Source organism: Mauremys reevesii, linkage group 1 (assembly GCF_016161935.1).
Source record: "Mauremys reevesii isolate NIE-2019 linkage group 1, ASM1616193v1, whole genome shotgun sequence".
NCBI classification, from domain to species: domain Eukaryota; kingdom Metazoa; phylum Chordata; order Testudines; family Geoemydidae; genus Mauremys; species Mauremys reevesii.
The window spans coordinates 225,798,332-225,859,279 of record NC_052623.1 but is presented as its reverse complement, the minus strand read 5'-3'; the positions used below and the strand labels follow the sequence as shown (position 1 = coordinate 225,859,279).

Here is a 60,948-nt window from a genome sequence, read left to right as displayed (position 1 = left end):
TGTCCAATGAATCTGCAGTTTACAGCCACCAGGGCTGTCGCTTTTAACCAGCAAGAAAAGGGAAACCAACTTGTTTGCACCAAAACAAGCTCTTTAAACCTCTTTCTGCTGCCTTTTTTGAGTATGCACTTTTGCTGCTTGGTTTTAACATGACCCTGACTGCATCAGGAGACATTAGCAAGCCTGAACCAGCACAGTGAATAGAGAGACAAGATCTGAAGTAGCAGTGTCTTACTAGAGGAGTGAGAAATAAGCAAAACAGTCTGAGAAAAACCTCCTCTGTTTTAAGTGACATGCTTGTGGGGTGGGATTTCCCTCCCCGGACTCCTCCCCTCTGGCTCCATCACTGTCTCCTCTTCCGTTCTCCTCATTTCCTCTAAAAGAGGACTCTGATTGTGACGGATCTGAAGCCCAAAACATTAATCTGACTATTGGATTGCAGGAAGCAGAGACTTCTGTATGTGAGTGAGTGATTCCCCCTGCTGGGACCCGAGTAGGTGAGAAGGAACTGAGATTGTTTTTCTACATACATGTGAAGGGCCAGGGGAGAAAAGGGCTGTGGAAAGATGTATTAGTGGATTAGTCTCCTAAAGGGGAGAAGTTGTGTTAAAACTGGCCTGCACAAAGCACTGGATAATACTCTAGGATACAATCCTACGCTGGCTGAGAGGGGTAAAATGGGATGCACTTGGTGTGATTTAATAGTGAACCAGATCTTTCACATTGCTGTGATTGTGGTTTTCTCAGTCCCTGGGGTGACTCCTATTGTCAGGCTGACAGACAAATGTTTTTCACCTATCAGGGACTTTCTTCTTACCCAAGAGCAGAACTGACGTGGATGAGTTTGTGTGTCATTAAAAAAAATCCCCTATTCTTAGTTTAATCTAATCATAGAATATCAGGGACCTCAGCAGGTCATCTAGTCCAGCCCCCTGCTCAAAGCAGGGCCAATCCCCACACAGATTTTTGCCCCAAATCCCTAAACAGCCCCCTTAAGGATTAAACTCACAAGCCTGAGTTTAGGAGGCTAATGCTTAAACCACTGAGCTATCCCTTCCCCCCATTCTTAATGATGGTTGCCCCAGGAGGGTGATAATACTGCTGTCACCCTGGCCCTTCCTTACTCCATGCACTCCCCAACTCCTGTCACATGATTATTAATTATTATTTCTATTACCGGAGCACCTAGGAGCTGTAGTCAAGGACCACAGCCCCTTTGTGCTAGGTGCTGTACAGACCTCAGCTGTAACCTGGAAGCTCTTTGGGGTCGGGACAGAGCATTTCTTTGTCTTCTGCGAGACACTCAGCACACCTTTGGGAGCTATACAATAAGTAATAATTGTAATACTGCTGGTAAAAAGGTGCCAGATCAATTGAGAGCCCGTGGAGATTTTAAATGAAGGGGTGGGGGGAAGGCAAATGCGATATTAAAATTGTATTTTTACATATAATGAAAGTCAAGAAATCTAAGTTATGATTGGTGGGATAATGGAGCTATTCAAACAGTTCCCAGCTTGTTCACACTGCACTGACATGCGGTGTTTTGGATAAGTGTCTGGGTATGGAGATCCCTTGGCAGGAGCAGGGGCTTCATGTCAGTTTGTATACCTTAAAATAAGAGGAAGTACACGCTATGGATGTAGGGCAGATTTTGGTACTCTTACCCCAAGATGAGGAATACCTTACTCCATGAGTAGTCACATAGGGTACTTCTCAGTTTGAATAAGGATACATAATCTGACCATTTAGTCTTTAGAGTAAATGACAGGAGCCTGATTCTCCTCTCACTTACCCCAGTGTAAATCTGTCTGTGAAGTTACACCAGTGTAAAACTGGTGTGATGGAGTAGAGAATCAGGTCCAGAGAATAACGACTACTTAGTTGCCTTCCAGTCCCTAGCTCTGACACTGGCTCATTGTGTGACCTTGGGCAAATCACTTAACTAGAGTTGTGCAAAACTTACTGGTTTCAGTTCACAGTTTGTGTCAAACTTTTCTCATATTGTGTGGTTTTTAAACTCTGGAGTTTACCTTTCTGTTTTGGGCCCACTGAAGCCCAGAGTGGCAAGGGTGGAGCTCAGAATGAAACCAGCATGCAGGGTTAAACTCTCTGGATTGGGCATGGTTTCCCTAGGGTTAATCAGTACTGCTCACAATTACTAAAATCACTTTGAAAAGTTTTGAACAGCAACAAAATCTCCGGCACGTTTGGGCAAGATGGAGGGCGTTCCTTGCACGTCCAAGGACAAGCAATGGGTTAATAGTTCCATGACTGTTGGGTGGGACACGATTTCTGAGCCCCTGGGAGCAAGTAAAAAAAATGAATCCGGATGGAAGATCCTGTTCCTCCACCCAAAGCTGAGCGACTCGCTTTCAGGGCAGCCAAATATTACATGACCGTTTAGTGGCTGATTGTGAAAGTCAGCTAGGTGCGGCTTCAGTGTTTGCTTGGGACAGCACAGGGTGGGGAGGGCAGCCCTGCCCCAAAGCCTGCTGGTTTCTTCCTCTCACAGGCATTCCTTTGCCTTGCACTGAGTCAGCACTGGGGGCTCCTGAGTGGCAGAAGCTGATTGGCACCGACTCAAACACCCCACCCCCTAAGCGTTCTTGTTTGGACAGTCTGGTAAGCTTAGCGATGGAGGTTGTTTCAATTAAGATTTTGGCCAATCTTTTCAAAGCTGGGTGCCTAAATATAGGCACTTAAATAAGGGTCCGGATTTGCAGTGGTGTAGACCACAGACACGCCTCCTACTGGGGGCTGGGATAGCTCAGTGGTTTGAGCATTGGCCTGCTAAACCCAGGGTTGTGAGGTCAATCCTTGAGGGGGCCATTTAGGGAACTGGGGTGTATTAACAAAAAAAACCTCTCTGGGGATTTGTCCTGCTTTGAGCAGAGGGTTGGACTAGATGATTTCCCAAGGTTCCTGTGGTGGTTTTATTTAAGTGCCTAACTTTGGACCCTTGTGTTTGAACATTTTACCTGAATTCTCTACTGCCTGATAAAGGAGAAGAATTTGTTAAATTGCATGTAGGTAATACATAGTATGTCTCCCGGGGATTAATTCTTTAACTGCAGATGGAGCTATCTTTCTCTCTCTATTTCTTTATCTATCTTCAGAGTTTATGCTGCCACCTGGCACTGTAGTATCTCAGCATCTTTCTTGTAAAACCAAGAGCAATAGCAGTATCTAGTGCAGTCTCTGGCACATCTCCACGCCACAATGAAAGTCTGAATGGGAAATTTTTATTGCTGGTTGGGTTTATCATTTTTTGCTTTTCCTCTTTCATGCTGTGTAATGACATTAGTTGTGTCAGTATTTTTTTCCATGTCTAAATATTTTGCTCTGGTGAGAATTGATTCTATTCTTGTCATATCTTTGTGTTTAATGACACACAATGCTTAAAAAAAACCCAAACAGACAAAATCCCCTCACCCATCCACTGAGAAAGGTGATATGTCTTCCAAGTGCTGGAGAAGCAGAAAGGCAGAAGGCAAAGATGATGGAGAGCCTGAGGATATGTCTGTCTACACAGCATTTTGGAGCCTGCATGAGCAAATGTCCCAGCCTGGACTGAGAGATTCAGGCTAGCAGGGCTCATGCAAGTGCTCTAGAATTAGCTGTGTAGACAGTGCTTTGAAATTGTGACTCAGGGCTTGTCTACACTGGCAAGATTTTTCAGTGAAACTATGTCGCCAAGTAAAAATTGACAAAAGCAGTCGCCAAAGTGTATCTACATTTGCTCCCTCTATCGATAGATCGTGTCCACATTCAGGGCACCTTTTTGACAGGAGAGCAATGGACTGTGGGTATGTATCCCACAGTCCCTGGTGACACCATCCGTTGCTAGGTGTTGTGGGAATGCAGAAATGGAGTGTGGCACATCCTGGGATGTGCAAAATGTACTGTCATGCACCGCTTTGTGTCCCACCCGTCCAAAGGTCTCTGGCTTCTTCGCGCCGTTTTTCCAACTGTCATTCTTTTGTAGTGTGTGCCAGCATCTGCAGTGAGAGAGGATGGATCCCACACTTCTCTCGTGAGGACACCGCGCATGGCAGCACAGTTACTCGCAGAGTTACTCGCAAAGTTAGCTGAGGATGAATCGCAGGCACCTGAGTGTGATATGGACAATAGCAACTTATCAGTGCTTTGTGCATTCACAGAGCAGCTGCATATGTTAGACCGTCGTTTTGGGGCTAGGGAAACAAGCACTGATTGGTGGGATCGCATTGTCATGCGGGTGTGGGATGACAACCAGTGGGTACAGAACTTTAGGATGCGTAAAGCAACTTTCATGGAGCTATGTGCTGAGCTGTTCCCCGACCTGCAGCTCAAGGACAACAGATTGAGAGCTGCACTTCCGGTAGAGAAGCATGTTGCAGTTGCTGTGTGGAAGCTGGCGAATCCAGGCTGCTACCGGTCAGTTGCAAATCAGTTTGGAGTAGGAAAGTCCACTGCTGGGGCTGTATTACTCCAAATGTGCAGGGCAATAAATCGCATCCTGCTGCGTAGGACTGTGACTCTGGGAAATGTGCATGAAATAGTGGATGGCTTTGCAGAGATGGGTTTCCCTAACTGTGGCACAGCGATTGATGGCACACACATTCCAATTTTAGTGCCAGACCACGTTGCCTCTGAATAGATCAATAGGAAGGGATACTTCTCCATGGTGTTGTAGGCTCTTGTGGATCACTGGGGGCGTTTCACGGACATCAGTGCAGGCTGGTCTGGAAAGGTGCATGACGCACGGATCTTCAGGAACAGTGGCCTATACAGAAAGCTGCAGGCGGGTACTTTCTTTTCAGACCACAAGATCATAGTGGGGGATGTGGAAATGCCCATAGCAATCCTGGGAAACACGACTTACCCCTTCCAGCCCTGGCTCATGAAACCTTACACAGGGCACCTGGACAGCAGCAAGGAGTCTTTTAACAACAGGCTGAACAGGTGCCGCATGGTAGTCGAATGTGCCTTTGGCCGTTTGAAAGGTCACTGGAGGTGTCTCAATGGCAGACTAGTCCTCACTGAGGATAATATTCCCGTGGTCATAGCCGCGTGCTGCACTTTGCATAATCTATGTGAATCTAAGGGTGAAATGTTTACTCAGGTGTGGAGCACTGAGCGCTTGACTGCACAGTTTGAACAGCCAGATGCTAAGGCTGTCAGAGGAGCCCAGAGGGCTGCTATTAACATCAGAGAGGCTTTGAGGAACCACTTTGACAATGAGGGGCAGTAACACGTCTGCTTTGGAGTTGCTTCCCTGTTGCATCCATGTACAATTTTGGGGCCCAAGATCCATGCAACACAATGCTTTAGAAGCCTGTTCTCGAGAGTGAATTGATTGCTATACGCTTTTGTAGAACACAGAATAAAAACGCGTTACCATTAAATATCTTAGCCTTTATTTATTGTTAAAAAGGGTAAAACCTCACAACTGTGTGTAGCTCCAGCTATCACTGTGCAAACTGTGAGGGAGGGTGGGGTGATGGGGAAACTCAGGAGTGCTGTGGAGTGAAAAGGAATGTGTGGGCATGGGGGGGAGGGTTGGCAAAGAATTGTGCATCTGCTGCAGTGGTGCTTGAACTCGGATCTGCTCAGTCTGCAGCTGTATCAAGGACTTGAGCATTTCTATCTGATCCGCCATAACTTTTATCATCTGCTCTGTCACTTGCTTAGCAAAAGCAGCATTCTCTTTTCTGTCCTGCCTTTCGGGTTCCCAGCACTCTTTCTGTTCCCTGGTCTGTCTCTCATCACGCTGTAGAACCTCGTGGAACATGTCTTCTTTACTGTGCCCAGGGTTTTTTTCTTATCTGCCGCAGTCAGTCCACGGGAGTGTGTGATGTGTTCTTTAAGGTCTGTGCTGAACAGAAGAGGGATTGTTACATTCCAGCAAACGATTGAAACATTTTAGTAAAAAGGGTATTTTTCTAGAAGAAATCACTTTCTCTCTGAGACTCTAGGCAGGCACACAGCTCTGTGAGCACCCCAGTCATAGTGAGTTTCAGGAGTGGGGGGAAGGCGGTTGTGCCTACGGATAAAAAGGTCTCAGCTTGCAGGGCAGCTTTGCAGGAAACTCATTCTAAAATTATCCCACACTTTTTCACAGACAGCCAACCTGCTGGCTGCCATCTTGCTTCTGAGGGTGACCAGGGAAACCATGGCTCAGCTGCTGAATGCTTGCGACTTTCACCCCGGTCTATTTGCTGCTTTGGTCCCAGCTCCAGTGATTGCTAAATGGCATGGTACAGTTTCCTACAGTGTGGGAACTAACAAGGCTGCAATCCCTTGGAATCTGCAGCAGAGGATTAACAAGTACCTCTTGGAAACCATCGACACCCTGCTTGTCCATGCAGATTAGCTACACAGGGCGATGTCCAGCTCACGGAAAACACTACCTGCCTCCCACTTTTTGATTCCCTACACAAGCCACAGTAACGTACCCAGACTCTCATCTGCTTCCTGCTCCCCGTTGAGCACTTCTGGAGTGGAGAAAAGTTCCTGGCTGCCTGCCCCACCGGGCGACCCCGCTGGGAACTCCGCATCCTCTTCTAGCTCGACTTCTTCATCGACCATTTCAGCCTCTGGGTTACCCCCTCTTTCAGCTGCATGCGAAGTATCCACAGTGCTATCGGGTGATGGAGGTGGGGTTACCACCAAGGATAGCTTTCAGCTCCTTATAGAAGTGGCAGGTCTTTGGTGCACCACCAGAGCGATGGTTCACCTCCCACGCCTTATGGTACGCCTGCCTCAGCTCCTTTATCTTCGCTCTGCACTGCTGCGTGTCCCGATCATAGACCTTTTCCCACAAGCCTTGAGAAATTTGCTCATATGTGTCCCAATTCTTACGGCTCACTTGCAGCTGCAACTGAACAGACTCCTTTTCCCAGGGCCAGTCTAACCACTAGACGAACTAGGTGGCTGCCTAGGGTGCCAAGATTTGGGGGCACCAAAAAGCAGTGTCCGGTGTCACAGGAGTCAGCTAAGTGGGGCAGGGCAGGGAGCGAGGCCTCCATAACACGCCCCCGCAGCGAGGGGCACCGCACAGGACGGTCAGTGGGAGCCTGCAGCGGAGCAAGGAGGAGACAGGTGGCCAGGTGCAGCGACCAGTGCAGCTGAGGGGAATGTGGAACCGTTGGGGAATGCAGGACGCGGTCCTGAGCTCAGGTGAGCTTCGCCCTCCAATGCGCCGCGCCTGGGGCCTGGCCCAGCTGCCTCCTGGGGCGAGGGAAAGTGAAATTAAACCCCGCAGCGTGACGGAGGGGAGAGGGCTGGCGCAGGTGCCACTTCCAAACACCGACCCCCCCAGTGGCACTGTGCCAATGCGGAGAGTCGGCCCTGATCCACAGGGAGATCCTCACCTGCTCCCTGGGAGAGCCCGGCTCTGCCCTCCTTGCCCCTGGGTCCCCCCCGGAGGGCGAAGTACTCAGAGCCTGGGAACGTTTAGAGACCCTGCGAGCTGGGGGCATTCTCAGCCTCCTCCTTGCTCATAGGTTCCCCCGGGCCAGAAGGGACCGTTGTGATCATCTCCCCTTGTATTAATTCTAATGAACAATGCCACATTATGCAGTATTCATTTTTGAAAGTTTATTATAAGCGATGTTCTGGGGGGAGTGCGGGGGGGGGTGTGTGTGCAAGGTGGAAGTTTTGCCTAGGATGCAAAATATCCTTGCATCGGCCCTGCCTCTCCCCATATACTGATCAGATCCAACAGCTTAGCAGTGGTCCAAGCGGGAGCCTGTTTGATGCAATAGCCAGCCATTCTCACCTGGGGAGCCACCTGGAAAACTCCTGTGGGAAGCCAGCAAACAGGAAATGAGATTTAAAAGTCAAGGGGCTTGCAAGAGGGAGTGGCGGGTTGGCCGCAGGGCAGCGGAGTTCAAACCACTGACCAGAGCGGCAGCAGGGGAATTGTGGGATACTTTCTGAACGTCAATAAAAAATGGAAAAAGACCCTGTGGTGTCTACACTGGCTGTTTGTCGACAATAAAGGGACGGGAAAAGACAAAAGTCACTTGCAGGGGTGGAAGTTTTTTGTTGCCAAAACTAGGCGGTTTTTCCCCCCCAAAAAAAGTGACCCTGCAGTGTGTACGCTCTCGCTGTTTTGTTGCCAAAAGCCAGTTTTTGGTGACACAACTTGCAAGTGTAGACAAGCTCTTAGGCACTGAAGTCCACCCCCATCCCTAGGCTTCAGAGCCTGAGTCGCAACTTCAAAGCACTGTCTACACAACTATTATTAGAGCACTAATGTGAGCCCCCACAGCCCACGTCTGTCAACCTGGGCTGGGAGCCATGCTGCTGTGGGCTCCAAAATGCTGTGTACACATACCCTGGGCTTGTCTACACTTGAAACACTACAGCGGCACAGCTGCTCTGCTGTAGCACTTCAGCATAGATGTCACCTATGCCGATGGGAGGGGTTCTCCTGTCGCTGTAGCTAATCCACCTCCCTCACAGGCAGTAGCTAGGTTCACAGAATTCTTCCCAACCTAGTGCTGTCTACACGGGGCCTTAGGTCGGCTTCACTATGCCAGACAGGGATGTGGATTTTTCATACCCCTGAGCAACGTAGCAGGGCTGATCTAATTTTCTGCTGTAAGCCAGCCCCCAGCGTGTGCAGGGCTGGCACCCTCTTTTGTAAACAAAGCCCATTTGCTGGGAGCTACTCCTGGGACAATTAACATGATCATTGACAGTCACTTTTCAGAGTCGAGCCACACAGGGCTGCCCAGAGGGGGGGACAAAGGGGGCAATTTGCCACGGGCCCCAGGCTCCGCAGGGGCCCCCAAGAGAAGAGCGGAAGCTCCCGCCTCCGCCCCTCTCCTGGAGCCTCAGCGCATCAAGCGCCGAGTCTCCGGCCGAGCCCCTGAGCCCTGCCCCGCTCCGAGCCGCGTGATGAGGGGGCGGGGCTGGGAGCTCCAACGGGGCCGGGGCCTGAGCCCCGCCCCGCTCAGAGCGGCGTAGGGAGGGGGCGGGGCTGCGAGCTCCGGGCTGAGTTCCCAGCCCCGCCCCTCACCACGCGGCTCTGAGCGGGGCGAGCTCAGGCCCCGCGGGCGCTCGGGTAAGGGTGGGGCGGAAGCGGGACCCGCCGCGGCGCAGCCCGGTCTTGGTGGCGGGGCCCCTTCTGTTCGGGACCCGCCGCCGAAGTGCCCGAAGGTCGCGGCGGGGACCCCCGCCACGAATTACCGCCGAGACCGGGCTGCGCTTGGCGGGTCCCGGCGGTAATTGGCGGCGGGGCTCCGCCGGTCTTGGGCCACTTCGGCGGCAGGTCCCGGAACGGAAGGGGCCCCCCGCCGCCGAAGACCCCGGGCCCCCGGAATCCTCTGGGCGGCCCTGGAGCCACACCCTAATAATCTTTTTCCTTCCTGTCAGATAAAAGGAAACTGAAGATGAAGCCCGCTGCCACCTATGAGCTGCTGGTGGATGGAGTTGGGCAGTGGGATTTTACTGGAAATTTTGTTCCTTGTGAGCTGTTGCTCACAGGAGACGCTGCATTCCCGGTGTTGGTAAGCCCTGAGAAGCAGGTACTGATCGCTGTTTCTCACTATGGGAAAGGCCGGATGGTAGTCGTTTCTCACGAGGAAATTCTGAAGAATCCCAACTTTTCCCAGTTCCTTAGGAATGCTGTGGACTGGCTCAGACCCTCCCCAGAGGCACAGGTCGGAGTCCATAGGAGCCTGGATCCCCTCTCTCAGCTGCTCCTAAGGTCCAGCACTAAAGTGCAACCTGGCGTGGGGCTCAGTGCCTCTCTAGGGGTGTACTGTACAGATGCCTATGATGACGCTCAGGCAGAGGAGCTGGTCCACTTTGTAAAGGGAGGTGGGGGCCTGCTCATTGGTGGTCAGGCCTGGTACTGGGCTAGTCAACACGGTGCGGAGAAGGTGCTGTTTGAATTCCCTGGGAACCGAGTGACCAGCGTGGCCGGCGTGTACTTCACCGGCAATACAGTGAGGCCAGGGATCTTCAAAGTCTCGGGAAAGATCCCAAAGATCCCCTTGATCGTCCCGTGAGTAGCACTTACCACCTTTCCCATTATTGGCTTTGCCCCAATAAAGTGAGAGTTTTACATAAATGCCCGAGAAAAGGGGGAAACACCCAATTTTCAGATATCTGGGGTGGTGGTGGTGGTGCAGATCATTATCCAAGCAGGGAAGGGCGGGGGATCCTTTAGTTAATCAAACCCTAAATGAAAAAGAGCAAGGTGTCCTGGCTAGTCATTTGGCACTGGGTTAAGCTATGGAATCTGCTTCCCACCCAAGAGAGAATATTGGCAGGGCCGTGACGGGGAGGGGGCCATGTCTGTGGGCACTGAGCACTGACTGTCTGGTAGGCTCCAGGGAGCCTATTGCACACAGGATGAGGAGAGCAGTAATAGCCATTCTTGGACCTTGCTCTTTTCTCGGCTGTGTACTCCAGGGTTGTGTGACATTGCAGGCACCTCAGACAGAACAGGGAGTGTGGCCCGTAGGTTGTCCAGATAGCAAATATGAAAAATGGGACGTGGGGTGGGGGTAATAGGTGCCTATATAAGACAAAGGCCCAAATATCCAGATTGTCCCTATAAAATAGGGACATGCCTGAGGCATTCATCATGCCCTAAGCTGTTTGAGGAGGAACACAATGCATCCCTCAGCTTCGGGATGCCCCTGCTGCTGCAGCAGCTCCCTTGCCAACAACAGGCAACAAGTTGTTTCTCTGCCCAGCTCTCAGGGCCAGATTGTCCCCCTGGATCCCACCTGAGCCAGGCCCTCTCAGCCCTGAGGACATTTTTTCCTTTCTTCAGTCCCGTAGGGATTATGGAGCTCTCTACTGGCTGAGTACTGAACTGAGTAACCCAGCATCCTTCACTGGTTAGCCTCTTTCCCTGCTGCTCAGCCACGGTGAGGGGAACCTACTGAGTACCAAGTCAGCAGGTTCATTGAAATACTGTACTATTTAAAATGTAGTTGCAAGAATTAATGGATTTAATCTGCAGCAAGGGGATTTCAGGTAGATGTTAGGAAAAAACTTTCCAATTCTAAGGATAGTTAAGCTCTGGAATAGGCTTCCAAGGGAGATTGTGGAATCCCCATCACTGGAGGTTTTTAAAAACAGGTTGGACAAACACCTGTCAGGGATGGTCTAGTCGGTGATACTCAGACTGCGGCGGGCAAGCCGCAAGTGGCTCTTTAATGTGTCTCCTGAGGTTCTTTGCAGCACATGATATTACAACACTGTGATTTAATTATTAACTAGTCTAAGTTATTAACCAATCAGGATGCTTTTACGATGTTATTAACCAATTAAGTTATAAACTTGCATGAAGTTAACTTCTTCGCTGTGAAAATAATATTTATATATATATATGCAAGCAAGAAGCAGGCTAGAGATAAGGAGGTTAGTTCTAGCAGCTGAGGTGTGAAAACCAAGGGAGGAGAAACTGGTTTTGTAGTTGTAGTTTAATCCTGAGATTAAACAAAGACTGTGAATGGCTTGGCAACTACAAAACCAGTTTCTCCTCCCCTGGTTTTCACACCTCAGCTGCTAGAAGAGGGCCTCATCCTCCCTGATTGAACTAACCTCGTTATCTCTAGCCTGCTTCTTGCTTGCATATATAAACCTGCCCCTGGAAATTTCCACTACTTGCATCCGACGAAGTGGGTCTTCACCCACGAAAGCTCATGCTCCAAAACGTCTGTTAGTCTATAAGGTGCCACAGGACTCTTTGCTGCTTTTACCCTATTTTGAGAGTTTAAGTGGGGCTTAAATGGTGCATTCACTGTATTCTGACCCCCAGCATAGTTGTAAATTTCACCCATAGCAAATAAAACTGAGCTTTAAGGGATTGGTGTCATGTGTGGCAAAGAAGCTGAGAGAAGAAATCAGATGAGGAGGTCAGAGTTTTTAATTCCTGCCCTATGGACACACGAGTGTTATTTATTCTCACACTCTATCAAGCCATTGGTTTTTTTGTTTGGGTGAAAAATTCAGAGGTTCCAAATAGCAGCAGATTCATCACAAGTGACAAAGGGAAAATTAAGTTTGGTAAAATTATATAGCAAAGACAAGGGGAAATACAACTACAGCACTCGACACGGCTTTAACTGCAAGAGCCATGCAGGGGCAGCAGAGGGTAAAATGATCAGTATGAGTGAAGCGAAATAGGAGCACTGGGAAGCAGAGGTTAATGGCTAGGAAAAGGGTGGCTTCGCTTTACAGAGATCAGAGACTTGTTTCAGCTGAGTCGCTGATGTGTATGTGTGGACAGAGGCAGTCCTCTCTTCTGAGCAGTAGCTGTGGGATAGTTAAGGAAAAGGCACTGGCAAATCTTTCAGGCTTGACTAGAGGATGCATTTCTGAGGTGGCTTAGGCATGCTAGGCCTCATAGTTTTGCCAACCCCAGGGGTTTAGAAATCATGAGTCAGGCCAGTGGAGATTGGCTTAGAAATCAGGAGAGCTAAAACAACCCAAAACACACAGTAAAGGTTGGGTTCTTTTTCTTTGGTCTCCTGGGTTCGGTGCCTCTAGATCTCACCTGGGACACGTTTTCAAGCTCAACTTTGAGGCTACAAACGGACTCTTTAAAAACGAAGGCTGAGACTGCAGTTCAGAAAAACTCCACCTGGCACCAGACTCACTATAAAATTGTGAGGGGCAGCACCAAAGAGTGTGGGCAGGGGAGGAGATGGGCTAGGGATGGCCTGTGTGTGCCCCTAGCATCCCTCACGATTCTGTGATTGTATAAAGGGTGTTGGGATTGGGCCTAAACAGGAATGCCTCTTGATTTTGCAGGCACGGGGCTAATCTCAGCCAGGATGCAGAGCTTCTCCTCAAGGGTCTGTCGGAACTGGATATAGTGACCGGCGGGGTGCCATCCCCACTGCTGGTGCATGGGGTGCTGGCCTTCCCCCTCGGCCTGGACAGCTCCCACCGCTGCTTCCTTGCTGCAGCGCGCTATGGCCGGGGCCGGGTCGTGGTGGCGTCTCATGAGGGCCAGCTGTGTGCCCCAAAGCTGGCAGGGTTCCTGCTCAATGCTGTACACTGGTTGGATGCTGGGAGGCAGGGGCTGGTTGGGGTTGCTGCCCACCTCAAGGGGCTGTGTTCCCTGCTGTCCCAGGAGGGCCAGAAGTACCGGGTATCAGCGCTGACGAGCGACATGAGTGTCTACTGCTGCCCTTCTCACAGCGACCAAGAGGCAGAGCAGATCCAGGCCTTTGTGGCGGAGGGAGGAGGGTTGCTGATTGGGGGGCAGGCCTGGTACTGGGCCTCCCAAAATCAAGGCCAAGCTGCCGTTGCCAGATACCCTGGCAACAAAATCCTCAACCGCTTTGGGATCAGCATCCTGGGCATGAACCTCAAGGCTGATAAATACCCAGCACTGCTACCGGAGGAGCTTCCCCGTCACTACCACTTCCGTCAGGCACTCTCCCTCTTCCAGAGGCAGGTGGACAAGGAGGAGGCACTCAGAGCCCCCCTGGCAGACTGGCTGCATAGGCTAGGGCAGGACTGTTCTGCCTTCCTGAGGATCCCAGCTGAAGACTGCCCCGCGTACTCCTCACTCCACCGCATCCTGCTCAAAGTGCTGCGCAGAGGTGGGATCCCGCAGGTCAGCAAGAAGAACCCAATCAAGAGCAACTCCAAGGAGGCAACCCTGCTGTGCCTGGCAACACAGCTGTCCCAGACCATGACAGACTGTGCTGTCCTGGTGCAGAAACCCACCGATGGGGTCTGCAAGCTCCCATCCAGCTCTCCTGTCACCCTGGAAATTGATGGCACAAATACAGGTGAGAGGAGCAGTCTTTCCATCTTCCCCATGTAGAATCACATGGAAAACGTGTGTGTGTGTGTGTGTGTGTCTCTCTCTCTCTCTCTCACACACACACACACACACCCCTCTGCTGAGATTTCACCTTAATACCAAAACTCATACTTCCCCATGTGCCTCTAACACACTGGCTATTTCCACCAAAGATACAGGTTGGTGTCAAGCTTGTACATTTGTGTGTGATTGTGGGGCACTGCATGTGTGCGCTGGGAGTGGTTCCATGTTAGAAGTGACAGTGTTGTGGAGTTGCAGTCTGTGAGTGTATGATGTAAGGGGTGTGTGTTGTGCTTGCTGTGGGTGTGAATGGTGGCTTTTAGTTGGTGATTGCATAGACTTTTCTTTCAGGCTGGATGTGGAATCTTTATTCACACTGTTGCGTACTTACTCGCACAAGTAGTCCAATGACCTTCAATGGAGGAGGCAATCTGGCCCTTAGTAATTGTGCTGAAATACACTTGATTAACCTTAACTCCAAGTTAAGGGAGGGTTTCTGCTTGGGCAGTATAAAGAGCTCTGAACTCAGCTGTTTATCACAGCTTTACAGGCTCTGCTGGGCAGCTAATGTTTGCAGCTCCCTAGGGTGGCCGTCTAGAAACAAGTCCCACTATAGTGAAAGTCACGGTACCCATGCGTTAGTTAGGGCTAGGGGAAAAAAGCCCCTTATGCCAAAATTTCTCATGCTTTCAACCAAGCAGCATGTTGTCAACAGGTCTGGTAACACACAGGCCAATTCTGAGAGTTCTGAGCAAGAAAAAAATCAGATTCTTTCTTCTTACTCTGGCAACTCAAAACTGCATTTCTTTAAACATGGAAATGGGCAGGGTCTAGGAGTGCTGAGTAAGGCCTAGTCCTCCATGTATTTAGGTGCCTAACTCCCATTATTTTCACTGAGAGTTGCATACCTTTGAAGACCTGCGCCTAAGGGCTCTGAATTCAGACCACTTTTCTGTGATTCCCTGCAGGTGGGACAGCATGGATGAGTACAGGACTTTACCTACCTGATGGGAACACGGCAGTGATAATGTTTCCTTGCATGGCGACCAGTGCTGGTCTGCAGGTGATTTCTGCTGGCCTTTATACACTGATACATTTGTGAGGTACCCATATCAGCAAGATGAGTTGCAAAGGTTCTCAAGAATTAGTCGTATTATGGCTAGGCCTGCTCCTTTCTCATTCCTTATGCTCTTCTGCCACCTTGTGGCTGTTTCATGCCATTAAATTTTTAAAAATTCTTCACAATTTCCTCTACGCTCTTTTGACTGTTACATGCCTCCCCATTTTGCTTTGTTGATGCTCTCCACGCTATCTCTGCTTCATTGTAGCTGTGCAGGGAAGCAAGAAAAGGTGGGAAGGGGACCAGGCAGCTGCTGACATTACTGAAAAAGGTCCTGCCACAGTAAACTGCAGACATCCGTGTGTTACCTTACAGGACGCTGATGCTGGTGCAATGAGCCCTGGAGACTGAATTTCTCCCTAACCAGGGATGCCAAGTCAGCATCTCACCCACACATTGTACTTTCTCCAGTTTGCTTCCTCTTTGCTCTCAAGGGACACCTCTAAAGGTACCGGGGAGTTCAGTCACTGTGGCCCCGTCAACAGGGGCGGCTCCAGGCACCAGCGCATCAAGTGCATGCCTGGGGTGGCAAGCTGCGGGGGGAGGCCTGCTGGTCGCTGTGAGGGCAGCAGGCAGGCAGCTTTCGGCGGCGCGCCTGTGGGAGGTCCGCCGGTTCTGTGGCTTCGGCGGGGATGCTGATGGCGCAGCACCGGCGGACCTCCCGCAGGCATGCCGCCGAATCTGCAGGACCAGTGGATCGCCTGCAGGTGTGCTGCCGAAAGCCGCCTGACTGCCATGCTTGGGGCGGCAAAAAACATAGAGCCACCCCTGCCTGTCAATCCATGGTCCCGATGCTGAGACTTCTCATGAGGGAGGCATTCCAGCCCAGGTCCTCAAAGGTGCCAAACTCCCAGTGAAATCAGTCAAGCCACCTAAATACCTTTGAGGACCTGAGCCTTAGTGCTAGGGCTGTTGATGGCTTTGTGAGGGGCACAGCTTCCCTCTTACGAGCTGCAATGAGCTTCATGAACTCTTGCTTCACATGCAGCAGTGAGACAGCAATTGCATTTGGTCACCGCAGGGCTGGATGGCAATCAGTGCCCTGCAGCTATGTGGGCTCTACCTACAAGATAGGCCCTAAGGCAGAGGGGGTGGGGCTGCAATCTGGAGCCTGGAGGGCCTAACCCTGCTCTTCCTGCCCTTCTGTTCCCCAGGTGCAGATCGGGTGTCACTCTGATGACCTCACTGCTGCGAAGGAGTTGAAACGGGCCCCCATGGTGATACGCAAGTGCCAGGTCAGCTGCCAGAAGCAGTCAGTCTCCTGCCTCTGGGGCGGCCTCATTTACATCGTCGTGCCAGGGGGAAGCCAGCTGGGCAAAGTGCCCATCACTGTGGAAGGGGCAGTCCAGGTTCCCTACTTCAGACTGGGTAGGTGTTCATCCCTTGGGGCCTTTCCCCTGAGCCCGTTTCAATGTGCCGCGCGGGGGCACCCAAGCCAAAATGTGCAGCATTAAATATAACCAGAGTCCAAATGGTTAAAATCAGAATTGGCAGAAAAATGACAAACTGGGACTGTTTTCTGTCTTTTTTTTAAACCATCTTTTTGCGGAAAACTGTCAACTTTTTACTGACCTTTTGAAAGATTTCCACCAGCCCTTTCCTCATTCCTCCCCCTTTTCCTCTCCTGCCCCTGTCTGGCCATTTCCTGTCACTACAGCAGAAATCCACAACCGCCCCTTTGATGTGTTTGCTGCATTTCCCATCAGTCTTCTCTTTATTGGTTTATGAAATTTTTTTTTCCTCCATCATTCCAAACAAAACCAGCGTGTTGCTATTTGACGCCTGCTGATCTCACTCACTGGAAGAGAAGTCACTTAGAGAAATGTGGACAGCGACTCAGGTGTCCCCTGTGAATCACCCTATATTGATTTGGTTTTACTTTTTTTGCGGGGGGGAGAGGAATGACGTGGATTTGGGACCCACTTTTCACAAGCTGTTATGGGAAATCAAGACCACAGCTTGTGAAAAGTGGATGTATAGAGCGGGGACTCATGTAAAGATAGGAGATAATTACTAGACAGGAGGCTCAGCAGTGAAATGAGGAAGGATCTAGTGCTTAAGGCAATGAGCTGAGAAGTTGGAGATTTGAGTACTGTCCTTGGCTCTGCCACAGCCTTACTGTGGGCCATGGGCAAGTCACTTAATCTCAGTTCCCCAGGTGGACACTACTGGGGGGACAGTGATAGTTCCTAGGAATGCTGTGAGGATTAACTTATTAATGCCCATCCAGCATTTAAAAAATGTGAAGTGCTCTATAAATGCCAAATACGATTATTCCTGAGAGGAATCCATGATGAGGTCACATATTTGCAGCCAACACTCAGAGAGTGTAACTGAGAGGCTGGGGTACATTTAATGTGTTTTCCATGTCCCTACAGGAGAGACCTGTAAATGCCAGTGGCAGGCCAGCATCCGGCACTACCCTGCACCCTGGGCCGAACTAGCTACTGAGAACATTATCCTGACTGTGCCTGCTGACAGCATCCGCCATATAGAGAACCCAGAGCCTCTTCTGACCCTCTGGGACCAGATCATGATGGCTATAGCTGAGTTGGCAGCAGCACCAGCGAAGTTCCCAAGGCCAGAGAGGATTGTAACAGACGTCCAGATCTCAGCTGGTGGGTATATGGCTGCATGGTTCTAGCAGGGTTTCCTAAAGAAGTGGCTTTAGGCAGAAACTTTAATTCATTCAAGGCTTTTTTGTTAAACTGAAACTCCAGACAAATGCAATGAGTCAAATAAACATGTGACCCACATAGAGCTGAATGTTTCTAGTCCTTCATGGTGCTTCTTTGTATCCTTAAGGGTGTCCATAGAATCATAGAATCTCAGGTTTGGAAGGGAACTCAGGAGGTCATCTAGTCCAACCCCCTGCTCAAAGCAGGACCAACCCCAGCTAAATCATCCCAGCCAGGGCTTTGTCAAGCCGGGCCTTAAACCTCTAAGGAAGGAAATTCCACCACCTCCCTAGGTAACCCATTCCAATGCTTCACCACCCTCCTACTGAAATATCCAACCTTGAACTCTCCCACTGCAACTTGAGACCATTGCTTATTGTTCTCTCATCTGCCACCACTGAGAACAGCCGAGCTCCATTCTCTTTGGAACCTCCCTTCAGGTAGTTGAAGGCTGCTCTCAAATCCCCTCCTCACTCTTTTCTTCTTCAGACTAAATAAGCCCAGTTCCCCCAGCCTCTCCTTGTAAGTCATGTGTCCCAGCCCCCTAGTCATTTTCATTGCCCTCCGCTGGACTCTCTCCAATTTGTCCACATCCTTTCTGTAGTGGGGGGTCCAAAACTGGACACAGTACTCCAGATGTGGCCTCACCAGTGCCTCAATCTGCTGGCAGTGCTCCTACTAATGCAGCCCAATATGCCATTAGTCTTCTTGGCAACAAGGGCCCACTGACTCCTATCCAGCTTCTCATCCACTATAATCCCCAGGTCCTTTTCTGCAGAACTGCCACTTAGCCAGTTGGTCCCCAGCCTGTAGCCGTGCATGGAATTCTTCTGTCCTAAGTGAAGGACTCTGCACTTGTCCTTGTTGAACCTCATCAGATTTCTTTTAGCCCAATCCTCCAATTTATTTAGGTCACTCTGGACCCTATCCCTACCCTCCAGCATATCTACCTTTCCCCCCTGTTTGGTGGCATCTGCGAACTTGCTGAGGGTGCAATCCATCCCATCATACAGATAATTAATTAAGATGTTGAACAAAACTGGCCCCAGGACCGACCTCTGGGATACTCTGCTTGATACTGGCTGCCAACTAGACATCGAGCCACTGATCACTATCTGTTGAGCCAACTTTCTATCCTTCTTATAGTCCATTCATTGAATCCATACTTCTTTAACATGCAGGCAAGAATACTGTGGGAGACCGTATCAAAAGCTTTGCTAAAGTCAAGGAATAACACGTCCACTGCTTTTCCCATATCCACAGAGCCAGTTATCTCATTATGGAAGGCAATTAGGTTGGTCAGGCATGACTTGCCCTTGTTGAATCCATGTTGACTGTTCCTGATCACCTTCTTCTCCTCCAAGTGCTTCAAAATGGCTTCCTTGAGGCCCTGCTCCATATTTTTCCAGGGACTGAGGTGAGGCTGATTGGTCTGTAGTTCCCCAGGTTCTCCTTCTTCCCTTTTTTAAAGATGGGCTCTATATTTCCTTTTTCCAGTCATCTGGGATCTCCCCCAATTGCCACGAGTTTTCATAGATAATGGCCAATGGCTCTGCAATCACATCAGCCAACTCCCTTAGCGCCCTCGGATGCATTAGATCCGGACCCATGGACTTGTGTATGTCCAGCTTTTCTGAATAGTTCTTAACCTGTTCTTTCACCACTGTGGGCTGCTCACCTCCTCCCAATATTGTGCTGCCCAGTGCAGCAGTCTGGGAGCTGACCTTGTCTGTGAAGACCAAGGCCAAAAAAGCATTGAGTACTTCAGCTTTTTCCACATCATCTGTCACTAGGTTGCCTCCCCCTTTCAGTAAGGGCCCCACACTTTCCCTGACCATCTTCTTGTTGCTAACATACCTGTAAAAACCCTTCTTGTTACCCTTCACATTCCTTGCTATCTGCAACTCCAGTTGTGTTTTGGCCTTCCTGATTACACCCCTGCATGCTCGAGCAATATTTTTATACCTCTCCCAAGTCATCTGTACAAGTTTCCACTTCTTGTAAGCTTCCGTTTTGAGTTTAAGCTCACCGAAGATATCGCTGTTAAACCAAGGTGGTCGCCTGCCATATTTGCTATTATTTCTGCACTTCGGGATGGTTTGTTCCTGCGACCTCAATAAGGCTTCTTTAAAATACAACCAGCCCTCCTGGACTCCTTTCCCCCTCATATTAGCCTCCCAGGGGATCCTGCCCATCGGTTCCCTGAGGGAGTCAAAGTCTGCTTTTCTGAAGTCCAGGGTCCGTATTCTGCTGCTTTCCATTCTTCATTTTGTCAGGATCCTGAACTCGGCCATCTCGTGGTCACTGCTGCCAAAGTTGCCATCTGCTTCTGTTTCCCCAACCAATTCTTTCCCGTTCGTGAGCAGCAGGTCAAGTGGAGCACGGCCCCCAGTTGGTTCCTCCAGCACTTGCACCAGGAAGTTGTCCCCAACACTCTCCAAAAACTTCCTGGATTGTCTGTGCACTGCTGTATTGCTCTCCTAGCAGATGTCAGGGTGATTGAAGTCCCACATGAAAACCAGAGCCTGGGAACTGGAAACTTCTGTTAGTTGTGCATAGAAAGAATCGTCTACCTCATCCTCCTGGTCTAGTGGTCTATAGCAGACTCCCACCACAACATCATCCTTGTTGATCTTGCCTCTAAACTTAACCCAAAGACTTTCAAAAGGCTTTTCTCCAGTTTCATACTGGAGCTCTGAGCAATCGTACTACTCCCTTACATACAGTGCAACTCCTCCATCTTTTCTCCCCAGCCTGAACTTCCTGAACTGTTTATACCCATCCATGACAGTGCTCCAGTCATGTGAGTTACCCCACCAAGTCTCTGTTATTCCAAATCACATCATAGTTCCTTGACTGTGCCAGGACTTCCAATTCTTTCTGTTTGTTTCCCAGGCTTCTTGCATTCGTGTACAGGCACCTAAGATAACTAGCCAATTGTCCTACTTTCTCAGTATGAATCAGGAGGCCTCCCCTGTTGCATTCTCCTTGTGTTTCCTCCTGGTATCCCATTTCCCCACTTACTTCAGGGCTTAGGTCTCCATCCCCAGCGAACCTAGTTTAAAGCCCTCCTCACTAGGTTAGCAAGCCTGCCTGCAAAAATGCTCTTCCCTCTCTTCATTAGGTGGATCCCATCTCTTCCTAGCAATCCTTCTTCCTGGAACAACATCCCATGGTTGATGAATTCAAAGCCCCCTCTCCGACACTACCTGCACAGCCACACATTCATTTCCACAATTCGATGGTCCCTACCTGGGCCTTTTCCTTCAACAGGGAGGATGGACGAGAACACAACTTGCGCCTCCAACTCCTTTATCCTTCTTCCCAGAGCCACATAGTCTCCAGTGACCCGCTCAAGGTCATTCTTGGCAGTATCATTGGTGCCTATGTGGAGAAGTAGGAAGGGGTTGCAGTCTGAGGGCTGCATCAGTCTCGGCAGACACTCCGTCACAACCTGAATTCTAGCTCCATGCAAGCAGCACTCTTCTCGAGTTACCCGGTGTGGAGAGCAGATGGATGACTCTGTCCCCATTAGGAGGGAGTCCCCAACTACCACCCCCGTCTCCTCCTCTTGGGAGCGGTGGTCATGGAACCTCCATCCCTAGGACAATGCATCCCATGCCTTCCAGTCAATGGGGTCTCCTTCTGATCTCTTCCCTCAGACAACTCTTCCAAACCATTCTCCGTAACAGTACCTGTGCAGAGAGCCTGGAAACGGTTTCTTACCTATATCTGCATTGGGGGTACATGAGTTCCCCTCTCTTCTTCTGGAGGTCACATGCTGCTAATTTTCTTCCCCGTTCTGCACTGCCCTCTCTGATTCTTCAGCATGCTGTGCCTGTAATACCAAATGCTGACTCCTATCCAGAAAGTCTTCATTTTCTCTGATGCAACGCAGGGCTGATACTTGGGTCTGTAGGCCTTTAACCTGGATCTGCTGAGGCAGAGTTCTGTAAACTACACAGATGCATGAAAGTGGAGCTCTACTCTGACAAGTGACTGTGTAAAAACGAACCCTTCTTACTTGGCAGTTCTGCTCCCTGGGCCTGGCCTGACTCAGAGCCGCTGACATGAATGCTCAACTACATAGCTTTTATTACAGCACAGCTTGGAGAGAGCAATCTGGATTCTGTTCCTCCATCTGTCTCAGCAACAGAATTGTTGCTTAAATTTCAGTGATAGGGCCTTGTGGTTACACTTGTGCAAACCTACTGAAAATAAGGTCCAGCGGTGTCACTGAGGGAAGAATTTAAACTGTAGAACCTTTATTGCTGGCGATGATGGAAAAGACGGAAGAAACCCAGCTTGACTCTGAGTCCAGGATGAGTTGCAATATTGGCATCTGGGGAAAAAAACAGAGCACGTTTTTACTTGTAAACAGAGCACATCTGATCTAGAGTCACTTAGATATGAAATATGGAGCCTCAGGAGGCTGTTTTTACTGTGTCAATTTTCAGAGCAGCACTTTGGGTGAAATTCCTCACTGTGCAGAGAATCTGCACAAGGTTTGTGCTCAAACGCTGAACTCCTGACCCCTGGTTAAGTCACATGGAAATATTTTGTTGCAAACCTTAGTTTTAACTTGTGTTACCTTGGGCAGCTGCCAGTTACAGTGATCACATTCTGTGGACTTAAAATTCCTCAGGTGTTTCTAATGGACTAATGTTTTGTCTCTTTTTCTGGGCTTGAGCTCTTGCAAAATGTTGCTGGGGGCTGTTGAACAGCTCCTGTGCTCGTCCCAGGAGGTGACACCGCGTGAAAGGCGAAGTGATTCCTGAAATGCAGACATAGATAGTGTATGTGGTTTGTGAAGTGCTTCGGGACCCTTCAGGAAGATGCATTTTCCAGGGCACTCGGGAGCTGAACCTGGGTCTCCCTGCTCTTCCACAGCCTTCCTGTGTGACTTTAGGCAAGTCACTGAGACTGCATCCACAGGGTGTGATTGCAGCTCATGCAGACATACCCGAGCTATCGTTCATCTACCTAGCTCAGGTACTGGAGCAGTGTAGCTGCAGCAGCACAGACATTAGCATGGGTTACCTGTGTGAGTAATAATCCAGGCCCAAGGGCTGGCTTGTGCAGCCCGCACTGAAGCCCAGGGTGGTGCAGCCCCACAGCGCCAGTACATGTGCTAGGTAGATCACAGCTATCTCGGGAGCACTTACACGAGCTGCAGCGTCATGCCGTGATTGCAGTGCAGACATACCCTCAGCCCCTCTGTGCCTTGGTTCCCATCTGTACAATGGGTATAACAGCCCAGCCCTGCCTCACAAGGGAGTGGTATGGATAAACACATTAGCGACGGTGAGGTGCTCAGGTAACTATGGTACTGTGGGCCTTATTCCTCAGCTAGATGAAAGGCCCCATGGAAATGGGCGGGACTTGCTTAGTCATATTTTAATAAAACAGCATCCATAGTGATCAAATGTGCCATAAGCATGTCTGAGAGTTTGGTGTTGGGGTGAGCACTCCCCATGTCTTCCCTCCAGGCTGGATGCACGCTGGCTACCCCATCATGGGCCACCTGGATTCGGTGAAGGAGATGGTGAATGTGGAACACATGCGAGCCACTGGCCTGTGGGGCCCCATCCATGAGCTGGGACACAACCAGCAGCGGGCAGGCTGGGAATTCCCCCCTCACACTACTGAGGCCACCTGCAACCTGTGGTCTGTCTATGTGCATGAGAAGGTGCTGGGGATCCCCAGGGACAGGGCCCACCAGGCTCTCCAGCCACAGTGTCGGAAGCAGAGGGTCACCGGTTATCTGGAGAAAGGGGCTCAGCTGAAGGACTGGAGCATGTGGACTGCGCTGGAAACGTACTTGCAGGTAACTATGGGAGAGGCGGGGTTGGAGATTGGAGTGTTTTCATTGTGCTCAGTGATCTCTTTGGCAGATAAACATCCTCAGGCTGGAGTCTGCAACCCACACAAACATCTGCTCAGGAGCTGGACTTGTCCTAGGTCTATAAAGAAGGCACATGGATGGCTCAGTCTGCTATAGTGTCTGCCAGGCCCTCTCTCTGCTGCAGGACTTTGGCAGACAGCATCGGCTCCTTTGCCTTGGTGGCAAAGCCCATCTCCCTCCTGGGTAGGAAAACAGGAGTTGTTGCTCTGGTTCTTTGTACGTTAAACTCAATAGGCAGTTACCACCTAAATACCTTTGAGGATCTGGGTCCTAGTTTCTTTGTGCCATCCGTGAAACAGGGATAACAACTCTGCCCTCCCTCACAGGGGTGCAGTGAGGAGAATACAGACATAACAACTGAGGTGCTCAGTTACTAGGGTAGTGGGGGCCAGGTAAGTACTGTAGATAAGAGTGGGGGAGCTGTAGTACAACTGCTTTCCCCTTCTCCCCCACCATCCCTTGAGGAGCCATTGGTTGGACTGAGGGGGAGCAGTGCTGGCAGGCCCTTTGCAGCTGGGCAGTGAAAACAAGCCAGTGTTGTTCCTGCCATCAGGCAGCGGAGCCCCTGAGGGGCTCCTTGCCTCTCTGCTGAGGTGAAGGAGCCAGGGCCTATGCATAGTATTCCCCATCCGGAAACATAGGAATTACCTTACTGATCAGAGCTGAGGGCCAACAAGTTGAGTGTCCTGTCTCTGACAGTGGCCTCACCAGATGCTGCAGAGGATGGTCTAAACCCCCTCCCCCATCATTTAGTATTTGTATAGTGCCTTGGAGTTGCCTTACATATATATGATAAGACGCGTCTTACAATCTAACTAGATCCCACATGGGCCGAAGAGAAGAGGATATGACACACTTTCTGTATGATCCCCAGTGTCACCTCTAATTTCATCTCTGCTTGCATCCGAAGAAGTGGGTATTCACCCACGAAAGCTCATGCTGCAAAACATCTGTTAGTCTATAAGGTGCCACAGGATTCTTTGCTGCTTCTACAGAACCAGACTAACACGGCTACCCCTCTGATACTTGACACCTCTAATTTAACCTAACCTTGCTCATTAACCCTAATCCCCAGCCCACGCCCAGCCCCACTTTGCTTTGAACTAATTCCTCAATTATTTTTATTTTCGAAAACAACCCCCTGAATTCCCATTCCAGGCCAAAGTATGCCCCACCTACAATCTCCCGTCCGCCCCCCCCCCCAGCCTTTGTACGACCTTCCTCTCCAGACAGTCCTCTCCTTCCCTCTGTGCAAATCACCCTCTGCTGCACATATTAGCAGCTGTGAGCAGAGGGCTGCAGGGGGGTTCCTGGGGCTATGAAGCCAGGTTGCTGCTGCTAGCAATGCAGCTTGCGTCTCTGGGCTATTATGTAATCGTGTGCATATGGGAGATGTTTCTTCCTGTCCTTAGGCATGTTGTCTTATGCCCTGAACCATGAGGATTTGTTACCCTCATAGGTTTCCCCCCTGTCTAACATATCTTCAGGTAACATTTTAAAATGAGACTATCTACCACTGAGGAACAATGAATGCCTGTGAAGTGAGAGGCACAAAGGTTAAATTTAGATCAGTGAAGGGTTCCATCTCCATATGCATGAGGTGGTCATTACTATTCCATCATGAGGCTTTGCCTGAGGTGGGATCAAACACAGTGTCTCATGTTATACTCGGGGACCAAGATCATGTTTTTAACACTCCTTTTCCTTGCCCCTCAGCTGCAGGAGGGCTTTGGCTGGGAACCCTTCATCCTCCTCTTCTCTGACTACCAGAAAATGTCCAACATCCCCAAGGACAACCCCTCCAAGATGAACCTGTGGGCTGAGAAGTTCTCTCGGCAGGTGAACAAGAATCTGGCTCCTTTCTTTCTGGCCTGGGGCTGGCCTATCAAGGAAGACGTCTCCTTGGAACTGGCTACTCTACCAAACTGGGAGGAGAACCCAATGAAGCTATACAGACCTGGGAAGAAATAAAGTCTGGGCACTTTGTCTCCAGAACTAATCCAATAACTGCTTACCTTTCCTTCAAGCTGTAGCAGAGTTTGCACTGGTCTAGCAGGTATACTTGGTGCTGCCTCAGCTCAGGGGCCTGGTCTAGATGATCTCTCAAGGTCCCTTCCAGCCTGACGTTTCTATGATCATGCCAACACACTGTCTGATTCCGATTTTATATCCACAACCTCTATCCTTCACTGGACAGTGGGATATGGACTTACTGTTCCCCTGTCTTTGCCCTGAATTCCATAGCTTGTTGCTCTCTCTGCGTGAAATCCCCACCCGCCCCATGCAGAGGGTCAGCAAAGGTCTATGTGACACTCAAATTCCATGTTTTGAGGACTTAAGCAGTGCATAGGCCTGGTGATGACCCCCTGCCTAGGGAGGAATTTCAACCCTGCTGTGCTTACTTCCTGCTGAACCTGTCTCTCCATGCAAATGGGTGGACTAGTCACTGGGTTATCTCAGGGATTACATAAAAGAGATCCATATCCTTAATGCTAACAATGGCAAAGACAATATTGATTTCTTCTAGTTTATTGTTTTAATGTAGGTAACACTAGACCTTCAGTATACATTTCATTGGTCTTAGTTCTTATTAAGATTTAATCTCTCTAATACTGGATAAGATTCCACACCCACAGCCTTAAAACCAAGTGACCTCATACTGCGTTTATCCAATTGCCATTTAGCTGAGATCCCAAATACTGGTGCTTTCTTTCAGTTGTGCATTGCTGATTTTCATTTTTCTTCTGTCTCAGATGTATTCCTGATTTTCTGGGATACCATCTGTGAAAATGCATTGGCTTAGACTTCTGCATCATGTTCCAAAGATACGTTCCATTCTTTTTCTCCTATATCGATATGAGATGTTCTTCCAGTAGACCATTGTCCCCCATCTTCCAGGCAGAAGTTCAGCACAGGTGTGGACAACACTTAAATCCCACTTTGGCCCTGTTTTGAAGGCTCAAAATACAGTTTACATGGTGCTTAGATTTTTGTGCTGGCCCTATATAGAGGGTGAATTTCCCCCTTGGTGAGTGTATAAGCAGAGGACAAGATATGAATGGATATAAAAAAGTTGCTCAAAATCCTGTCAGTTTTATTATAGGACTGTGTTGCTTAAGAGGTGGGATTATTTATTTTTACTCACCAAAAATGGACTTGAAAATCCAAAAAAGAGCAGGGCCACATATGGCAAATTACACCAGCTGAGGGTCTGACCTGAAATGCTTGGAGACCTACATTGATGAAATCCAAATGTAAACTAACCGCTCTCATTTTACCAAAAGAGAGAGATCCATTCTTTAGCCAAAATATGCTATACTGTGAAATGGGGGCTAAATCAGCGTCCTATTGGCACAGCAAGGAGTCGAATCCAGATGTTCAAAGATGCTTTGCCAAGCACTCCGAGTGCAGGTTTGGGCCTCCGGCGTGAAAGCAGGGAGCCCAGTCGGTGACTGCAGCAACAAAACAAGAAAATGTTGGTGTAACGACAGATCTCAAAATAATAAATGAACATTTTATAGCTATTGTGAAACACTAGTTTAGGGAGCAGGATCAAAACAATTCAATGCGCTGTCCAGAAAAAGTTTGTGACGCTGCTGAGAATAGCCCTTTAAGGAATTGAAGTGGACAAAGTAAAATTTTGCTGGAGGCTCCATTAACTTCAGACTAAATAAAACCAGTGACTAAAGACCCGACTCTTCCAATAACCTTTGAGAACCAATGAGTTCACTTGTGAGCTGTTCAAATTAAATATAGATTTACTAGCTTCATTCATGCAGTCAGTTTTGACTTTGTTGAAAGATGGGTTGCTAGTGTCTGTTCTTGATCTGTTGTCCCTTGCTCTGAAAAGGCAACAAAGACCCTCCTGATACTGGCAAATCAAAGTTGATTTTATTTCTACAGTATGATTGTGAGACTAGCCAACACACTTGCAGACAGACTACAAAATAAATAGGTACAATAATTCTTCAACAACAAACAGGGTATATGAAACAAAAAATCTTTGAGGCCAACAACACCGGAACGTCTATTAGATTCTTTACTAGCAATTTTTGGCCAGAAGCAAATTGTACATAAGCAAGGCTTTTCCCCTTAGTGGTTGTAAAGCATTCAATAGCTTTGAATGAACTACTGTTTTAATAATAGATCCAAGCTCTGTACCATACGCCACAGGTAGCGATGGCCTCAGGTGTGCTCACTCAGGTGAATCTAACTTAAGAAGTACAACGCAAGTTTGCCCCATTTTCCTGTTGTTGAATATTCTAGTCCTTGAACTTCTGGCAAGAACCATAGAAAGGAATCCACCAGTTTAAGGTATGGTAGATTAGAGTGGAAGGAGGGAATTATGCTGTCTGCAGATTACATTATCTATCATACCACTCTTCAGGTATTTTAATACTTTGTATATGTATATTATATATTTGCAGTTTCTTCCCATCCCTAAATCTACATAGTTTATATTATTATTATTTATTATTACTATTGTGGGAAAGCTAAATCTGAATAGACCCCTTAAACCAACTTGCCTCTGCAACTGCTGCCTCACCTCCCTACTCCCATTCATCTCTAAGCTCATTGAATGTGCTGTTTACAGCCCGTGTCTGGTGTTCCTCTTCTCCATTTCTCCCCTAGACCCTCTCCAGTCTGACTTCTGGCCCTTGCATGCCACTGAAATTGTGCTCATGAAAGTCCCAAATGACTTTTTCCTTGCCAAAGCAGAGATCCAGCATTGCATCCTCATCCCCCTTGAGGAATTAGCTACCTCTTGACACTCTTCTTAAAATTTTATCCTCCCTTGGGTTCTGTGACTCTGTTCTCTCCTGATTCTCTCTAATTGCTCCTTCAGCATGGCCTTTGGAGTATTCTCATCTGCCCTCCGGCTTTCTATTCCACAGAGCTCTGTCCTTGGTCCCCTTCTCTTCTCCCTCTATAACTTATCTCTGGGTCACCTCATCTGTGAATACAAATTGAACTACCATCTTTGTGCTGATGACACATAGATCTACCTCTCTACTCCAGGCCTGTCTCTCTGACATCTCCTCATGAATCTCTAGCTCTCAGTTCAAGCTCAACATGGTTAAAACATGGTTAAAACAGAGCTCCTAATCTATCCCCAAGTCCTACCCACACCTCCTTTCTCAATCACTGTGGACAACACTATCCGGCCTGTAACTTGGGCATCATTTTCAACTTGGTCCTCTCTGTAAGTCCTCACATCCAGGCTATGGCTAAATCTTGCCAATTCTTTCTGCAAAGCATGTCTAAGATATGGTCTTTCCTGGCCATCCACAAATGTCTCCCATTGTCTTGTGTCTCTGTTATGGCAATATCCTCTCTGGCCTGACAAATGCAATCTTGCCCCATTTATCTCCATTTAGAATACTGCTGTCAAGCTCATTCCCTAGCCTGTCAGTCTGACCATGTTACCTTCTCTTTGCATCCCTCTCTTGGCTCCTATCACATCAAACAGAAGCCGCTGGTCTTTATTTTCAAGGCCCTTCCTTACCTACCGCAACTCTACCTATCATCTCTCATTTGCTATCAAAATGCCGACTCCCATCTTTGATTGGCCCATGATTCCAGCCTCCATCGTCCCCTGGTTAAACTTTCCCCAATGAGAAGAGTAAGATAAGTCAACAGGAGATTTTCTCACATCAACCCCCTGCGGTGTAGACCCCGCGGTAACTCGACCTAAGGTACGTCGACTCCACCTACATTATTTACGTAGTTGGAGTTGCGCAGCATAGGTCGACATACTGCGGTAGTGTAGACGTAGTCCCTGGCTCAAAGAGCTTACAATCTAAGGCTCTCTTTTTCTTCTGTGTTTGTACAGCTCTTAGCAAAATGGGGTTTTGGTCCTTGACTAGAGCTATGGACTAGGGGGCCTACGTGCTCTGGTAATATAAATAATGAGCAATAAATAATACACGATAGGGATGAAATGGCCACCCAGTGGCAGCAGAGAGCAAAGGAATGAAAGTGATGTAATTAGATGATTGAACAGGTGCGTTGTGGAAGTGGCTGCGGCAGTAGTTAGGATATTTACTGAGAGTGAGGTATGGTCTGACCCTATATGACAGGGAAATGGGATACTAGATGGTCCCATGGTCCTTTCTGGGGTGCAGGCAATGGGATAACAAGCTAGATGAATCAGTGATTTAAACCTGTGTAGCAGACGGCTGGACTAGAGAGAACAGAGGCCTGATTTGGATAAGGAGAGGGAACAATGCCTTGTTCTAGTACACTAGAATCAAGCAGAGCAAGAGCTGGCATGCCAGTGTGGATGAAATAATGATTGACTATAGTATTCCCTAAATGAAACTGTCCTCTGCTAGAGAGTGAACAAATTATTTCCTTGAGGAAATGCAATTTCTTTGCATGGTATTTTGAGAAACAAATAATTCTACTCGGTGTTAATTTAGGGTCACAGTCAGTTTTTCTCTAAGGCAGAAGTCAGGAGAGATTTTCCTCCTCTTTGTAATCTCCCTGGATGGAAACAGGTGTGGGTGAGGGGGAAGCGGTGTGATTTCCTGATAGATTCACCTATTGTAAAATCTTATCACCAGCAACTTTAAATAAGGCCCTTCCGCACTTACTGTTTACAAGTTACAGTATCACTTTCAATGACCAGACTTTTAATTAGACCCGAAGAGATTTTTTCAAGGTTGCCCTGTAAGCTGTTCACTGCTGCGAAGACATTGGTGTTTAGAACAGCAGTAACTCAGGGCCTACCAAGGTCAATGGAAAGATTCCAGTAGAGCCTGTGAAATAGACTTGAATGGGATCCTCGGAGCTGAAACAATTCAGAGGCAGCCAGTCATGAAGCACGGCACCTCTTTCTTATTCCCTTGCCCTCTCCTCTCCTCTTTGTCACAGTTTCATATAATTAATTCTCATCCTGTTACCTTCTGCTTACTGTAGTTAACATCAGCAATTTGTATTTAACTTTTCAGTTTTCCCCTTTTATTTCCTCATAGTTGTTTATTAAACTCAGTGTCTCCTCTTCAATCAGATAGTCAAAGTCACTGCTCTCTGTGTATGTTACTTCTTTATATTGTTTTTATTGCATTCAAGATAAAGAGAAAGAAGATAGTTACATGGGAACTGGAGAGTATTAAGTGTTAGCGAACACAAGTAAAATAAAATCTGTATTAGGGGTCTGTTTTTTTTTCCCCACTGATTTACCCACCATGATAAAGGGGCATTGTCAGGCACTATTTAGGTTCTAAATCTAGGATTTCTTAATCAAAGGTATATCATTTATTACAAGGAATGTCAACTTTAATTTCAGCCCTCTTGTTCAAATGCATTGTGACACTATCTTTAATTACATGATCACATACTATTTTTTCCACAGGCTCTGACCTCATTCAGGCCAGGACAGATGCACCAGTAAATCTGGCTTTTCCTATCTTTGGAGTGCTTGACTTTGCTGCCTCAGTAACATTTTTAAAACATTTTTTTTAGCATTTTTGTATATTTTTATATACACATCTCCCCTGTGCGCACACACACGACAACATAATATCGATGGCAAGAGTACAGTTTCTGTAACTGTATTTTTTAAAATATGAATGACAAGCAATTAAAAGCAAAACAATTAAAGGAAATTTGCAAGGGCACTCAGAGCTAGATCCATAAAGAGACTTGGGCACCTAAGTGCCCCATTAGGTGAGATCCTCAAAACCCCTGCTTAGCAGCCACCTAACTCTGTCGGTACATATGTTTCTGACAGTATGTGCAAAATTGATTCCTCCTGATGCTACCAAGTTGCTCAGTGCCCTTGTTCAAGCGTAAGCCTGGGTGGGGTTCACAAAGCAGGAGAGTGTGTGTCCCCGGTGGTGGGCATTTGCCTGGGATGTGCGACTCTCACATTCAAATCCCCACGCTGACTAATTTGGCGCAAGGGCTTGTACCCAGCTCTCCAGCCTCCAAGAAGATTTGACCTGGGCTGTGGGATGTCTTTCTCTTTCTCTTTTTGACAAAACTGGGTTGACCTGGTTTAGGCACTTAACTCCAGGAGAGGGTTCATGGCTGTGAACCTAACTCGCTTTGAGGGGTGGAGCTTAGGCCTCAGCATTTCCTGTTGGCTAATGTAGCTTGCTGGCTCTGTGAGTCCCTTTCTTAGGTGTCTCTCTTTCTCGCCATACAATGCAGGGGGAGCCTCGAGAGCAGATTCACAAAGTTTCTTAGGTGCCTAACTCTACATTTGAGCTGTGAATTCCACTGGGTGACACGTTGCCTAGGAGTTAGGTGTTGCAACACCTAAGTTCCCCTTGTGAATGTAACCCTCGATGCCTTGTTATTAAGCCTCGGGAGGAAGCATGGATTTACAATGAACAGATCTTGCTGGAAAAACAAGTTTTTGCATTTTGTGACAGAATTACAAAGTGAGTGGAGGAAGGGTATGTGGTAGATGTCCTGGGTATGGATTTTAGGAAAGCTTTTGATGGTGTCTCATGAAATCTCATTCTCTAAAGGAATCCAAATGGTCTTGGATATAAATATTGGTGTGTGGATTTAATCCCAGCTGAAGGATTGAACCACAAGCAAGGAAAGGGTAATGATAAATCACAAACTACTGTGGGTCTGACTCAGTTCCTCCTGAAGTCAATAGAAGGACTTGCCTTGACTTCATTGGGCTTTGGATAAGGCCCTGAGTTTGGAGGCGTGTCTAGCAGAGCACCATAGGGTACCGTATTAGGTGTAGCCTTCATTAATTATCTGGAGAGGGGAGTAAACAGTGGGCTAATTGCAAACCCCAGTGAAGACTGGAAAATAACACAAAGAGACCTCAGTGGGATTTAAGGTCATGTGCTTGAAGTTACGGTTGTGCTTTGCTGGATTGGGGCCATAATCTGTAGTTATTGTTCCCTCTCCTCCAGTGTTTTAAAGTGAAATGCTTCAGTGAGCATCAGGCATCCCCACCCATGCTTTTTGACCAGGGCCTACTTTGTCCCAATCTGAGAGGACATTTAAGAGTCCGCAAAGTGAGTAGTCGTATGACACCCCATTGATTTACACAGTTTTTTTATACCAGCCTCAGTAGCAAGTTCATTGCTTCCTTTTTCTGCCCTTGATTAGTACAGCTGGACTAGGATGGCTATGGCCTGGGGCTCACAGCCTGGATGCCAACAGCCAGAAGACAAGCGTGCAGGATCCTGTGTGTCTGTATGCTGTGCAGCCCTGGTTCAGCAAGCTGTGTCTACAACACAGCAGCCCCCACTCTGGTTTCCACCAGCCTTGGTTACTACATGCAAAGGTGACCTCAGCACACTCCCAGTCCCAAATTTCCCTAAAGCCACCTGCCCTGAAGCGTCCAGCCCTCTCCTTCATTTGCTCCTTCTGCTTTTTCTGCTGCTTACTCATCTTTACACTTTCCTTTATTCTATTTCCTTCCCAAAATAAACAATCAGAAAATAATAAAACCGTAACCTTTCTTTGGACTGATCCCAGCCTCCACACTTGAAAATCACGGACAAGTGTTTTACCAGAGCTTGAGGTATAAACCTCAGTTAAAATAGCAGGCTGTGCATCAGTCCTGGTTCGACTATGCCAATGTCATGTTCTGAGTGCAATCCAGACCAGCAAGGGGTTGTGACACCTCCTGCTCTGTAACCCTGAGTGCCTTAAATGCTCTGCTGCTGTGGCTCACCACCTGGACATTGACAGCCAGCAGACACGTAGGCACTGAGTGTCTGTGCATTTTGCAGCTCTGGTACGGCACTCTGATCCCAGCACTGTGCCTACATCCCCACCTGAAGAAGAGCTCTGTGTAAGCTCGAAAGCTGGTCTCTCTCCCCAACAGAAGCTGGTGCAATAAAAGATATTACCTCACCCACCTTGTCTCATCTCCTGGGACCAACATGGCTACAACAACTGTTAAACTGCAGTCATTCAAAGGCCAATTGCTGAGAACTGGCCCATGGAGAATTGCTGAGTGATTAGATGGTGTCAGACAGAAGGTGTTGCCTTAGGTTCTGGCATCTCCTCGGAAGTGAAGACTCACCCCACCCCCATAGGCGGCAGGTTTGTATAATTTTTGGTGGGGCCCAAAATGGTGGTGCCCCCCCACTCCCACCCTGTAAGCCGATATAAAATGAAGCTACAATGCGTCAGTGCCACAAGATTACAAGGGTCAATTAAAAGTGGAAAGTCAGAAGCAGCACTTGCCTACTTCAATATATGGTATTATATTTTGTTGCACCTGTTGTGATGAAGTGGGAATGTTCTTAATATTTTCTCTGAATACTGTGTGGGTGCCTCAGTTTCCCCTGCAAGATGCCAACTGAAGGTGTTGGGGACAAAGAGATCAGGTGGCCTCCTTGTCCGGAAGAGACACAGAGGAGTGGGTGTCAGTTTGGAGCTGGCTGGGGAAATGGGGGGTGGGGAGCCCAGAACCAAGTTCTGGGTCTCTCCCCAAGATGGACCTGACAGAGGGGTTCTGTTTTCTGTACCAACAAGCTCTGTTTAAACTGTGTTCCTGTCATCTAATAAACCTTCTGTTTTACTGTCTGGCTGAGAGTCACATCTGACTACGGAGTTGGGGTGCAGGGCCCTCTGGTTGCCCCAGGACCAGCCTGGGCAGACTCGCTGTGAAAAGTGCATGACGTGGAAGGGCATGCTGAATGCTCTGAGGTCAGACCCAGGAAGGTGTAAGCTTCTTGCCCTGGAGACAGTATGCTCCAAGAGAGGAGGCTCCCCCAGAGTCCTGACTGGCTTTGTATGGAGTTGTTCCAAAGCATCACAGCATCCCCTTCCACACCGTGCGCTTCCCGGAAGTCTGCACAGGCACTGACACTCCCTCCTCTGGCCTTTGTCTCTTTTCCAGGCATTAGGAGGCCACCCAATCTCTCTGTTCTCCAACACCTTCAGTTGGTACCTTGCAGGGGAAACTGATTTGGGAGAAATGAAGTAAAAGCTGCCCAAACCGAGCTTGAGCACTCCTGAATTTTGAGGTGTTCAAATCCGGAAGGCAGGTGCTGGGGGTGGGAGAGGGCTGTGGGCTCCATGGGGGAGCATGGCAGCAACTGTCTGGAGCTGCACGGAGCCAGACACGCTGGTCTGAGTGGCACAGTAAGCGGTTTGGGGGTTGGAGAAGAGGTAAAGAGTTCCGGGGGGCAGTCAAGGGACAAGGAGCAGGGGGGGTTGGATGGGGCAGAGGTTCGAAGGGGCAGTCAGGGGACAGGCAGCAATTGGATAGGCATGGGAGTCCAGGAGGTTTATCAGAGGACAGGTAGGGGGTGCGGTCCTGGGGGGGGGGGACGTTGGGTGGGGTCTCAGGGGGGGGCAGTTGGGGACAAGGAGAAGGGAGGTTTAGATAGGGGCTGAGGTCCCAAGGGGCAGTTAGGGGCAGGGGTCTCAGGAGGGGGTAATCGGGGAACAAGGACCAGTGGTGCTTAGATAGGGGGTGGAGGTCCTGGGGGGCAGTTGGGGCAGGGGTCTGGGGAGGGGCCAATCAGCGGCCAGGGGCTGGGATTCATAGGGCTCTGGGCTGCTGGCAGCCGCGGGGATCCCAGAGCCCTTTAAATCCCAGCCGTGGCCGGGAATCAGAGGGCTCTGGGCTGCCTGCAACCGCGGGGAGCCCAGAGCCATTTAAATCCCAGCCGCGGCGGGGATTTAAAAGGCTCTGGGCTCCCCGCCGCAGCGGGCAGCCCAGAGCCCTCTGATTCCTGGCCGCGGCTGGGATTTAAAAGGCTCTGAGCTCCCCGTGGTTGCAGGCAGCCCAGAGCCCTTTAAATCCCGGCTGTGGCTGGGATTTAAAGGGCTCTGGGCTCCCCGCCGCAGCGGGCAGCCCAGAGCCCTCTGATTCCCGGCCGCGGCTGGGATTTAAAAGGCTCTGGGCTCCCCGCGGTTGCAGGCAGCCCAGAGCCCTCTGACTCCCGGCGGCGGCTGGGATTTAAAGGGCTCTGGGCTGCCGGCAGCACAGAGCAGGGGAGAAACCTAGCTCCAAATATTGCTGGAGCAGAGCCCCTGTCTGTGAATATTCCTGGGGCTAAAGCCCCAGGAGCCCATATAAGTTGGCGCCCATGCCCACCCCCTGGATAAGCATTTGTCTGCACACCCAAATAATTTGTTATTGATATAGGGCACGCCACTAATCTTGGAACTTAATGCACCTTTATCTCATAGTGAATCTAAAACATGTGTTAACTGATAGCCTAGCTCAGGGATGTCCAATCTGTGGCTCCGGAGCTACTTGCAGCTCTTCAGAAGTTAATATGCGGCTCCTTGTATAGGCACAGACTCTGGGGCTGGAGCTACAGGTGCCAACTTTCCAATGTGCTGGGGGGTGCTCACTGCTCAACCCCTGGCTCTGCCACAGGCCCTGCCCCCACTCCACCCCTTCCCTCACCCTCCCCTGAGCCTGCTGTGCCCTCACTCCTCCCCCGCCCCTCCAGAGCCTCCTGCAAGCCACGAAATAGCTGAAACAGGTGCAGGGCGGGAAGGGGAGGTACTGATCAGAAAGGCTTCCGGTGGGTAGGAGGTGCTGGGAGCAGGGCGGAGGGGCTGATGGGAGGGCGGGGGGGCGGGCGGGTTGCTGACATATTACTGTGGCTCTTTGGCAATGTACATTGGTAAATTCTGGCTCCTTCTCAGGCTCAGGTTGGCCACCCCTGGCCTAGCAGCTGTAATGCAATACAATACAAAACAACTTTATTTGTTTATCATATTGTAGAGAAAGGCAAAGTCTAAACAGGAGCTTTCAAGGGAGAAGAGGGATATTTTCAGCTGAGATTTGAAACGAGATGCAGAGCTGATGAAGGAGAGAGGTACAAGGAGTCTGTCCGGATGGTAATGCAGAGGAGGTGGCTGGTACAGCAGCAGTGAAGGGCCAATCGCATCATAGAAAAGTGGCTCATATGGATGAGATGGCACATGCTGAATCACTGCATTCTAACTCGGAGAAGAAAATGGTGTTTAGCAAAGCAAGGCTAGATTTACAAATAGATGTAGGCACCTAACTTCCACTTTAGATGCTCAACTCCAACATTTCAATATCACTGACATTCACAACCCGCCACTCAGTTGCTGCCTAACCCTGTAGGCACCTAGTTCTGTCGGTTGCTCCCTAACTGCCTAAGTTTCTGCCAGTGGGTATGTGCAAAGCTATCAAAGGCCTGATGCTGCTGAGCTGTTTGGTGCCTAACTCACACCTAAGTTCTGGCAGGATCCTTAAACGAAGTGTCTCCCCACCTATCTTGTCTGTGGGGCTCAATCAGACAGGTGTGCTCAGAGCAGGGGTGAAAGTAACTTAAGGGACTTACTGGTATGCAGGATGGCCAGGGTCCTGAGCAAGGGGGGGCTCAACTGGAAGGGGTGGGGTCTTGGGCGGCAGGGGAGAGGCTAGGACCAAACTCCCCCAGCCAGCCCTTCAGCGCAGCCCAGGGCCAATTTAGAGGACCTGGGGCTCCTGGCCGCCACTGCCGCTAGCGCTACCCCAGGGCTCTGGCGGTGATTTAAGGGGCCAGGGCTCTGGCCACTGCTGGGAGCCCCAGGCCTGGGCCCCAGGGAAGCTGCTCCTTTTTTCAGCCCTGCTGGTACGGTTGGCTGTGTACCGGCTCTTGCCGGTACGCTGTACTGGACTGGACTGGCTTACTTTCACCTGTGTCTCAGAGCATGCCTAACCCCCATCCCCAAAAGACTGCTGGAGGAAGACTTGCCCTTCTTTATTCCCATAGCCTGATGGGTTAGCAAACTCATCCAGGATTTTACAGCCATGTTCAAATCCTCACTCTTCCTGATTCAATACAGGGACTTAAGCCCAGATGTCCCATCTCCCATGTGAGTGCTCTAACCAATGGACTATGGGTTTACAGGGGATATTCCCTTTTTGGATTTTCTTGAGAAAGGGCTGATCTGGCTTAGGTGCCTAACTACTGGAGAGTGTTTGCAGCTGTGAATCCCAAGTGCAGTTAGGCACCTACCTAGCTGAGCATTTCACTCCTGGTTAGCTTAGGCAGCTCCCTGCTCAACGTGCTGCCTTCTTTGAATCTGGTTTTTATGGCTTAATTCTCCCCATTGAGTGTGTGAGGAGCTGGGGTGCCTAAGTCAGAGTTGTGAATTCTGCTAGGCAGCGTGGTGTCTAGGTCCTCCTTGTGAGACTAGCCCCCAGTGAAATATAAGGGTTAGATTGGGACCAGCACAGGAATAAGAACCTTCGTTAAGCAACATGACAACACCTGTCATGTGCTGTTTGTTTTCCCCGCCTCTTCCCCACAGGGAGAAGTGGGGCTTGGAGAGCTTAGGCCTAGATGAAGGTAAAATGTGGCGCTAAGCCTGGAAAGACCTGGGGCCTCTGTTGTGACTCGCCTGCTACTCACACTAGAAATATTTCTGAGCTGGAAGGTGGTGGGGCTGGAATAGTCTTACACAAGACTTGTTTTTCACACCAGAACTATAACCAACATTAAAGAGGAGACAAGTCTTCCTCCTAGAAGAGGTGTGCCTATGTGTGTGCATTCTGGGTTCATCAGACAACAGACTGCCTTCCAAAGCAGGAAAATGGGGCTATAGGCCTCTCTCCTCCCTCCCATTTTGTAATTTGTGCGAAGCTGGGCACTTTAGAATAAAATTCTGCAGCTGGACAAGGAAGATATGGACAGCACTGTTGTCTGACAGTGTCTTGCCTCTCTGTTCCCTTTCCCTCCCTGGGACCACCGCTCCTGTAACCCCTCTGGGACACCCTACTTTAGTCCCTTTCTGTAGAGGGCCCCCACACTTCAGTGGTTTGAGCATTGGCCAGGGTTGTGAGTTCAATTCTTGAGGGGGCCATTTGGGGTAAAAATCTGTCTGGGGATTGGTCCTGCTTTGAGCAGGGGGTTGGACTAGATGACGCCTGAGGTCCCTTCCAACCCTGATATTCTATGATTCTTAATGGAACTCACCCTATGAGAGTGTGGCTCTTTGTTCCCTTCTAGTGGGTGATCAACATAAAAGGCTGATGAGTCTGTTGCCAGAGCTGGCTGGAAACTTGCCAACTGAACCCTGTCTGCCAGGAGATGCTGATTTGTTGAAACTGAAACATTCTGTGGGTGCACGCATGCTGATTTTGATTAAACTTATGATGAAACCAGGCAGATTTCCATCTGAAGCCTAGCTGGTTTCCTGCCAACTTGTCCACCTGCCTCCCTGTCTCCTGGAGGGTTGCTGAGGAACCTGAACTTCCAGACTCCCCAGCTCCATGGGCTCCTTGGCTTCTGCACTCCCCAGCTCAGCAAGCTCCTTCCAAAGGGAAAAGCCTCCTGTTAATCAGCACAGGGAAGGAGGATTCTGCTTCCTCTGTGGCAATCTAGCTGGAATGTTCGGTTTCGGTGCTTGGGGCTCAATTCTGCCTTTGAACTCCTCCATGCTGCTCTCATCTGAGCCAACGTGAAGGGTCCTTGCCTATCCCAAGGAGCAACCGGGTCCTGTGCTGAGTAATACTGTCACTAGCCAACTGAAAGAAGAGTGTGTTGCTTATGGGAGTTGGATAAATATATTAAGTTCAGGGCAGTGGCATAGCTAGGATAGGAAAAATGGGTGGGCCCTGGCTTTTGGGTGGGTGGGCAATGACAGGGGGACTGCCTCTCCTCTCAGAGGGGGATTATGCTTTTGTGGGGTCCTGGGCCAGGACAAGTGGGGGTCCCCCCCACCTGCTAGAGAAAGGCGGTCGGGGCACGGGGGCTTGCCCCGCTCCCCCCATCACTCCTTCTGGAGAGTGGGGTCCGGGAACGGGTGCTTGCTCCAGTCTGCCCCCCCCGTGCTACTTCCAGGGAGCGGGATTGGGGCGTGATTTGGGTGGGCCTGGATGCTAAGTGGGGTGGGCTGTGACCCACCCAGGCCCACCTGTGGCTACACCCCTGGTTCAGGGATGAACCATTCAAATCTGTTGCCTCTCTGGTGCCTTTAGCTGAACCCTAACTCCTCCAGGTGCAGATTGGCTGTCACTCCGGTGACCTCAGGGATGCAGAGGAGCTGAACCGCCCTCCTGTGGTCATACAGAGGTTTAACATTGAAACTGCAAAGATTGAAGTCCCTAATCTGTGGAGTGGCCACATCTACATCCTAGTGCCAGAGAAATGTACACTGGGCCAAATATCTGTCACTACAGAAGGCTCCTTTTTTCAGGCTTGGTAAGTGGACACTATCCCTAACTGAAGACAAAAGAAAAAAGTCATATTTCCATGCTGCTGACTTGGCCACATTTTCCTGCATTTTCCATGGTCACATGTTATAGTGTCTGCATAGTCCTAGGCATAAATGTTGCACCAAGGGAATTTCACATAAATTCATTGCAGAAAGTGTTCTGTTCCTAGCCTGCAGTTCTATCTTATTGGTCTGTCTACCCCCTACCTCTGTGACATCCAGCACCAAAGTATCTGAGCTTCCTGGCCTCATTTGAAGTGGCTTGATATTAAAAATGTTTCCACTCTTCAGCCAAAAGGTGACAACATACATGAGGGTGTCATTGGAGCTAATCAGTCCCCAGCATATTTTATAATACATCTCTATGAAGTCTACCAGTTGCTGCGATAGAATCCAGAGGGACTGTGAAGTTAGGATGATTCTATTGGGTGGGTTTTGGGGGAGCCATCCTCCTTTTATTTATGTATGAAAAATCTTTTCAACCAACGACACTTGCTTTCAATGCTGAATTAGGGGAAATCAGTACATCTGCCTGGCAGGACACTGTCCATCACTACCCTGCTCCCTGGGCTGAACTGGCTAGTTGGAACATCATCCTGACAGTGCCTGCTGATGACACGCGCAATGTAGAGAACCCGGAGACTCTGCTCTCCCTCTGGGAGCAGATCTTGACAGCTGTGGCCAACCTGGCACCCAAACCAGCAACTTTTCCAAGGCCAGAGAGGATCGTGGCAGATGTTCAAATAGCTACTGGCAAGAATAATAATCAGAACATTTTACCTTTCTCTAGGATCAATATTTCTAAAGGGACCCTAGAAGCAGCAAAGAATCCTGTGGCACCTTATAGACTAACAGACGTTTTGCAGCATGAGCTTTCGTGGTTGTGAGGCAACATCGCTTGCCTCACAACCTAAGTCGTGCAGAACGCAATGCCATCCACAGCCTCAGAAACCATCCTGACATTATAATCAAAGAGGCTGATAAAGGAGGTGCTGTTGTCATCATGAACAGGTCTGACTACCAAAAGGAGGCCGCCAGACAACTCTCCAATACCAAATTCTACAGGCTACTTCCCTCAGATCCCACTGAGGAATACACTAAGAAACTGCACCATCTACTCAGGACACTCCCTACACTAACACCGGAACAAATCAACATACCCTTAGAGCCCCGACCTGGGCTATTCTATCTACTGCCCAAAATCCACAAATCTGGAAATCCTGGATGCCCCATCATCTCTGGCATTGGAACTCTCACTGAAGGACTGTCTGGATATGTGGACTCTCTACTCAGACCCTATGTTACCAGCACTCCCAGCTATCTCCGTGACACCACTGATTTCCTGAGGAAACTACAATGCATTGGTGACCTTCCAGAAAACACCATCCTAGCCACCATGGATGTAGAGGCTCTCTACACAAACATCCCACACGCTGATGGAATACAAGCTGTCAGGAACAGTATCCCTGATGGTGCCACAGCACAACTGGTTGCTGAGCTCTGTGCCTTTATCCTTACACACAACTATTTCAAATTTAATGACAATATATATCTCCAGATCAGTGGCACCGCTATGGGCACCGCATGGCCCCACAATATGCCAATATTTTTATGGCCGACCTGGAACAACGCTTCCTCAGCTCCCGTCCACTCACGCCCCTTCTCTACCTACGCTACATTGATGACATCTTCATCATCTGGACCCATGGGAAGGAGACTCTGGAAAAATTCCACCATGATTTCAACAGCTTCCACCCCTCCATCAACCTCAGCCTGGACCTATCTACACGGGAGGTCCACTTCCTAGACACCACGGTGCAAATAAGTGGTGGTCACATTAACACCACCCTATACCGAAAACCTACCGACCGCTATACCTACCTTCATGCCTCCAGCTTCCATCCCGGGCACACCACAAGATCCATTGTCTACAGCCAAGCACTGAGGTACAACCGTATCTGCTCTAACCCCGCAGACAGAGACCAACACCTACAAAATCTCCACCAAGCATTCTCAAGACTACAGTACCCACACGAGGAAATAAGGAAACAGATCAACAGAGCCAGATGTGTACCCAGAAGCCTCCTACTGCAAGACAAACCCAAGAAAGAAACCAACAGGACTCCAATGGCCATCACATACAGTCCCCAGCTCAAACCCCTCCAACGCATCATCAGGGATCTACAACCCATCCTGGACAATGATCCCACACTTTCACAGGCCTTGGGTGGCAGGCCAGTCCTCGCCCACAGACAACCTGCCAACCTGAAGCATATTCTCACCAACAACTGCACACCGCACCATAGTAACTCTAGCTCAGGAACCAATCCATGCAACAAACCTCGATGCCAACTCTGCCCACATATCTACACCAGCAACACCATCACAGGACCTAACCAGATCAGCCACACCATCACCGGTTCATTCACCTGCACGTCCACCAATGTAATATATGCCATCATATGCCAGCAATGCCCCTCTGCTATGTACATCGGCCAAACTGGACAGTCTCTAAGGAAAAGGATAAATGGACACAAATCAGACATTAGGAATGGCAATATACAAAAACCTGTAGGAGAACACTTCAACCTCCCTGGCCACACAATAGCAGATTTTAAGGTGGCCATCCTACAGCAAAAAAACTTTAGGACCAGACTCCAAAGAGAAACTGCTGAGCTCCAGTTCATCTGCAAATTTAACACCATCAGCTTAGGACTAAACAAAGACTGTGAATGGCTTGCCAATTACAGAACCAGTTTCTCCTCCCTTGGTTTTCACACCTCAGCTGCTGGAACAGGGCCCCATCCTCCCTGATTGATCTAACCTCGTTATCTCTAGCTTGCTTCTTGCTTGCTTATATATACACACCTGCCCCTGGAAATTTCCACTGCTTGCATCAGAAGAAGTGGGTATTCACCCACGAAAGCTCATGCTGCAAAACGTCTGTTAGTCTATAAGGTGCCACAGGATTCTTTGCTGCTTCTACAGAACCAGACTAACACGGCTACCCTTCTGATAAAGGGACCCTAGTGCATTAAAGTTATAACCAGATCTTGCAAACCCTTGTTTATATGCATCGTTCCATTGACTTCAGAGGACTAGCCATGTGAGTAAGGATTACTTGTGTGACTCAGATTTTCCACTATACATGTCACATCACCTGATACTGAAATGCAACCAGCCCTGGTGCAGAAAGCAGCAGATTATTAGAGAGACAGAGACTGGCAGAGAGATGTAGGATGACAGGTAACCTATGCATCATTGCACCTGCTGCTGTAGGAGTGAACCATGGTGAATGGGGGTGGAAATAATAGAGCTGGGCCAGTGGGACCTTTGTTAAATGAGGGCATTCAATCAAGGTTTAGGTCAGTGGTCCCCAACCCTTTCGAAGGACTGTGGCGGCGGTGGAGCATCTGCCGAAATGCCGCCAAATTTCGGTGGCGACGCCTCTCGATGACGTCGCTTGTCGGCGGCAAGCGGCGTCATCGAGAGGCGTCACCACCGAAATGCCGCAGAAATTTGTTGGCATTTCGGCGGATGCTTCACCGCTGGCCAGGATGCAGGCGCATTTAGATGCCCCCGCGGGCGCCATGGCGCCCGCAGGCACCGCATTGCAGACCTCTGGTTTAGGTAGTCTGGTAGATAATGTGGCTCTGGAGATATGCATGCACAAAAGCTCTTAAAGCAGGACAGAAAGTGATGTGTTGTCTATCAGCAAAATGCTGCTTTCAGCTGTTTAGAAAACAAGTGCAGCTTTACAACAAATCACTAATGAAATACCTGTTAGAAAGTAGGTCCTAATGGCTCTGTGCTCTAACTGAAGTGTTGGTAATCGGTAGCAGAAGCCCTCTGAGAGCAAAACTTGCCAATTCTCATAGTTGTACCAGTTTATGGGGATCTGTTTTAATCTGATCACAAGACCAGCTGCTACAATCTCACCATTTGTTTCCTTATGAAAGATGGCAGTCATCTCTAACTGCTTTCAGTGGGTTTGCAGCTAAGCTATTCTCAGCTAGGCTGGTCTCCATATCTCTACAATCTCTGCAGGCGGAAGAGATGTTGCCCGAGGAAAGATGACCACTGTCTCTCATTGTTTGCAGCGCTGCGCTCAAACAAGCTAGTTGATCCCTGTTCTCCCATATGAACAAAGTCTGAAAAGATGTTCTTGTTTGGAAAGCAAACAACTTTAACTCAAAGGTAGACAGGGGTCAGATACGCTGAGGGCTTGTCTTCACTGCAGAATTATCTCGAGTGATAACTCATGTGTTGCCCCTAACTTGCATCCCTTCCATGCAGCCACACACACAATCCCTTTCCTTGAGCATGGTGGCACTTTTCACTTGATTTGGCTGGTCCCTTTGGAGGTACGGGGCATGGCTACACAACAACTAGATGCCTGTGGCTCCAGCCCGAGCTTTGGGACCCTCCCACCCTGCAGGGTCCTAGAGCCCAAGCTCCAGCCCAAGCCCAGACATCTATGCAGCAGTGAAACAGTCCTCCAGCCCTAATCCCGTGAGCCCAGGTCTGCTGGCATGGGTCAGCCACCATAGTCTAGTTGCTGTGTAGACGTACCTATAGACTATAGCCTAAGTTAGCACAGCTCATCGGCTAAAACAGAGTGCATGTCTACATTGCATCAGGTTGTGTGATTGCAGCACACATAGACATACCTGAACTAGCTTTAATTTAGCTAGTGTGGGTACCAGTAGCAGTGAAACCACAGCACCATAGTCTTCAGTGCAGGCAATACAAGCCTGGGACCCTGGGTAATTAATTAAACCTGACCTCCAATTTTACTGGTGCAATATTACATACATTTGTGCCCATCCTTACTTGTGAGTGCATAGTATCAAATTTACATACAAAACCAATCAGCTTTGCGTCTACCCAACAGATATGTAAACATTAACAGTAACCCACAAAGTCAGAAGGTTTTAAAATCATGCCCTAAGCCTACCATGGCTGTCTTTGTACCAGGCATTGTGCCACGTCCCAGCAGAAAATGATTCAAAGATGAATCTATAGGCAGCAAAGTTTTCTCGCAGGTGCAGAAGAATTTGGCTCTGTTTTTTAAGGCCTGGGGGTGGCCTATAGAGGAAGAGCTTTCCCAGCAGCTGGCCAAATCATTCTAAAATGGGCAGAGACTCCAATGGAACGGTATCCTTCCTGGTAAGAGATCGGTTACAAATGTAAAGGAAAAGAAGATAAGCACAGCGCAGGGGGATGTAATAGTTGACCTGTCAAGGTTCCTTCCAGCCCTACATTGTTACAAGTCTATGATTCTATAATTCCACTTTGTGGCTGATCCAAGATTCTGCAATTGTTTTAATTGGCATCTGAATGGTAGAGAGTTAAAATGAATCTGAGTGATGGCTCTGTGTCACACAGGGAATATAGGCACCCTCTGCTTAGCTTGTCTGCCCCCACACCTTGAACTGTAGCCCTGCATCAATCTCCTCTCTTTAGCCATGGAAGAGGGAAAGACATTCCCCTTTTTAGTGCTTAGGAAACCAAACACCACAACAATTTCCCTCTTCTCTTCCTCTCTGGCTTTGTCTCTAAAGGACTATGGGGTCTGCATTTAATTTGTGGTTGGAAAAAGTAGAGCTTGTTACTGAAAATGATCAGATGAAGAATGGAGATGGAAGAAAATGATGATAAATACAAAAACAGGAGGATGTCAAGAATAATAAAAATAGGCATCAATATAACTGTAAGGGTGAAATTAAGGCTAAAACAGTGCTAAGAATAAGGATTGGTAGCCAACACATTTATGTTATGTTAGTATATACCACATTATACACAGGCCTGCAAGTTCTAAGAGCTGAACTGGCCTGTTTTTCCCAGAGTTCTGTTCACTCATGCTAAGCTACATCCCACAATTCCCTGCAATAGCACAACTCAGCATTTGGCATAAGCTGATAGGAAACTTGTCAAAATCAAGATACATTTGTTCTATGTCTTGGTACAAGCTGCTGGGGACGGTATCTTCATGGACTGGTTCCTGAAGTGCTAATATGCTAGTATTCAAACAAAGATGAGAAAAGAAACAGAACAAGTTAAGGCACTGGGACAAACTGATGGATTGGATTTTAGTGACATGTAAAAAGTTCTGTAACTTGTAAAATCATCTTATAAGTACTCCCAGCTGAAATGTGTAACTTGAGGAGCACACCATCTGTGTAAGATGAGTGTAACAATGCTCCATGAGACAGCTTCCTGGAGCCTGATATCTTATTCAACCTTTTTCCTGCACTGTATTATTTTTGGTTTAGAGCAATAACCTGACTGATATTGGTTATTAGGGGACTTGAATATATTTCATAATGAATCAAAGTGTGCTCAATCAATTGACTTTACAATTTATCAACAGGATGGTAATTCAAAGATGAAATCAAGACTTTCCTGATAAAACGGATAGACCAAACATTCTTGTTTTTTGTTATTTTGAAACAGGTTTCTCTCCTGTTATAGAAATGACAGTCTGTTAAATTAAAAAAAATCTGTTTGATTTAAAAAACTGTGCTGGGCACATTTCACAGGCAGTGAGAGGAAAGAGGGTGACCCGATGCCAGCATTGCCCACCCCACAAGTTGAAAAATCATGCCTGGCCCCCAAAACCATGGGATTTTTGAAAAAAAAAAGAAATTATAATTTTTGGTCTCTTGATTTTTGCATTCCCCTCCCCTGTGTGTGTGACAGGTGTGGTGCTGCCAACTCCCCCAGATTCATACAGAAAGGTGATTCTGGCCTTGCTGCAGGAGCTCTCTAGCTGCCTGATGGTGCGGAGCTTCCAGCTTCCCAAAAAACCCAACATTCTAATCAATTAATTCTGTGCTCCCCCAGCCCCACGTTGGCCTGTGCCCCAGCCCAGCAATGAATCGCACTGCTCAGATCTTTCTGCTCCCCAATCCCCACCTGTGAGTATGGTGACAGCTGCTCCCTCCCATCCTGAAAACTCCTCTGGCTCCTGAGAGGTGGGGGGAGAGCTCTGCTTGCCTTCTTCAGCAGCCTTGACTGGCTGTTCTCCAGGAGTTAGGGTTGTGGGGAAGAGAGCCCATCAGAAGGGGTTGTTCATAAAGACTCTCCCATGAGTGCTTGGAATGCAGAACTTGCAGTGTCAGGTGCCCTGGTCTGTCTGTCTAGATGCTGAACATTTGCAGCAGGGAATGCAGCCACCTCAACCCATATGTGGTCACCTATATTGCCCCACCTTCACAGAGATTGTAGAGACTGCAGCATGCAGTTATTGTAACACCAATATCACCATGTGTAGGTGAGCATAAGGAGGTCACACTAAGTGATGGAATGGCCCCTTCTGGCCTTTAAATCTCTGACTCTCCGGTTCATTTTAAGCTGGCCAAAGCTATGCTCCATCACTATCCAGCATGTAGTTAAACCTCTGTCCACCTGGCTTTGTTGAGTCTATGTATGGCTTGTTACCAGGGAAGCACTGAAGATGCAAGGTCCCTGTAAGGGTGTGGGACTCACCCTGCAGCACCTCCTGCTGGTCATCTCCAGGAATTAGCTCTTCGACCCAGGAGCGCCCTCCGTCAGCCAGTGATCCACTACCTCACTCTGGCCCCCGTGTCCCTCCCAGGACCCCGGTGCCCCTTTAACTGGGTGCTGCCCCCTGGCAGTACCTCCACAGTTCTGGGTCTCCCCCTCCCAGGGGAACCCCCACCCACTATCCCCATTTTGCCTCAGTCATGGGCTACTGCCAGTCACCAACTAGCCCCCGTTCCCTGGGGCAGACTGCAGTATAAGCCACTCATCACAGGCAAAGGGGTTTGGACCTGTTGCCTCTGGCTACCCGTGGGCTGCCCCTGCAACCCAGTACGTAATAGGCCTTACCAGGCCTTCAGCCTGGGGCTTTCCTAGGCCAGAGCTCCCAGCTCCTCTGGCCCTTCCCCAGCCCTGCTCCAAATCTAGGTTCCTTACTTAGCACCTTGCAGCCAGGCCCTTCTCCCTCTACAGGCAGAGGTAGACTGACTGGGCTCCTGTCTCACTGCCTCTTATAGGGGCCAGCTGGGCCTGATTGGGGCTTGACCACAGCTGAGCCGGCTTTCCCCCAATCAGCCCAGGCTTCTTGCCCCAGCCCCAGCCCTCTCCCAGGGCTGTTTTTGAACCCCTCAGGGCAGGAGCAGGTGACCACTCCGCTACAGTCCCCAAAATACCTGTAGGGGTAGGTACACAATTTTGTGAGGACAGAAGAGTGTGCCATTAGGTCCATGCCTAAAAAAAATCAGGCTTAAAAAGTTCTGACATCATACCCTTTACTGGCTCAACCCTTGCAGACATCCAAGAACTGTCTGCAGTGGTCCACCACAGCTTGCATCACAATGGAGCGGTAGATTTTCTATTAACTAACTCATTGTGCTGGTGGCATGCGTACAGAATGAGCCTGTGTCCAGCACGGTTTGGGAAGCACTGCTTTTCAAGTCCCTCTGTGAGCCTGAGTACACTCATCATCTTGATCACAGAGCCCTGCAGCATATTATGTGTTGCCATACACCATGGTACCCACTGTAGACATCCCGACCTCAAACTGGTGCCCGCCGGACCGGTAATTGGCATCAACAGACTCAGTTTTCACAGAGCGCTCTACATGCCTCCTTGGATGACCCCTTCTTTTAAATGCACTGTTTTGAAAGCACAAAACCCTCAATAAACTCAGAGCAATTTTGATTTGTTTCCTCACATTTCCATGATAAAAATGATAGTTGCAGCAAAATTTGCTGGAAACTCCAAGCACCAGGGAAACTATGAGTAAGAATTTGAGTTGCCTTATGGCACCAATGCCATCACAAATTCCCCATGAGGTCACTACCCTGAATTGTGACATCACTGTTATCAGAATCCTCTGGTTTGAAAAAAAGAACCAGTTAAACAACTTCTTCCCATGTTGCTGGTCCATCAAGGTGATAGAGAGACACAAATGAGCAGAGAGTTACAGAATATTTTATTCGAACTTTATACAACAAGCAAAGCTGAGGCCTAAAAAAGCAAACAGGAAGCAGTTAAATAAGGCTCTAGCAGTCAATGCATTGTTTAAAGGGATGGTATCGGGATACAAATAATTCTTTCCTTATGTTATAACTGTCCCCTTAGGCTATTAATGCTGAAAGAAATGTAAGAAAAATTAATGTATTTCTCTCCTCCCTCTTTATGCTGTTTATTTACTCTTTGCCCCTCACTCATCTTGGAGAATGACCCTACATGAGATCAATTTCATTTCTGCTCTGGGTCAGTTTCACTCTCTGGTCATCTGGCGTTAACCACACATTTAAAGTAAATGAAAGTATTCTCTCTTCTCATTACTTGTGTTTTAATTTTGTTCATATGGGCTTTTGTAAAACTCTTCTCCTTCCTCCCTTTTACAAGTCCCTACATCCATTTTTATATCGAAATATAATCTAGCTCTACAAAACCTACCTTTTGGGGGCTGAAACTACTGACAGTATAATCCTCAAATCCCATTTCCACCCTGGGTCCCTTCCCTTGTGCGCTTTAGCTTTACCCATCCTTGTTATTCTTCAGGGGTCTGGAGTACTATACAATCCCCAGACAATATGTCCCAGTGGGAAAAAGTATTTTACCAGACTCCTTAATGTTTGATGGCGATGGTAGTAGTTGGGACTTGTAGATTATACTAGTCCACTGAATACTTAGCAGAGGGGAAGAGAGATGCTTGCTCATGCCCCTCTCGTCATTAATATACACGTGGGACTGTATTAAATCTGTTGATATGTAACAGAGAGAGGCGTTTAATGCTTCTTTAGACTCTACACTTCATTTTAATATACATAAGGTAGAGCTGGACTTTACCCTCCTGCCCAATCACAAGAAAAGTAGGATCAAGTTTTGCTCCCATCTCTTTTTACACCTATTAAACACTACATTTAAACCCACCAATCAGAGCAGAGGACCCCCACATTTCCACCAATCAGCGCAGAGCATGTCCCAATGTTCTAAACCCCTTGTTCCTACACAGTGCGGAATTCTCATATTCAAAGAGACGCAGCAAGACACAAGCTAGGCGTTTGAGAGGGGTCGCTGCAGCCTGAGCCACAGGGAGAGGGATGGGGCAGAATAATTCCACAGGGCTACCAGGCCCACTCAGGACGATAAGTACCTCCCACAGTCAGCCCCAGCAGGTGTTTGTCAATGGGAATCTCTGTGGGGAACAGTGGCTGGCAGAGGCTGTGCCACGCTGGGAATCAATTCCCCCAGCAAAGGAAAAGCTCTCGAGGGGGCAGGGTTGGGAGTCCCATGGGAGGGAGCTATATTTGTGCTGAGAGGGAGATTAAAGGCTCTGATAGGGGTGTCCCATCCTGTAGATTTAGGGCCAAGTTATTTTTATGTATATTGGGATCGGGTCCCACTGGAGAGCACTTTGTGTGGGAGTTAGGGGTGTGAAGAGGAGTTGGGGTCCCTGGGGAGCACTGTGTGTGGTTTATTGGGATATATCAGCGGAGAGGCCCCATTGTGGCACCAGCGCATGCAGAGTAGGAGTGGGGGTTCAAGCTAGAGGCCCTGCATTGAGCTACTCTGTGCCTCAGTATTACATTACAAAATTACTCTTTCTCCCAGGAATTGGATTCCTTCCACGAAGAGCGCTCTGACTCCCCTCAGACGTCTGCTTCTTCAGCCACTGAAAGTACCATTCCCAACAGCCCGCCCCAAAAACGCAGGTGCATGGCCAAGGGAGAGAGCTCCCAGAGCCCCGAGGAGGCCTCCAAGTATCTGAGTGGTGACAATGGGATCAGATTTCACATTCATCCAAGAGATGAAATTAAGATCTGCGACTGCTTCCTGCTGGGGGGCTGCACCCAGGGGGACAGCTGCCCCCTCCACCACACCCGCTATCCCTACCATTGGCAGATTAGGCGGAGGGACAGCAAAGCCTGGCAGAGTGTTAGTGAGTCAGCTCAGCGGCACCTAGAGAAACTTTACTGCGACACTGGAAAAGAGCAGATTAAGTTTGTGGACAAGTAAGTGATGGAAAGCCAAACTCCAGTCCTGGAATCTACCAGCAGGAGGAGCTGTAGGAAACAGTGGGTTCAGTGCTGGGTATAGGGAGCTCATGGTGTCTCAAGTCCCTGCCCCAATCTGGGATGCAGCATCAGCATAGGGAATACCTCGCACATGTCCCCACTTTCATTCATTCCACTCCCCAAGTCCCTTATGTCCCACATGTGTGGGACTCCCCTCACTTTCCTTGTTGAAAATTATTTTACATCAGAAAGTGACTCAAGGAACTAAGGTTACAGAAGGGATAATTTGCACTAGAGGTGTGGATCCCAAATTGAGAGCTATAGTGTAGGCCAGAGTGCTGGCTGCCAGGAGCTCCCACCCTACTGCTGTCTTGGCCTTTCCCAGCAGGAGGTGCTGTAGGGAACTGGGCAGAAGCACTGGGTGCAGGGGAAGCTCCTAACTACTCCAGGTAGGAGGCAATGGAGGACTAATTGTTTACTGTATCCTTTTCCTGCTCACAGAGGTGGCGCTGTCGGGAGCATTTTCCTGCACTCCATGAAGCTGGTTTGCTTCGTCGGACCCTATGACAAAGTGCGGCGACTTTCCAACACCTCTGATCCAAAGGAGAACCCCCGCTTCCCCACAGAGTGGGCGGCCTATTGGAAGAGCAATGGCAATTGGATGAAGTATGAGGAGGTGAGGAAAAGGGAACGGCAGTCCAACCTGCGTCGTGTATATCATACAGTGCATTTCCCCAGAAATGCCTCACTGACGTACACAAAGGAATCACATACTGTAGTTAAACCAAAAACAACAGCAAAGGGGGAGACACACTGAGGGGCACAGACAGAGGAGAGAAGGTGTCTGGAGGGGAGATACTGAGGATGGGGAAGGAGCCTTCATCGGCAGGAAGAGAAAGGAGTTTCTCAGCTATGGCCTGAGGGAAAACCAGGCTGAAAAGTCTAAAGGATGCTGTAGGGAAAGGTCATAGTTAGTCAAGATGAAGAGAGGCTGGATGCTGGCAGATTTTTGCCTCTGGCTTCCCCAGATAGCTAAAGAATGATTGATGAAGGTGGCAGCCTAAGGAGCAGTGTGTGGGGGTCCTTGGCTTTCCTCTTTTTAGCACTCTCACTGTATACCTCCTCTTCCTTTCCCCCTCAGCCCATCTCCCAAGGCCTCCTTGCTGCCTGTGAGCAAGACAAAGACAGCTACACCTTTGAACGCCAGGGCCACTTCTTCATTGTGGATCTGAAGCGCCGTGTGCAACGGAACCGGGATAAGGGATACGTCCGCCTGGTCCAGCGCCGGCCTTCCTACCGCCCCCTCCTCAGTATGGTGCCACATCTGATGTAAGTGACTCTCCTGGCAACCATGGTCCTAAAGGAATGTAAGCAGCATTCAGAGGAGATTAATTCTAGTCTCACTATCTCCCTAGGACGCTCCCGAGAAGACCCCAGGGAACAGTTCCTTCCACTTCTGATGTCCTCGGGGAGAATCCGAAGGATGGCTACTGTGGCTCCTACCCTGCTGCCTGGGTCCCGAAGCCACCAGATGGCCAGGCTTTCCTGAAGATGGAGGTGCTACCAACAGAGGTTGCGTACCACAGAGTTTGTGCTCTCTTCCATCAGTCTCTCTCAGAGGAAAAGACACTGGTGCTGGGGATTTACCGAATCCGGAATGATGATCTCTGGGAAAAATACACCAGGTATAAAGAGAAATGTTGTGGGGACATTGTGTGTGTGTGTGTATGTATGTGTGCGTGAGAATCCCAGCACTAGTGCCCAGGAATGCCAGAGGGGGAATGCTGGAGCTAGTGCCTACACTTGTGGAGCTCACCATGCTCAAGGCAGGAAGTGTAAGACCTAATGTCAGTGCTTTAGGGTGCAGAACCCATAGTGCTGGAAGCCTAGGAGCATGAGCCCTGGAGCTAGTGCACTAAGGTGTGCACTCACAGGAGTATGACTGAAGGAGCTAGTGTGCTAGGGTGTGAATATTAGTGCTTGTTGCCGCAGGTGGGGATTTTAGCACACCAGTGTGAGCGTGATTGCTTCTTATCTGGCAATTCCTTGTGCTGCAGTGTAGGTAGATTTTAGCTGCACTGGAGTTTGCATATTTGGATGCATCCTTGGGAATGAGTGCATGGATCCTAGTGCACTGGGCTGCATATGTTTGTTTGCAGGGTGCATGCATATGCACTGGTGCACAGCTAGTGCACTTGAATGTGAATATTTGTGCAGTGGTGGGCAGATCCTAATGTGCTCAAGTGACATTGGATGCACTAGTGTGTCATTGTTGAATGGATCCTTGAGGGCTCGGGGGAGGAGGGGGAGAAGACTGACCCCCTAACTCTTTGCCATTCAAGCTTTTGGCCTTTATCTATTGAATAAGTGGAGAAAGCGGTGGTTGGGGGGAATTAGGCCTCTACGTTTCCCCAAACATCCCCTCTGGGCAGGATCTAAGCCTGCTCTTTTTCCCCTTTGTATTTCATTCAGGCAGAAGGCCATCATGTCCCATGCATGTTCACTGCAGGAGAAACAGCAGCTGGAGAAGCACCTCTTCTATGGGAGCGCTGCTGACTTCCTGGAGCCCATCTGCCAGAAGAACTTTGACCCCAGCTTCTCAAGGCTGCACGCCCCCATCTATGGCAGGGGCTGCTATTTCTCCAAGAGCGCCATCTATTCACACCGCCACGGCCAGGCGAGCAAGGCCGGGCTACGCTACATGTTCCTGGCCAAGGTGCTGGTGGGCAAGACTGCTGTTGGGCATAAACTTTTCCGACACCCCCTGCCCGTGGTGCCCGGTGGGCAGCTCTACAACTCCTGGGTCAACAGCAAAAGCAATACCCAAGTGTATGTGATCTCTGACCACTGCCAGTGCTACCCCTACTTCCTGATCAGCTACAAGATGCTCTCTGACCCCGTGGCAGTGGATGGCTGATAGTGCAAGGGGGAGGAGCTGCTCATTAGGAAAGATTGCTGCCGCAGCTTTTCTGATCCGGCTCCACTTCCCCCTTTGGGGACGGGGGTCACTTTTTGTTGTCACCTACATTCTTCCTATGCAGCCTGCTCTGTAAAAGTCCACTCTGCATCCACTCTGAGCAGCGGCTGTGACCCTCCCAGTGTATGTGGAAAACAAGGCCAGCGAGTTTCAAAAGAGCTCTGTCCCACCCCATCCTATTCAGTCTCCACCAGATTTACCCACCCTGTGTTCAACTTCACTTTCACTGGCTATCCAAATGCAAACATCCCTGCAGGTGGTGCCATCAGACACTGCTCCAGGCTCTGGCCTGGAAGCTGCTCTGTTACGCCATACGAGCCATCACCCTCCATGAGCTCTTATTGCTTTTGTGGACTACAGTATGTGATTCACAAAAAGTCGCTGCTTTGTTCATGACTCGCCTCCTCTTCCACCTTCCAAAGGGGCCTTCAGCCTGGGGGAAATTGGTTTGGCAAAAGTTGTTTGCACAGTGGCTTGCTGTAGTGTTTGCTAAGTTTTCTGGTGTCAGACTAATTTAGAAGTATTGTTCGAACCTCACCATGGGTCAGAGCGCGCTCCTGTGCTTGTAATTATTTAACGTTTAAGTGTGTTATATGGAGGCAGAGTGGCTGTAAGCATCTGCTGTGTCTAGTCTGTTGCATGAAACCCCCCAATGTCAAGGATCAGGGAAAGTTTCTGGCTGCTCAGGCCTTGCTCCCAATGACAACATGTCACCTGCCCCTGCAGGAAACCTCCTGTGATCCTCAGTTTTGGGGACCTAGGAATTGGCCAGTTGTTAATGAGTTAATATGGCCCAATACCTGAGAACCTGCGGATTGCTCATTTATTCATGTAAGCAATAACTGTTTAATTCACACTGTATTATTAGCATAATTACTGAGTTACTTTCTTTGCTGCCTTTCCTTGTCTTCATAATTTGAGATCACTTGCCTTATACTTTACATTATTTTTCTTGTCTTTAAAATTAAAGAACTAAGAATGTTGTTTACTGCTCAATGTCAGTGTGATCTACATTATCTAACACTTGGTTAATTAGACCTGTTACTTAATTTGATGTAATACCCCAGCAATCACGATTAATGTAGTCTAGGAAGTTACCCTATGTAGAATCATAGAAATATATGGCTGGAAGGAACCTCCAGAAGTCATCTAGTCCAGCCCTGTGTGTTCCCTCCTCAACCACACACACTGAGCAGGACCAAGTGACTGGGAGTTCAAGGTAAGTTGTGGGTACTCGGTTCCTCTAAAAATTCTCCCATCATGATTAAGTGCCAAAACATGGATTTGGGGCCTACATTTTCAAAAGGAACAAAGAATCCTGTGGCACCTTATAGACTAACAGACATTTTGCATCATGAGCTTTCGTGGGTGAATACCCACTTCTTCGGATGCAAGTGGTGGAAATTTCCAGGGGCAGGTTTATATATGCAAGCAAGAAGCAAGCTAGAGATAACGAGGTTAGTTCAATCAGGGAGGATGAGGCCCTGTTCTAGCAGTTGAGGTGTGAAAACCAAGGGAGGAGAAACTGGTTCTGTAATTGGCAAGCCATTCACAGTCTTTGTTTAATCCTGAGCTGATGGTGTCAAATTTGCAGATGAACTGGAGCTCAGCAGTTTCTCTTTGAAGTCTGGTCCTGAAGTTTTTTTGCTGCAGGATGGCCACCTTAAGATCTGCTATTGTGTGGCCTGGGAGGTTGAAGTGTTCTCCTACAGGTTTTTGTATATTGCCATTCCTAATATCTGATTTGTGTCCATTTATCCTTTTCCTTAGAGACTGTCCAGTTTGGCCGATGTACATAGCAGAGGGGCATTGCTGGCATATGATGGCATATATTACATTGGTGGACGTGCAGGTGAATGAACCGGTGATGGTGTGGCTGATCTGGTTAGGTCCTGTGATGGTGTTGCTGGTGTAGATATGTGGGCAGAGTTGGCATCGAGGTTTGTTGCATGGGTTGGTTCCTGAGCTAGAGTTACTATGGTGCGGTGTGCAGTTACTGGTGAGAATATGCTTCAGGTTGGCAGGTTGTCTGTGGGCGAGGACTGGCCTGCCACCCAAGGCCTGTGAAAGTGTGGGATCATTCTCCAGGATGGGTTGTAGATCCCTGATGATGCGCCGGAGGGGTTTTAGCTGGGGACTGTATGTGATGGCCAGTGGAGTCCTGTTGGTTTCTTTCTTGGGTTTGTCTTGCAGTAGGAGGCTTCTGGGTACACGTCTGGCTCTGTTGATCTGTCTCCTTATTTCCTCGTGCGGGTACTGTAGTTTTGAGAATGCTTGGTGGAGATTTTCTAGGTGTTGGTCTCTGTCTGTGGGGTTAGAGCAGATGCGGTTGTACCTCAGTGCTTGGCTGTAGACAATGGATCTTGTGGTGTTCCCGGGATGGAAGCTGGAGGCATGAAGGTAGGCATAGCGGTCGGTAGGTTTTCGGTATAGGGTGGTGTTAATGTGACCATCAATTATTTGCACCGTAGTGTCTAGGAAGTGGACCTCCCGTGTAGATTGGTCCAGGCTGAGGTTGATGGTGGGGTGGAAGCTGTTGAAATCGTGGTGGAATTTTTCCAGAGTCTCCTTCCCATGGGTCCAGATGATGAAGATGTCATCAATGTAGCATAGGTAGAGAAGGGGCGTGAGTGGACGGGAGCTGAGGAAGCGTTGTTCCAGGTCAGCCATAAAAATATTGGCATATTGTGGAGCCATGCGGGTGCCCATAGCGGTGCCACTGATCTGGAGATATATATTGTCATCAAATTTGAAATAGTTGTGTCTGAGGATAAAGGCACAGAGCTCAGCAACCAGTTGTGCTGTGGCATCATCAGGGATACTGTTCCTGACAGCTTGTATTCCATCAGCGTGTGGGATGTTGGTGTAGAGAGCCTCTACATCCATGGTGGCCAGGATGGTGTTTTCTGGAAGGTCACCAATGCATTGTAGTTTCCTCAGGAAATCAGTGGTGTCACGGAGATAGCTGGGAGTGCTGGTGGCATAGGGTCTGAGTAGAGAGTCCACATATCCAGACAGTCCTTCAGTGAGAGTTCCAATGCCTGAGATGATGGGGCATCCAGGATTTCCAGGTTTGTGGATTTTGGGCAGTAGATAGAATAGCCCAGGTCGGGGCTCTAAGGGTATGTTGATTTGTTCCGGTGTTAGTGTAGGGAGTGTCCTGAGTAGATGGTTCAGTTCCTTAGTGTATTCCTCAGTGGGATCTGAGGGAAGTGGCCTGTAGAATTTGGTGTTGGAGAGTTGTCTGGCGGCCTCCTTTTGGTAGTCAGACCTGTTCATGATGACAACAGCACCTCCTTTATCAGCCTCTTTGATTATAATGTCAGGATGGTTTCTGAGGCTGTGGATGGCATTGCGTTCTGCACGACTTGAATGGACACAAATCAGATATTAGGAATGGCAATATACAAAAACCTGTAGGAGAACACTTCAACCTCCCAGGCCACACAATAGCAGATCTTAAGGTGGCCATCCTGCAGCAAAAAAACTTCAGGACCAGACTTCAAAGAGAAACTGCTGAGCTCCAGTTCATCTGCAAATTTGACACCATCAGCTCAGGATTAAACAAAGACTGTGAATGGCTTGCCAATTACAGAACCAGTTTCTCCTCCCTTGGTTTTCACACCTCAACTGCTAGAACAGGGCCTCATCCTCCCTGATTGAACTAACCTCATTATCTCTAGCTTGCTTCTTGCTTGCATATATAAACCTGCCCCTGGAAATTTCCACCACTTGCATCCGAAGAAGTGGGTATTCACCCACGAAAGCTCATGCTGCAAAACGTCTGTTAGTCTATAAGGTGCCACAGGATTCTTTGTTGCTTTTACAGATCCAGACTAACACGGCTACCCCTCTGATTTTCAAAAGGGACTGACCTGAGGTGACACCTTTTTAAAAAAAGACCTGATTTTCACAGAGCAGTGGCTCAGCACTTTTGGAAAGTCAGCATCTTCTTAAAGTGTCACATCAGGTACCTAAAAGCTAACACACTTAGGATACTACACAGTTTTGTCGACAAAAGTCAGCTTTCATCAACAAAACAGTGGAGGTATACACTCTGAAATGCTTCTCCCGTTGATTTAACAATCCTGCTCCGCTGACATCATAAAACCTCCTTGACGAGCGGCATGGAGCTTTCTGTGATGTAGTTAGAGCCAGGGGTGGCTCTAGCAATTGCGCCACCCCAAGCAGCGCGGCACGCCGCGGGGGGCACTCTGGCAGTCGCCAGTCCCGCAGCTCCGGTGGAACTCCTGCAGACGTGCCTGCGGAGGGTCCGCTGGTCCCGCGGCTCCAGTGGAGCATCCGCAGGCATTTAGAACTTCATCACACCTGGTGAGACAAGAAGAGATTGAATCAGAAGCTGGGCAGATCTGAGCCTCATCCCAAAAGGAAGAGGTCCTGGTGATGAATGTGGCACCTGCTGAAATGCAGCCACTTCTGGGGCAGGACATGGCAGCTACTGTGCCCCAGTGTCACTGAGGTGAAGGGCCATAGGAAGGGAGGGACGGAACTGCAGGGGGACAAAAAGGAAATACCTGTGAGGAGGCATTTAGGCAAGACATTGGGTTTATTCATATGCAAAATACCATGGAACTGACCTGCTGGGGATCAGTGCAGTGTCCAGCAGCCCAGCACCACCCTGCTGGATGCTGAAGCAATGCCTGATCTCTAACTCAGACACTCATGCCCATATCTAACTAGTGGGTATTTAGTGAAAGCCGGGCACTGTCCCAGGTTCATTCAACTCATTTCAAAACCCAGCGTTAATATGGAATAGATGGGCCACAGCTTTCTAGGAGCACTAACAACTGCCTGGGGACAGCTATAGTAAATGCTCCCTCTCACCCCTTGTGCCCTTTCACCATTTTTCCCTCTGCCAATATCCACTAATAGGCTAACACAAAGTCAGATGCCCCTATTCACTGTCTACTGCCCAGCTCCCTTGCTCCAGAGGTCTCCCTCCAAACGGGTTATGGGCAGAGGCTAGACTCTGTCCATCAGACACTTATGGACACCGGCATCCAGGCCCTAGTGACAATCAGAAATGTGTCACTCTCACAGCCCTATACTGTAAAGTGATCAGGCACCTGTGCTTTCAGGTGTGGGCATGTGAGCCTGTGCTGGGGAGTTTGTATGTCTAGAGCCCTCAGACTCAGCTGCCCCATACAGAAGCACCCCCTAGGGGCTCTGTCTCCATTAGCACTTCCTGTGCTGCTTTGGCTGATTGTGGAACCACATAGTCCCCTGGAAGGGCAGAAGGAAAGGGATGAAGGAGATGCTGATGGAAGTGGGAGCTACTCCCCTCTGCCCACTACACTCCCTCTGCTTCCCCATAGGGACAGTGTCATATTGCATGGTATGTTTTAGACTAGGAGGCAAATATGCAAAAGAGTAAAGTACAAGACTAAGAGAAAGATGGAAAGGTTCCCTCACACCCCCACTGGCCAGAAATCTCCTTAAGGAAAGTCCCTTTCTGGGTTGAGAGAATGGTTACCGGACACCTACCACATTTGCAAGCCTGGGTAATGACCCTTCTGGTCCCCATTTCCCTCCCCTGATCTTCCTTAAAGGAACTGCTACGGCATCAGTTTGTCTTGACTTTGGGAGGTTGAGACAGTGGAGGGAGACTCCCCACCAGAAAAGGCTGGTTTTACCTGCTTCTCAGTGAGGGCCAGGGCCTGGGCCAGCACAATGATCACACCGTAGGCTGGGCCATCTGCCTCTCAAAGGAGAAGGTCAAAATGCTCAGCTGCAATTCGCTATACTGGTGCTGATTCCTCTTCCTGGCACCAGGTTCCACATTTGGCTCCCTGCTGGGGTCTGCAGCTCCCTCAGTGCTTCCAGCAACTGCACTTGGGTGGGCCAGGGACTGGAGTGCTCCTGAATGCATCAGAGTTGTTTTCATCTGTAGGAGAGAAGAAAGGGGAGATGTGTCAGGAGGGTTAAGTGCCAGGAAAAGAGAGGTGTTATTCAGGGGCCATTGTGGGTGAGTAAATGGGTTGGAGTTGAACAAAATGAGAAACACCTTAACAGTGCAGCTAGATCTGACTGTGGCTAGTTTCTCTGTTTACTGTTAGACAATGGCAACGCCTAGCACAACAGACAGCAGGAGAAAATTCTACACTGACCCAGCTGCTCCCTTCCCATCACCCCATCCCAACAATCAGAGCCCAGAATGTCTCACCTGAGTTCTCTGTACCAATTCTTGCAGTCTTCAGAACCCCATCCATGAAGCTCCAGCACTCAATGGGCTTTGGCTTTATCAGTTGGAAGAGATCAAGCAACTCCATGTTCTGTCCTGGCTTCTTCTCTCTGGGATTTGCCTGTGTCTGTAGTGTTTATATCTAGAGCACCCTTGTGCCAACTGGGGATGAGTCATGGGCACACTCCCTCCATCCTGTACTGAATGTCTGGCTAACCAACAAGAGAAACACTGGGTCTGAATACAGAGTTCATGTATTACATATTTTAAATATACTCAGCATCAAGTCGTGTAAGTGGCCACTAAGAAACAGCCCTCCAGAGAGACTGTAGTAACCGCCAGAGGAGCACATAGAGAATGAGCATCAAGGGAAGGGCCACCTCGTTTGGAGGGAAGAGGTGAAGGGGAATGTTGTGTTCTAGCCTTCAGTGCTGCTGAGAGCTGTGGGTTTGGAGCACCGCTGAAAACCAGGCCAAGGAACTTGGTGAGTGTCCCTTGGGTGAGGAATGAGGGTGGGAGGAGAAGGGAATATCAGCCATTTTGTGCCCCTGCATCTATTGAAATGTTAGTGAATTGCTGCCATGTTGAAAGCAAATTAAAGCTGCGTGGAAATAAGTGGCTTCCTTGCACCCAAATCTGGGGAAATCCCTACATGAAAGGAGCAGACTTGACCTGGGATCTGAGAAGTGCTGGAGCAGCAGGGTCTGGCTGAAGGGATGATACTTTTAGAACCTGGCATTTCTAGCTGCTGTAGTTCAAATCTTTCCAACACCTCCAGATACAACATGGTCTCAAGGAAGAAATGAGCCTTCAGTGGCTGCGGCACCAATCATGCGCTAAGAAATCCCCACTTAGTCTAATGGGGATATTAACACCACGTGAGGATGATACCGGGAAACTCCTCCTAGGGCAAGTGACACAGGGAAGAGACACAGTTCACGTTACTGGAGCCTGCGCTAGTGACCCGAGCACACGCTGCGGATGCATCTCCCCGGGAGGCGCAGGGGCTGGCTGGCTGCGGGCCGTAGCCATCTCCTCCGGTGCGCCGGAGCCCGTCAGCGCCATGGCCAGGGAATCACGCGGCCGCTCTGGCTGCGGGATCCCGGGCCCGGGGGTGCTTGCGGGAGGGTCCCTGGGCCAGGCCACAGG

The 60,948-nt window shown here is 49.0% G+C and overlaps 2 protein-coding genes and 1 long non-coding RNA gene across 7 annotated transcripts; 2 read left to right on the top strand and 1 right to left on the bottom strand.

Annotated features, from left to right (window-relative positions):
• Positions 1-393: 393 nt before the first annotated feature.
• On the top strand, positions 394-27,252 carry LOC120395854 (TRPM8 channel-associated factor 2-like). Of its 4 annotated transcripts, XM_039520607.1 has the most exons (8): positions 394-497; positions 9,367-10,000; positions 12,766-13,757; positions 14,761-14,855; positions 16,067-16,280; positions 17,291-17,530; positions 23,080-23,417; positions 25,212-25,466. In XM_039520607.1, exons 2-8 carry the CDS (start codon positions 9,384-9,386, stop codon positions 25,464-25,466), a joined length of 2,751 nt encoding a protein of 916 aa, XP_039376541.1. In that variant the 5' UTR covers positions 394-497; positions 9,367-9,383. The 4 variants fall into 4 exon arrangements, with proteins under 4 accessions (XP_039376541.1, XP_039376542.1, XP_039376543.1 ...); XM_039520608.1 differs by lacking the exon at positions 394-497 and having other exon boundaries at positions 9,384-10,000; positions 25,212-27,252; XM_039520609.1 differs by lacking the exon at positions 394-497 and having other exon boundaries at positions 9,394-9,500.
• Positions 27,253-36,268: 9,016 nt separating this feature from the next.
• Positions 36,269-48,375, bottom strand: LOC120395856. 2 transcript variants are annotated; one of them, XR_005592853.1, is made up of 4 exons: positions 47,801-48,375; positions 45,572-45,643; positions 44,581-44,789; positions 36,269-36,392 (listed from the first exon to the last, which is right to left on the bottom strand). It is a non-coding gene; the product is annotated as an uncharacterized LOC120395856 (long non-coding RNA). The 2 variants fall into 2 exon arrangements; XR_005592852.1 differs by lacking the exon at positions 47,801-48,375 and adding an exon at positions 46,542-46,745.
• Positions 48,376-49,642: 1,267 nt separating this feature from the next.
• Positions 49,643-54,585, top strand: LOC120387719 (protein mono-ADP-ribosyltransferase TIPARP-like). Its single transcript, XM_039508752.1, has 6 exons — positions 49,643-49,780; positions 50,217-50,617; positions 51,122-51,296; positions 51,762-51,949; positions 52,036-52,305; positions 53,093-54,585. The coding sequence occupies exons 1-6, from the start codon at positions 49,706-49,708 to the stop codon at positions 53,535-53,537; spliced, it is 1,554 nt and encodes a 517-aa protein (XP_039364686.1). The 5' UTR covers positions 49,643-49,705; the 3' UTR covers positions 53,538-54,585.
• Positions 54,586-60,948: the final 6,363 nt, after the last annotated feature.

Excerpts from the sequence above, each read along its gene's own strand:
- LOC120395854 (XM_039520608.1), top strand. The coding sequence starts at position 9,384 with ATGAAGCCCGCTGCCACCTATGAGCTGCTGGTGGATGGAGTTGGGCAG. Across the intron at positions 10,001-12,765 it reads AAGATCCCCTTGATCGTCCC|GCACGGGGCTAATCTCAGCC; the intron begins GTGAGTAGCACT and ends TTGATTTTGCAG. Across the intron at positions 17,531-23,079 it reads AGACGTCCAGATCTCAGCTG|GCTGGATGCACGCTGGCTAC; the intron begins GTGGGTATATGG and ends TCTTCCCTCCAG.
- LOC120387719 (XM_039508752.1), top strand. The coding sequence starts at position 49,706 with ATGGGGCAGAATAATTCCACAGGGCTACCAGGCCCACTCAGGACGATA. Across the intron at positions 50,618-51,121 it reads CAGATTAAGTTTGTGGACAA|AGGTGGCGCTGTCGGGAGCA; the intron begins GTAAGTGATGGA and ends TCCTGCTCACAG. Across the intron at positions 51,950-52,035 it reads AGTATGGTGCCACATCTGAT|GACGCTCCCGAGAAGACCCC; the intron begins GTAAGTGACTCT and ends CTATCTCCCTAG.